This window comes from Lactuca saligna, chromosome 1 (assembly GCF_052625555.1).
Source record: "Lactuca saligna cultivar CGN05327 chromosome 1, ASM5262555v1, whole genome shotgun sequence".
Taxonomy (NCBI): Eukaryota; Viridiplantae; Streptophyta; class Magnoliopsida; order Asterales; family Asteraceae; genus Lactuca; species Lactuca saligna.
Window position 1 is genome coordinate 189,908,994 of NC_136417.1, and position 72,089 is coordinate 189,981,082.

The 72,089-nt window shown below is 38.1% G+C and overlaps 4 protein-coding genes and 1 non-coding gene across 5 annotated transcripts; 4 read left to right on the top strand and 1 right to left on the bottom strand.

Moving 5' to 3' along the window:
- The first annotated feature begins 2,202 nt into the window (after positions 1–2,202).
- Positions 2,203–4,267, top strand: LOC145001778 (sinalpyl alcohol oxidase Nec3-like). Its single transcript, XM_078961128.1, has 3 exons — positions 2,203–2,307; positions 2,430–3,095; positions 3,203–4,267. The coding sequence occupies exons 1-3, from the start codon at positions 2,256–2,258 to the stop codon at positions 4,069–4,071; spliced, it is 1,587 nt and encodes a 528-aa protein (XP_078817254.1). The 5' UTR covers positions 2,203–2,255; the 3' UTR covers positions 4,072–4,267.
- Positions 4,268–27,293: 23,026 nt separating this feature from the next.
- LOC145046946 (uncharacterized) lies at positions 27,294–30,253 on the top strand. Its single transcript, XM_078995208.1, has 4 exons — positions 27,294–27,749; positions 28,834–29,283; positions 29,373–29,676; positions 29,752–30,253. The coding sequence occupies exons 1-4, from the start codon at positions 27,348–27,350 to the stop codon at positions 29,886–29,888; spliced, it is 1,293 nt and encodes a 430-aa protein (XP_078851334.1). The 5' UTR covers positions 27,294–27,347; the 3' UTR covers positions 29,889–30,253.
- An 8,181-nt stretch (positions 30,254–38,434) lies between these two features.
- Positions 38,435–38,806, bottom strand: LOC145014483 (putative non-specific lipid-transfer protein 3). The gene has a single exon (XM_078972862.1). It carries the CDS (start codon positions 38,804–38,806, stop codon positions 38,435–38,437), a length of 372 nt encoding a protein of 123 aa, XP_078828988.1.
- An 8,526-nt stretch (positions 38,807–47,332) lies between these two features.
- LOC145027906 (small nucleolar RNA R71) lies at positions 47,333–47,439 on the top strand. The gene has a single exon (XR_013675668.1). It is a non-coding gene; the product is annotated as a small nucleolar RNA R71 (small nucleolar RNA).
- A 7,330-nt stretch (positions 47,440–54,769) lies between these two features.
- Positions 54,770–59,793, top strand: LOC145001788 (EH domain-containing protein 1-like). Its single transcript, XM_078961139.1, has 16 exons — positions 54,770–54,932; positions 55,489–55,568; positions 55,653–55,721; positions 55,807–55,864; positions 55,982–56,034; positions 56,154–56,196; positions 56,455–56,519; positions 56,599–56,712; positions 56,817–56,919; positions 57,015–57,064; positions 57,552–57,680; positions 57,759–58,010; positions 58,121–58,200; positions 58,556–58,682; positions 58,759–58,902; positions 59,554–59,793. Exons 1-16 carry the CDS (start codon positions 54,848–54,850, stop codon positions 59,737–59,739), a joined length of 1,638 nt encoding a protein of 545 aa, XP_078817265.1. The 5' UTR covers positions 54,770–54,847; the 3' UTR covers positions 59,740–59,793.
- Positions 59,794–72,089: the final 12,296 nt, after the last annotated feature.

The following is a 72,089-nucleotide window of genomic DNA, read 5'->3' on the forward strand; positions in this document are numbered from 1 at the left end:
ATGGAATTTTTATAACAATTATGAATGAAAGTGTGTTTTCAAAATGTGAAAAATTGTTTTGAAATTTACGTCGTTACAGTATGCTCATATGATTTCATATAACATTGTAGTTTGAAGTTCACTAATAAGATGCAACAAGGTACATGGAGGAAATTTTTGTGTATAAGCTTCACACCCTAAACCCTAAATTGCTAGTTGTGACATCATCCCCCCGTTAGAGGGAATTCCGTCCTGAAATTCGTTCTAATGTAGCCTTCAAGAACTAAGGAACGGGTGGGGATACTTTTGCATCACCTGATCTTCGCGTTCCCGTGTGAATTCAGGTCCGTATTTGGCAGTCCATCGAACCTTCACAATGGGAATACGACTTTGCTTTGTTCACTTCACTTTCCAGTCCATTATTTCAACGGGTTCTTCAACGAAATGAAGGTTTTCATTCACCTCAATCTCATCAAGTGGAACAAAGAGAGTTTCGTCAGATAGGCATTTCTTCAGGTTTGACACATGAAAGACAGGGTGTATATTGCTGAGCTCTGGTGGCAACTGGAGTTTATAAGCCACCGAACCAATCCTAGCAAGGATTTCAAAGGGTCCGATCTATCTGGGATTCAATTTCTCACGCTTCCCAAAGCGTATCATCCCTTTCTAGGGAGAGACCTTGAGCAGTACGCGACCACCTACCTGTAATTCTAGAGGTTTTCGTCTTTTATCCGCATAGGTCTTTTGTCGGTCCCTGGATGCCTTCAGTCGTTCCCTAATTTGAACGATCTTCTCAGTTGTTTCTCGGATAATCTTAGGACCTGTGAGAGTGTTGTTGGGTACCAGTCCCTTCGCTAGTTATGTGTCTCCCACCTCAGCCCAACAAAGATGTGATCTACATTTTCGTCCATAAAGAGCCTCAAAGGGAGCGACCTTGATACTTGTGTGATAGCTACTGTTGTACAAGAATTCAATTAGTGGCAAGTGGGCATCCTAAGCCTTGCCAAAATCTATCACACAGACTCTTAGCATATCTTCCAATGTTTGGATGGTCCTCTCACTTTGTCTATCTGTTTGGGGATGGTAAGCAGTACTCATGTCGAGTTGAGTTCCTATTGCCTTTTGGAGTGACTGCCAAAATCACGAGGTAAATCTACTATCTCTACCGGAGATAATAGATATTAGTATACCGTGTAATCTCATAATTTCCTTTATGTAGATCCGGGTCAGCTTTTCCATTTTATACGTTTCCTTTATTGGCAAGAAATGGACGGATTTGGTCAACCGATCGACAATCACCCAGATGGCATCTAGCCCGTCTGCCGTCTTGGGTAATTTGGTTATGAAATCCATCGTTATTCTCTTCCATTTTCACTCGGGTATCTCGGGTTGTTGCAGTACGTAATTCAGAGGTTCCAATAAAGCAATATTAAAAAATTCAGATCTTAAAAATCTATAACCTTTTAGAAATTTAAACATCATAAAAATTTAGATCTTAAATATATAGATCCTGCCAAATAGCTCTTAACTTAGTTGGTATGACATCATCTTCTTCCTTTAACAATTGTGGGTTCGATTCATTTCCAAACCATTTTGTTTTCATAATTAGTTCTTTTCCATTTTAATTTATACTAGAAATATATTAAAAACAATAATTAAATATTCTAATTAACAACATTAATAAAATTGGTTCAGCTCACTTGAGAAAATTACATTCTGCTTTCTAATTTTCTATTAAATGGGTAACTTGGCTTTCAATCCGTCGGTTTGCCTTTACTTGTAATAAAATATGCCGCTTCCAAAACGAAAAATAATTTTTATTATTATTATTATTATTATTATTATTATTATTATTATTATTATTATTATTATCATAGGATATAGGTTATGGCCGCTTTCGGTGCTGGACATTTAACTATATATATTATGTTTGTGTTGTCACTTATTGTTTCATTTCAATTGTACTTTGTAATTGTACTTTGTGCAAACTACTACTGCTGGCATTTTATATTATAAAAGTTGTTTGCTGCATGCTCAAAGAAACTACCAAAAACTCGGATCTGGAGAATGAATTAAAGCCCAATCAATATAATATTAAATGGTTTATCCTTTATAATGTCAACCCTTTGAAGACTTGTTGGCCACTCTGCCTACTTGTGTTATCCGGCGATCATTATATATACTCCTCTCCTCTCTTTCTCTCTCACACCTATAACAATATGATGATAACCAAACCTCAATTATTGCAAGCTGCACTTTCTTTTCTCATACTCTGCATGGAACTACAGTTAAAAGTCGTATGCTTTTTACAACCAGATTCTCTTCTAGGCAAGTCATCTCTCTCTCTCTCTCTCTCTCTCTCTCTCTCTCTCTCTCTCTCTCTCTCTCTCTCTCTCTCTCTCTCGTTATACTAATGATATAATATTGTGTTTCACCACCTCTATATGCAGATGAAACTTACCTTGAGTTCACAAATGAAGCCACTGATTTTTCACCTGCAAAGGAATACGATTACATCATTGTTGGAGGAGGAACAGCTGGTTGCCCATTAGCCGCCACTCTATCCGAAAAATATTCAGTTCTACTACTTGAGCGAGGGGGTGTAGCCAATTTAGATCCCAACGTCTTATACGAAGATAACCTCTTCAATCCCCTCCTAACTGCAAATAATAATGATTCCCCTGCTCAAACTTTCACCTCTGAAGAAGGGGTACTAAACGCAAGAGGGAGGGTCTTAGGAGGTAGTAGCATGATAAATTTTGGATTTTATTCGAGGGCTGATGATTACTTTTATAAGAATTCAGGGATTGAATGGAATACCAGTGGTGTGAAAAGTGCCTATGAGTGGGTAGAAGATAGTATTGTAACACGTCCGAATCATTTAGGTAGGTGGCAAACTTCTATGTTGAATGCTTTACTACAATCAGGAGTTGATCCAGCAAATGGGTTCACCCTGAACCATGTTGAAGGTACCAAGATTAGTGGTTCCACGTTTGATGATTCAGGGAGGCGCCATGGATCGGTGGAGCTCCTCAATAAAGCCAAACCTGGAAATTTAAAGGTCGTTGTCCATGCCACAGTTGATCGGGTCATCTTCTCCACCTCCAAATCTTTAGGTAATAACAGTTCTTTAGATTCCACTTTACATATTGACTCCATGAGTACTCTCTCTTTCTTTGTTAGTTATATTTTTGACTCCTTTGAATTTGTTCATTGCTTTCAGGAATAGTTGCCAATGGTGTTAGATACCATGATTCAGAAGGAATTTATCATGAAGTCCATGTAAGAAAACCGGGGGAAGTAATTTTGAGCGCTGGAGCTCTCGGAAGCCCACAACTTTTATTGATAAGTGGAATCGGGCCACTTTCATACCTTTCGTCCCTAAAAATTCCAGTTGTTCGCGACAATCCGTATATTGGAAAGTTCATGGTTGATAATCCACGTCCTGGAATTAACATTTTGGTCCCAGTAGCATCGCTTGATGTAGGAGCACGAGTTGTTGGGATAGTAAAAAATGGCCCATACATCGAGTCTTCTGCAGCCCCTCGACAGGTGCCTTTTTTGGGTTCAATTATACCTTTAAACTCAAGTGTGCTGGTTATTGGTGGAAAGATTATAGGACCAAAGTCAAGTGGTTCACTACAATTAATATCTCCCTCTGATGTAAACGTTAGCCCAAGTGTTCGTTTTAATTACTACTCACACACGAATGATATAATAGAATGTGGTAAGGTTGTGGAAGTACTTCGAGATTTTTTGGGTACTCAAGCCATGGAAGAATACAAGTTTAGTGACATATCTGGTGGAAGGGATTTCAGATATATCGGGCCATCACTACCTGAGGATCCATCTCATTTGAAGTCCAATGAGGCTTTCTGTCGCGAAACATTGTCCACATTTTGGCATTTCCATGGTGGATGCTTGGTAGGAAAGGTGGTTGATAGTGATTTGAAAGTCATAGGAGTTGATTCTTTACGAGTCATTGATGCTTCCATCTTTTCCAGCTCACCGGGAACAAATCCACAGGCAACACTTATGATGTTAGGCCGATACATTGGAGTGAAAATACTTAACGAGAGAGCACCAAATTGATGGCATTCATTCTTGATATACACCCGATGTTTAGTCAAAATCCTTGTCTTTTCTGTTTCTACACCATGCATGTACATCATTTTATGTCACTTTTGATATGTTATAATACACAAGAAAAATCTGATTTGCGGTTGCTTGGTGTAAAAAAAATGGGAAAATCACATTGGAGGGTAATAAAGTGTTCGTCTTGTTTTCATTAGGTCCCTTATCTTTTTTTGTCTTTATTATACTATTGAATTTAGTATTCCTGCTCATCAAAACCATCACGACCGGTTGTTGTAGGTTAGTACTTATGTGGATATTACGTGGCATTATATGGCATACACTTGGCTTATTAAATACAAGTCATACAATATTAAGCTCCAGTATGCATCATTTTCATCAGTTGTGCCCTAGATCGATATGGATGCTTCTTCTTCTTCTTCTTCTTCTTCTTCTTCTTCTTCTTCTTCTTCTATCTCTTCCAAACGAAATACTGAATTTTAACTTGAAAATCCTTGTTATTGTGGGTTACCATCTTGCGTACAAAATTCACGAACTAAAGACAATACAGGAAAAAAGTTCAGATTGTGCCCTAACTCCATGGTAAATCAAATGTTTTATCTTTTTGGTTTAATGTTCTTTCTTTAACCAATTTGTTACTTTTTTCAAGAATGAAGGACCAAAATGCAAGTTATGGGAATGGTTGGAGCCTGAACCCCTGATAATGAAGTCAATTCTAGGAAGGACCAAAAAGAGCTATGCAATTTAATCATCAAAATTTCTACATTGGAAAACCAGATCAGCATATGTAAGATGAAGATGAAACAAGTAATTTTGGTTGTTAGTCAAGAGTTTGAAAAAATCATGAAACGACCCAAAAATACGACCCAAAAATTTTTGTTTTTAATATAATCAAAACTGTAATCAGAGTATCATATAATAAAACCATGCGTGATGTATTCCAAAACATAATAAAATACTGTGCGGAAACTGTATCATGCTACATCAAATCAAACAACTAAATCAATCCCAGGCTAAAGCTGAGGCGGTGGTGTGTGCGATGCCGTCATCCCGAGCTCTTCCCTTTGCTTGCGGAAGTACCTGAAACAAAAATTGTAACTGTAAGCACGAAGCTTAGTGAGCTCCCCCAAAATACCACATACCATACAATAACAATATCATATAAACACATATCGGGCCTTGCCCACTGCATCGGGACGAAGCCCGGAAACTGCATCGGACCAAAGTCCGGAACTGACTGGGACCTTGTCCCCTGCATCGGACCAAGGTCCGGAACTAACTGCATCGGACCGAAGTCCGGAACTGACTGGGACCTTGTCCCCTGCATCGGACCAAAGTCCGGAACTAACTGCATCGGACCGAAGTCCGGAACTGACTGCATCGGACCAAAGTCCGGAACTGACTGCATCGGACCGAAGTCCGAAACTAAGCATAGCATAGCATATCATAACAACTAGCATGAACACCTATACTGCATACTACATCGGGCCGTAGCCCGGAACACATAATACATAACACATAAAACATAGCTCACAAATCCTGTCTGAGCCACGAAGGCATCAAACATACTAACTACTACATCGGATCAAGTCCGAAACTATTGCTAACTGGACGGGCCGGCATTGTGGCCTTAGACCCGTCCCTACTGGAAGGAAACTCACCTCGTAAACTGGCGGCTGAGTGTGTGTCTCTGAAAGCTAACGGCTGCTGCTCCTGAATCTCCTCGGCTACAAGTCCATGAACACACTCAATCAAATACTAAACACTGCACTTGGGGTAAAATGACTCTTTTACCCTTGGTCAAAGTCATCTTACTTTTGGGGCTGACTCGCCGAGTTGGGCCGCCCAACTCGCCGAGTCTCACTCTCACTTCCAACTCATACTCACTGCGACTCGTCGAGTGTGGCATCGACTCGACGAGTACCCTCTTGATCCAAAAACTCAGACAATCTTCATCCAACTCGCCGAGTCGTATGAACAGACTCGACGAGTTGTTCTTAATCCTAAGGAGATTGCCTTGGACTCGCCGAGTTGTATGAACAACTCGTCGAGTCCCTCCATCACTGAGTCTACCCTCAACTCGCTGAGTCCACTCTCTAACTCACTGGGTGCACTCGGCACTGCTAAAAACGAAGGAATCGGGGACTCGCGACCCGACTCGCCGAGTCGCTCATCCCGACTCGCCGAGTCGCTACCATGCAGCTAGTTTTTACTCGATTTCTCTTGAATCCAACACATGCAAATGATAGATCTGGGTCCAATAAGCTGTTTTACCACGTAAAGTTTCCAACTTTACGTGCACAACCTCATGAATAAGGGAAATAGGGCTAAAAGATGCACAAAATGAGTAGATCCATGGCTAATATGCAATGTAACTCCAAAAAGATAGTAGATCTGGGCTCTACAACACCCCAACATTCAGATCCAAAGGTATTTCGACTTATTAAGACATTCATGCAAACATAAGGCTTGGAACAAACATCAAATAGCTCTTAGAAGAGCTCTAATGGAAGTTTAAAGCATATAACAAGAAGGGAACTCCGAAAATACCTCAATAAACTCAGATTTGCCCTTGGATCTTTGCACTACAACTCGTTTCCTTGCTTCTTTCTTCTTCTCCTTCTTCACACCTTCACAAAAATGGCACCAAATCACTTATAAGCTCTCAAGGGAGGATTAGGGTTCTCTCACTGTGTTCTCAGGGTGAAAGTGGCGAGAATGAGGCTATAATGGGGTTTAAATAGTGGGCAACCCCGGGGATTTAGGGTTTCACCCAGACGGACGGACTCGCCGAGTCCGGGATATGGACTCGCCGAGTCCCCGGCTCCCGCGTGCACAAAATACTTTACCCAACTCGGCGAGTCAGGCTAGAACTCGCCGAGTCCCTCTTGAAAACTTAGACAATTAACAATTAATTAACATACCGGGAACGGGTCGTTACAATTCTCCCCCACTTGTCTCAGACTTCGTCCTAGAAGTCTGCTACGGCTGGATCTGCGAATAACTCCGGGTAGTGCGTTCTCATCTCTTCCTCAGCCTCCCACGTCCATTCAGATCCCTTCCGGTGCTGCCACTGCACCTTCACTAGCTGAATGACCTTGTTCCTCAAGGTCTTGATCTTCCGATCCAGAATCGCGACCGGCCTCTCAATATAATTCAGGCTGCTATCAACCTGAATATCCTCTAGGGGGACGACTGCTGACTCATCCACCAAACACTTTCTCAACTGCGACACGTGGAAAGTGTTGTGGATCTGACTAAGCTCCTCAGGAAGATCTAACCGATAAGCAACCCGACCCACCCGGGCCATAACCCTGAAAGGACCAATAAATCTGGGGCCCAGCTTGCCCCTCTTCCGGAACCTGATGACACCTTTCCAAGGTGAGACTTTCAGAAGAACCATATCTCCCACCTGGAACTCCAAGTCCGAACGCCTCCTGTCAGCGTAGCTCTTCTGCCGACTCTGTCGCAGTCTGCAGCCTACTACGGACTTGCTGGATCAACTCAGTCGTCTTGAGCACCACTTCGGTGCTCCCGATGACTCGCTGACCGACCTCGCCCCAGCAAATCGGGGTCCTACACTTCCTACCATACAGCATCTCAAAAGGAGGTCGATCAATACTCGCATGGTAAATGTTGTTATACGAGAATTCCGCTAACAGAAGATACATATCCCAACTGCCCCCAAAATCTAGAACACATGCCCTAAGCATGTCCTCAAGAGTCTGAATCGTCCTCTCGCTCTGCCCGTCAGTCTGAGGGTGGAAGCGGTGCTAAAATGAAGACGAGTACCCATCTCGTCGTGGAACCGCTTCCAGAATCTGGAGGTGAAACAAACATCTCGGTCTGACACCACCGATACCGGCACTCCATGATGTGCCACTATCTCTCGCACATAGATATCGGCTAACTTTTCTGCCGATATACTCTCCTGGATCGGGATAAAATGGGCACTCTTCGTCAACCGATCCACCACTACCCATATCGAATCCACTCCACGTGCGGTCCTGGGAAGTTTGGTGATAAAATCCATGGTGATATCCTCCCATTTCCACACGGGAATGTCCAACGGCTGCATCTTGCCGTGAGGTCTCTGGTGCTCCGCCTTGACCTTCCGGCTGGTCAAGCATCTCTCAACGTACCAAGCGACGTCCCGCTTCATGCAGGGCCACCAATAATCAGGTCGAAGATCTCGATACATCTTCGTCGCCCCTGGGTGGATAGAAAATCGAGACTTATGAGCCTCGTCCATCAATACCTGCCGTACTCCACCCCAGTACGGTACCCACACCCTACCATGAAGCGTCAACAAACTACGACTATCGTAATCAAACGATGCTACTCGACCCACTATCCTCTCACATTTCTGCCTCTCCTCCTTGAGGCCCTCCTCCTGAGCCTCCTTGATCCGCTCCAACAGCGGAGTGATCATTGTCATCCTCATGCACAGATCCCTGATAGGGGCCGCCGACACTTTGCGGCTTAGGGCGTCGGCCACCACGTTGGCCTTCCCTGGATGATAAAGGATCTCACAATCATAATCCTTTAGTACGTCCAACCACCTCCTCTGCCTCATGTTCAGACTCGGCTGATCCATAAGATACTGCAAACTCTTGTGATCCGTGTATATAGTACAACGGACCCCATACAGGTAATGTCTCCAAATCTTGAGGGCAAACACAACTGCCCCCAGCTCCAAATCGTGGGTAGGATAGTTAGCCTCGTGAGGCTTCAACTGTCTCGAGGCATAAGCTACCACATGGCCTCGCTGCATCAATATTGCTCCCATACCTGTGATCGAAGCATCACAGTAGACTACGAAGTCCTCTACTCCTTCCGGCAGGGTAAGGATCGGTGCCTCGCACAATTTCTGTCTGAGAATCTCGAACGCCGCCTGCTGCTCAGGCCCCCAACGGAATACCACCGACTTCTTGGTTAGTCGGGTGAGTGGCACTGCTATCTTGGAGAAGTCCTAAATAAATCTCCGATAATACCCTGCCAACCCTAGGAAGCTCCGAATCTCAGATGGAGACCTCGGGACCTCCCACTGCATCACGGCCTCAATCTTGGCCGGATCTACCAAAATACCCTTCTGGTTGACGAGATGGCCAAGAAACTGCACCTCGCGCAACCAGAACTCACACTTGGAGAACTTTGCGAAAAGTCTCTCCCTCCTCAAAGTCTCCAACACCTCCCGCAGGTGCTCCTCGTGCTGCCCCTGAGTCTTGGAATATACCAAGATGTCATCTATGAATACTATCACCGACCGATCCAACATCGGTCTGCACACGCGGTTCATGAGATCCATGAACGCGGCTGGGGTATTGGTGAGCCCAAATGGCATCACCACGAACTCATAATGACCATACCGGGTCCTGAAAGCAGTCTTCTGTACATCCTCATCTCTAACCCTCATCTGATGATATCCAGAGCGTAGATCGATCTTGGAGAACCAAGACGCTCCCTGAAGATGATCAAACAAATCATCTATCCTTGGAAGTGGGTAACGGTTCTTCACCGTTACTTTGTTCAACTCCCGATAGTCAATGCACATCCGATGCGACCCATCCTTCTTCCTCACAAATAAGATCGGCGCTCCCCAAGGCGAACTGCTCGGCCGAATGAAACCCCTGTCTAACAGCTCCTGAAGCTGTGTAGACAACTCCTGCATCTCAGGGGGAGCTAGCCGATATGGTGCTTTGGCTATCGGAGCCGCACCAGGAACTAGATCGATCCTGAACTCAACCTGTCTCTCTGGAGGTATCCCCGGCAAATCCTCGGGAAACACATCCGGGTAATCTCGAACAATAGGAACATCATCAATCGTCGTCTTGCCCTTCTCCCGGGCATCCAAGACGTATGCGATAAAAACGGCGCAACCCTGCTGAACATAGCGCCTCGCCCTTGTGGTGGAACAAAAGATCGGACCACGCTGTGGCCTCTCGCCCTGAATCACTAACTCTCCCCCACTGGGAGTGCGAACCCTCACTAGCTGAAGCTCACAATCAATCACCGCCCCATTGGGGCTTAGCCAATCCATGCCCACGATAACTTTATTCCCTCGCAGGGGAATAGGAACCAGGTCCACTGAAAACTGCTCATCGAATATCTGAAGAGAACACCCTCTATGCACTCTGCCGACCCTCACGGTCCTATCATCTGCTATCTCAACCTCTAACGGACAATCCAGCTCCCCTGGAGCTCTGCTAAATTTCTTGCTAAGCGCAAGCGATACAAATGATCGGGTAGCTCCCGAATCGAACAATACCAAAGCAGAAATGTCGTTCACCAAGAACGACCCTAAATAAAGCATATCATCAAGAAATATACAAACGATAACAATAATAATCAAAAGGTGAAGGAAATATACCTACCCGTCACCACATCAGGAGTCGCTCGCGCCTCCTCTGCTGTCATCTGAAACGCCTGGCTCTTCGCTGCTGGTGCATCAGATCGGCCCTGCCGGCCATCTGTAATCCTCAAGGTGGCAGGGGCAGGTGCAACCACCTTCCCTGCTGCAGCTAGACTGGGACACTGGGACTTTTTATGTCCCCTCTGGTTGCACTGAAAGCAAATCAGGTCTGATGCTGAAACCGCAGTAGCAGGGGCCGTACAATCCCTGCTCATATGCCCAATCCGACCGCACTTGTAGCAGCCGGAACTCCCTGCCTTGCACGCCCCCTCGTGCATCCTCCCACACTTGCCGCACCGACCGTGGCTCTGCTGACTCCTGGACCTGTGATCTGAAACCTTGGGCTTTTTTCCCGCACTACCTGAACCCGAAACCGCCTCCGGTTTCCTCTTCCTCTCCATCTCGAGATCAATCTCCCTCTCCCTGGCTCTAGCAATCATGTCGTCCAGCGTTTTACAACTAGACCGGCTCACAAACATGCGGATATCACTCTGCAACATCTCATGATAACGGGCCTTCTTCATCTCCTCATCGGCTGCATACTGAGGAACAAGAAGAGCCCTCTCCCTGAACTTGGCGGTGATCTCCGCCACTGACTCGGTAGTCTGAGTAAGATCCTGGAACTCCCTGGCTAGCTGCTGCACCTCAATGACCGGTGCAAACTCCGCCCTGAACCTGGTAGAGAAATCAGTCCAGGTCATAGCATCCAACGCCGCATCATCCCCGATGGCGTGTCCGACCTCCTCCCACCAATCCCGTGCCCTGTCCTTCAGTAGACAGGATGCCAATCTGACCTTGTCCCCCTCGGGACACCTGCTAGTGCGGAAGGCGTTGGCCACATCCGCCAACCATCTAGTACTCGCTATGGGGTCTCGCGCCCCATGATAGTCTGGAGCTCCGCACGCCCTGAACTCCCTAAATGTAAGAGTGTGCGACCCCATCACGGCCGCCATCTCAGCCCGGAAAGTACTCAGTCTCTCATCCATCATCTCCAAAATACCCTCCTTGATCGAACCGAAGATCACAGGAGTCTGCTCCAATATGATGCGGGTAACCTCAGAAGAAAGAAACTCTCTGGTCTGCTCATCCATCTGCCCGACCTCCGGGCCTGATCCCGATCCTGATCCCCCTCCGGCATCTGAGCTGCCGCCTGCTGGTCTCGGGCGCAAAACTACCATTCTGAAACATATCATAACAACATCAGAACATTGAAATATCTCAAGGGATCATGACACTGCTACTAGCTTCCTGGTCTTGTCTTGGCCTTCCTTGATTCGAGTACGGATCCTCTGCTTTCAGTAGTACGGGCCCATACTACCTTCCACATCTATCCGTACTTTCCTCAAGAACTGCCTTGACTCCACCAAGTCACTTCTACTACTGCTATCCTCTGCTACTCTCATCCTAGGCTTGCCCTAGGAAAATCTCAGGCTCAACACAACTGGTCCTCAGCTGCTGAAGGTTTCCTCATAACGCCAATTAGCCATTACCTAAACACCATCACATGTGATGAGGATCAGATAATCCTTCGAGTAAAAGACCCGTCCCTATAACGGTTGGACTCAAACAAGCGCTGCGCAATAGGGCCAGTTCCAGTACTCTGAGATTATTCAATCCTAGTCACATGTGGTGTGACGTGTTCACCTAATGGCTAACTCCCATCACTCAGAACCCCACTAAGCACAAAGCAAGAAGCATTCGGACACGGAAAACAGACTCAAGCAAACTATTCTCATAACAAGAAACTGCACTAGCATAAGATGCTAAGCTCCTGCTATCAGGCATAACCTAATCAGGCTATCCTACTGCTGTCTACTCAGTACTAGCATGCAATACTCATAAAGCTGTAACACATAAGCAGGCACATAAGGCATTCTCCTAAATCCTTAGTCCTATACTAGCATGCTGTTCTACTAAAACTGAAATTGAACAATTAACTTCTACGGGTAATTTGGGAGTACTTACTTGAGCTCGGCTGACCGCATGCACACACCTCTATCTTGTTTAAAAAAAATTCTTCCTTTCTAAGTACTTTCAAAATTCTTTTTATAAAACGTTTTTATTTTAATAAAATCTTTTATTTCCCTTAGTTTGAGTTCAGATACACCCGGAAGTGTATCCGAATCCCTCAAACCAGGGCTCTGATACCAACTTGAAACGACCCAAAAATTTTTGTTTTTAATATAATCAAAACTGTAATCAGAGTATCATATAATAAAACCATGCGTGATGTATTCCAAAACATAATAAAATACTGTGCGGAAACTGTATCATGCTACATCAAATCAAACAACTAAATCAATCCCAGGCTAAAGCTGAGGCGGTGGTGTGTGCGATGCCGTCATCCCGAGCTCTTCCCTTTGCTTGCGGAAGTACCTGAAACAAAAACTGTAACTGTAAGCACGAAGCTTAGTGAGCTCCCCCAAAATACCACATACCATACAATAACAATATCATATAAACACATATCGGGCCTTGCCCACTACATCGGGACGAAGCCCGGAAACTGCATCGGACCGAAGTCCGGAACTGACTGGGACCTTGTCCCCTGCATCGGACCAAGGTCCGGAACTAACTGCATCGGACCGAAGTCCGGAACTGACTGGGACCTTGTCCCCTGCATCAGACCAAAGTCTGGAACTAACTGCATCGGACCGAAGTCCGGAACTGACTGCATCGGACCGAAGTCCGGAACTGACTGCATCGGACCAAAGTCCAGAACTGACTGCATCGGACCGAAGTCCGGAACTGAGCATAGCATAGCATATCATAACAACTAGCATGAACACCTATACTGCATACTACATCGGGCCGTAGCCCGGAACACATAATACATAACACATAAAACATAGCTCACAAATCCTGTCTAGGCCACGAAGGCATCAAACATACTAACTACTGCATCGGATCAAGTCCGGAACTATTGCTAACTGGACGGGCCGACATTGTGGCCTTAGACCCGTCCCTACTGGAAGGAAACTCACCTCGTAAACTGGCGGCTGAGTGTGTGTCTCTGAAAGCTAACGGCTGCTGCTCCTGAATCTCCTCGGCTACAAGTCCATGAACACACTCAATCAAATACTAAACACTGCACTTGGGGTAAAATGACTCTTTTACCCTTGGTTAAAGTCATCTTACTTTTGGGGCTGACTCGCCGAGTTGGGCCGCCCAACTCGCCGAGTCTCACTCTCACTTCCAACTCATACTCACTGTGACTCGTCGAGTGTGGCATCGACTCGACGAGTACCCTCTTGATCCAAAAACTCAGACAATCTTCATCCGACTCGCCGAGTCGTATGAACAGACTCGACGAGTTGTTCTTGATCCTAAGGAGATTGCCTTGGACTCGCTGAGTTGTATGAACAACTCGTCGAGTCCCTCCATCACTGAGTCTACCCTCAACTCGCTGAGTCCACTCTCTAACTCACTGGGTGCACTCGGCACTGCTAAAAACGAAGGAATCGGGGACTCGCGACCCGACTCGCCGAGTCGCTGCCATGCAGCTAGTTTTTACTCGATTTCTCTTGAATCCAACACATGCAAATGATAGATCTGGGTCCAATAAGCTGTTTTACCACGTAAAGTTTCCAACTTTACGTGCACAACCTCATGAATAAGGGAAATAGGGCTAAAAGATGCACAAAATGAGTAGATCCATGGCTAATATGCAATGTAACTCCAAAAAGACAGTAGATCTGGGCTCTACAACACCCCAACATTCAGATCCAAAGGTATTTCGACTTATTAAGACATTCATGCAAACATAAGGCTTGGAACAAACATCAAATAGCTCTTAGAAGAGCTCTAATGGAAGTTTAAAGCATATAACAAGAAGGGAACTCTGAAAATACCTCAATAAACTCAGATTTGCCCTTGGATCTTTGCACTACAACTCGTTTCCTTGCTTCTTTCTTCTTCTCCTTCTTCACACCTTCACAAAAATGGCACCAAATCACTTATAAGCTCTCAAGGGAGGATTAGGGTTCTCTCACTGTGTTCTCAGGGTGAAAGTGGCGAGAATGAGGCTATAATGGGGTTTAAATAGTGGGCAAACCCGGGGATTTAGGGTTTCACCCAGACGGACGGACTCGCCGAGTCCGGGATATGGACTCGCCGAGTCCCCGGCTCCCGCGTGCACAAAATACGCGACCCAACTCGGCGAGTCAGGCTAGAACTCGCCGAGTCCCTCTTGAAAACTTAGACAATTAACAATTAATTAACATACCGGGAACGGGTCGTTACAAATCAAATGGAAGCTACTTACTTATAAAGTTCTGATGATTGTGTTCTTTTTGTTGTTTGTGTTTAAGAAGTAGTTAGTGAAGTTGTTTTCAAAGTAAATGTTGTATTTTGTTTGATGTATTAAGACTAAATCTTTTTGAATAATAACAGTTTGATGTTTTGAGTGGTTTCAAAGAAATATTAATGCGTTTAACAGGTTAGTGAATTGTACACGATGCAGGGGTAAAATGGTCCAGATTAAGTATAACAGCAATCAATTGTTAATGTCTTAATGTGATCCAAGGGTAAACTGATCCAGATTAACCATAACAAAATCAAATATTTCTTAATGTTTTAAGACTAAATCTATTTTTACTAATGATAGTTTGATGTTTTGAGTGGTTAAAAAGAAATATTTGTTTGTTTAACAGGTTAGCGAATTGGACATTATGCAAGGGTAAAAAGGTCCAAATTAACTACAACAAAACCAAACATTTCTTAATGTATTAAGACTAAGGTGTTGTTTGTTTTTCTATAAAAACCTCTTCAAACCACTTATTGTTATGCGGCGCAACACACGCGCAGCACTTTCCCTCTCGCAACAGTTTGTTTTTTGGAAGACTTCAGACTACAAAACCTTTGCGTGTATGCTGCGTGGTGCAGCACTTGACTTGCCTCTTCTAACCTCTTCAGCTTTCATTTTTTCTAAGTGTTTTTATAAGAATTTTTGTATAACTTTTTTTTTTATTTTTAAATTTTGATTTTCTTAAATTTTTATTTACGGATGTAATACGATTTAATTTTATAATTTCCACGATTTTTTTTAATTTGATTTTTAAATTTTTTTTTTTACCGTTTTATTAATAATATTTTCAATTTCAGTTACATCTTTTTTAATGTATGTAATTTTTTACGAACTTTGTAGACAACGTTTGCAATACTTTCTTAATTTTTTTATTATTTTCTTTTTTAATGTGTTTTTAATTTAGTTTTTTTTTAGAATAAAACTATTAGTTTCTTTTACATTTTTTTAAGTTTTTTTTTTAAGTTTTATATTTTTGTTTTTTTACATGTTCTTGTTATTATTATTTCAATGTTTAAGACTAGAATTATTAGGTTTCAGTGTTGAGAACTATTTTCAGTTTATAAAATTAGTTTATTTAAATTTTAGTTGACTGCAACAATCTACAGATGTTAAACGTGCTTCTTATTATAGGTTGCAGTCGTTTGTTCCACCTCTTCTACTACAGAGGATTGCAGAGGTGGTCTGCAGTCTTCATGAATTTTCGCTTCGAAAAAACAAACAGCACCAAAAAAAAATTTACTAATGATAGTTTGATGTTTTGAGTGGTTAAAAATAAATATTAATGTGTTTAACAGGTTAGTGAATTGGACATTTTGTAGGGGTAAAATGGTCCATATTAACCACAACAACAACATCAAACATTTATTAATGTATTCAGACTAAATCTTTTTTATTAATGATAGTTTGATGTTTTGAGTAGTTTCAAAGAAATATTAATGTGTTTAACTAGTTAGTGAACTGTACACGATGCATGGGTAAAATGATCCAAATTAAGTATAACACCCAAGCATATAATATATATATATAAAGGACAAACTTGTAAGATTCCATTAGCATGTGCACCATTACAAAAGTTGTGCCCACATTTGTTCTAATATGTCAAAAGATGTGTCATGACTAAAAGTTTTCCCAATTACATAATTAAAAGACTAAAAGTTTGTATTCCTAAAAATATTAAAACATAAACTCATTCCAACACCATTGGGTGGTGATCAGTGCTTCCTTCTTTCTTCAAAACCTTCCTCCTTAACCCAATCTTGGTAATTCTTTATGTGTATTTTTGTGTCCTCTTCCCAGTTGCAACAGGTTGAGCAATGGCATCATTAACAGAATCATCTACTTGAACATCAACATGTAGAGTAGGATCTACTTGAACATCATCAACAGGTTGTGTAAGAGCATCCACTTGAATTAGATCTACTTGAACTGCTTCGACTTGAATTGGATCTACTTAAACTGGTTCCACTTGAACTGTTTCCACAGTACCTGCTGTACAAAGATGTAGTTAATAAGTTGGATGTTACAATACAATTACATTGTTTTAATGGAATACCTTTCTCTGTTTTACATTTTTTAGCTTTCCTCTTTTTCGGTAGTGAAGTGGATGTTGCATTTTCTGGTCTTGTAGGACATGTTGATCTATTGTGGCCCGTTTCTCTACAAATGGTGCATCTCATAACTGCACCTGCTTTTGAGATAGTATGCCTTTTTTTTCCCTGTCTTTCTCTCTCAAATTGATCCCTTTTTCCTTTTAAGGGTTAGCCTTCCTAGTAACCTTCTTTAATGGGGAGGCAATGGCTTCATGTAGGGAACTTCAGGCCACATGGAACTACCATTAAGTGGATTAATGGTATGGTTGTAACAAGTAAAGAACATGCCTGTATGGAACCATGGTGTGTGACATCCCCATTTCTCGGTCAGAAAAGACCGATTTTGTTTATGCTTTCTAAAAACCAGAGTACCTCTTTTAATAAAAATGTTGTGGAACTTGTTCCCAGTAAAACATGATAAATATGTTATCAAATAATTTCCGAAGAAAAGTATTTTTATTCGTTTTAAAACATTTGGGATGTCATCGTCAATATAGAAACATAAGCATAAACAGAACTTACATTCATTATCATTAGTGATTCATATCTCTTTAATCTCTCAGTGTAATGTGACTTCATATCAACACCTGTGATATAAATAAACTGAGTGAGTCATGTTGGGAAACCTGGTGAGTACATAGGGTTTTCAACCCATAATAATATAATTAATATGTTTAATCATCAAACAGTTAACCCACTTACCCATCCCTATTATCTTCTTTAATCATAAGGATCTACTTAAAGAATCAACTATTTCTCATTCATTCATTCCTAAGGATTATCCTAAGGAATAGGTATGAAGTCCATCGTTCTCAATGACACAACTGTCAAGCACAACTGCTAGTTCTATCACTTACGCGCAACTTCCATAATTGTGACATTCTCTGTGAGGCACAACTTCCAGTATTGTCCTTGAGCACAACTGATAAGGTTATCACGTTTATTGACAGTATCGTTTTCAAGATTCCACTCGCAATACATTTCAATGGGTTTTTAGAGTACATCGGTGAGCACATCGTTCACAACACCTACAGGTTGCGAGCCTACTAGTGTTCCACTGGACTATCTAGAATAGTCTGTGGTTGTCATCCATACTCTGCTAGATGACAAGGCCAGCATTTGGGAACAAGGCTTCTCACATCGTCCACCTCTCACCCTTACCTCATGGTCAATATCACCTCTCAACTCATATTTCATCTACCCATGTTTTTGTTGGATATGGTGTCTAAGTCCATAACTATATTTGGTATGTACTTGATCCGACCCGGCATGATCCATTTGGGTTGCACTTCACCCGAACAATTTATGGATAATCTTTTGAGAATAGTATAAGTTATGATTTATTAATATATTATAAGTTCTAATATATTAATATAAAATCATATTATTTAATTAGTATTGATCTATAATTAATCTAGAATTTATTTAGATATCAAAAGTATGACTAATTAAATATGGACTCTTGTATTTATATAGTGTGGGCTAATGCTTATTTGGAATAGGCTAGGCTTGCATGGAAAGTCCATGGAGCTTTAACCCATGGATCTCATTGAAATGAAAAGACATGGGTATTAGGGTTTACATGGATGTAACCCTAATCCACCACGCTATATAAAGGAGGCTTTGGTTCTTGAAATCACACTAGTTGTGGTGAGTATACTAAGAGGTCCGATCTCAAGAAAGGTTGTGACTATTCTCTCAAGTTTCCAAGTTTATGATGATTTGTGATTTCCATTTGAGGCATCCACACTATTGGTGCTAGGCTCTCAAAATCCAAGCAATCAACTACAACTACAAGGTAAGTAATTCTACTAGCTTTATTTGATTCAAGTTCCCCATGCCATGCTAGATAGGATAAGAACCTTGGAAAAAATAATTATTTGCATGTATCTTAGTCAAACATAGATCCAAGGTTTCTAGGGTTGCATGTACACCATAGGAGTGTTAGGATGCTCAAAACCCTTCAGTGGTATCAGAGCCTAGGCTTGTTTACTTGATACTTGATGCAAATAGCTTGAAAATCAAATTTTTTGTTCACTGCACATATAAACTCGCCGAGTCCATGAAGAAATGCATGCTACTCATCGAGTTTGTTAATGTACTCGACGAGTAGAGGTTGCATTGTCCAGATTTTCGAGTTTTGCTGTTGGAAATGGAATATAAACATTACCCTAAATTGTTTTGGTGTTATAAAACTTGTTTTAGATGGTGTAATGTTTATGCTAATCCATTTACAGTGGCTATTATCAAAATTACAAGTTTTATGAGTAATTTATGATTCTTGAAATGTCATGTTCTTGAACTTATGAAGATTAGATGATCATAGGAATTGTTTCTAACCTACTTGGTAGTTTAATTCATGATCATTATGTGTTTTAATGGAGTCCATAACTTGTCCTCAAGTTATGAAAAACCAAAGGTCACACTTTAATAAAAACCATTAAAAGAACACAAGGGTTACAAAAATGAAGAGTCTTCATTTTTAATACTTGACCTGACTCGACGAGTCGGAACGCATATTTAAAGATAACTCCACAAATCGAGAGGAGAGAATTCTGGGAAGTTTCAGAAGTGCCTTGCTGCGAATAAGAAGCCAGAAGAACCCTAGAAGTCGACCAAGGAAGCTAGAATTCGATTCCGGGAGTAATTAAGGCGTAATTTCATCATTCTACTTATTCTTTTTGTTTTGTCAACATGATTAAGCAACTTGAACTTATTTGTTTGTTGTTATTTACCTTAGTTATGAACTAAATTCTTTAGACTTCTGTTTGGGGATACAAAGTTGACAATATGATTTGATTGATTGATAGGATTAATTCCAAGTTGGTGAATTATTGTTATTTTAGCTTGCTAAAGAACCTTGTGTATGAATGATAATTAATTTTCTGTTAATAGGAAGATAATTGATTAGTATGAACATCTATTGATTATCAACCTCATATGATATGTGACCACTATACCATATGTCTAGAATTAATGAATATGAAACTAGGATTAATAAGGAAATTGAGTAAATTCATGTGCAAGTTTGTAAGATGACCATCAAACAAGAGGTTAATTAAGAATAATAAATTAATTAGCTATTGCAAGTCTAACTTAACCCGAATAATTAATCTAGTAAATATAATTAAATTAAGCAATTGGCCACTGTTTGAGTTAGTTTATTTGCTAAGGATTAGGGTAGTGAACATGAACCTAATTACTTGAATCGGTAACCAATGAAAGAATTAATCCATTGCACTATTACCTTGAAATCAACCATAAAGTTAACCGAGTTGAACTAAACAGAAGTTCCTCTCCCATTATTGAATCTAGTTAAATTGTCATTTTCTAGTCTTTAATTAGTTATAGTTAGTAAGTTTCTAGTCTTGTAAAACTAGAGAAAAACCCCTATTTTCTTAATCAACTTAGATAGAATTAGTTTTTAATTTAATTTGTCGTTCCCTGTGTTTGATACCCTTCTTATTTAGCTATACCACAATTGATAGGTTCACTGCCTTTTGTGTGTTATTTGATAATTAAAGTAGGATTAAAACTAAGTGAGTTTTACACACATCAAGTTTTTGGCGCCGTTGCCGGGGAACGGTTCTAAAATTAGCATTAAAATTCTAATTCAATCGATCCTTTGTGTAAGATTCATCTTACACAAAGTTAATTTCTGTTTAATTTTTGTTTAAGTTTTTAGGTAAAAAAAAAAAAAAAAAAAAAAAAAAAAAAAAAAAACCTGATTTTTACTTGAACTCGCCGAGTGCATTCGCCCCGACTTGGCGAGTACAACGCTGAATCAGATTTAATTTTTTGTTCCTTTTTACGCGTTTTGTTTTGTTTTTTTTTTTTTGGTTTGCAGTTAGTTCATGACCCGAGGATCTGCTACGCCTCTGGTTCCCCCTCTTGAAGACCCGGAAACCGCATTAAGAAGAAACAAGGGCAAAACCGTTGGAGAAACCGCTTCTTCAAAGAACTCACCACTCAAAAACCTCAAATCCGTTTTTAGCAAGAAAAGGAGCATCCAGTGCATCATTCACAATCGAAGACCCGATCCCAAAAGACACCGACTACGAGACCGAGGAAGAAAGTGAGCACACATCCGAGTTTGAAGACGATTTAGCCACCGCTTTGGCTAATATTGACGAAATTCCCATGGGGGAGTGGAAGAAGAGGATGCGTAATGACACTGGCCCGGGACTTGTGCAACCCGCAATTCCCGCTACCGCTACGTTTGAACTAAAGGGCCATATTCTCGCTCAACTCAAGGAGATACCTTTTCACGGGAGAGATCATGAAGACGCCTACAAGCACTTGGATGAAGTAAATGATGTGGCGGATTACTTCAATGTACCCAATGTTCTTCACAAAACATCTTAGCTTGATGTGTGTAAAACCAACTAGTTTTAATCCTACTAACTTAAACACAAAGGCAAACACACGAAAGGCAGTGTACCTATCGATTAGCAGTTTAGTTCAGGTAAGTAGGGTATCGAACACACGGAACGGTAAACAATTAAAATAGATGCTAATATTATCTAAATAAAACAAGTAATAGAAAGGGGGTTTTCTCTAGTTTTGCAAGACTAGAAACTTAAACAATTAACTAAAACTTAAACTAAGAAACTAAGATCTAAGCAAATAAAAATCAACAAAATTCAATAATAAAGAGGACTTCTGTTTAGGTTCGACTCATTTGTTCCCATGGATGATTTCAATGTATCAGATTAATTCTTCATTGGCTACCGACTAAGATGATTAGTTTCACATTCGCTATTACTAATCCTTAGGAAACAAATTAACTCAAGCAGTGGCCAGTTGTCTAAATTAACGAATTTCCTAGTTATTGATTCGGGTTAAATAAGACTTGTAATGGTTAATTAAATTGGCCCTTCAATTAACCTCTTGTTGATGTTCATCAAACAATCTCACACATTAACTTACCTATCTTCTAGTTAATTCTAGTTTCACATTCGTTATTCCTAGACATACAACTATGTGGTCACAATAAATCATATGAAATTAATAACTAAGAGATGTTCATACAACTTAATTACTAATTTATTAACAGAAGAATAGTTATTGTTAACACATAAGGTTCTTTAACAAGCTTAATAAAACATAATCACCAATTAAAATTAATCCTAATAAAATAATCAATCCATGTTCACAAATTCATCTACCTAAATAGAAGTTATGAGTTTTTAGCTCATGATTACAGCAGAAACAAGCACAAAAACGAAATCAATTGGTAAAAACATAGTTCAAACAAGAGATTAGGTAAGAGTAAACTTGATTTGACTTGATTCTCCTTAAAATTGAATGTAGGGTTGATTCCCTTGCTTCCCACGCTCCAACAGCACCTTTAGTCGACAATTGGCCTCCAAGGGTTCATCTCTCTGCTAGGGTATCGATCTGAAAGTCCCTTTATATAGATTTTTACAAAACAGGGGCTACTCGGCGAGTCCATCACTTAAAACCCGTGTACGGCAAGTCAGCGCGTCCAGAAGCGCGAAACTTCTGACCAACTCGGCGAGTAATCGACCCTACTCGCCGAGTACGTTTTGATTCAGCATTTTCTCAAAACACGAAAGTCGTCCGAAACTGTGTCTACTTTTCATAACATTTTGAATCTCATCAATCGGAGTTACGGTTCATGAGATATAGCCAAAACACTGACGAGGGGTCAAGCTGTCCACCAACATCCTTCTTTCTTCAAAATCCAAGATCTAAGCGTCCAATCGCTAGTTCCGCTTCCTTTTCCATCCGAGCATGTCATCATTGCTGAAAAATTAAATTCTAAACTAATTAAGCACCTTTTTTCATTAAATGAGACAAAAACAACATAAAGTATTACGATAATGCATGAAGTTTATAACTAAATATGCTCATATCAATACTCAATTAAATTCATAAGTTATAAGAAACGAAAAGTTTTAAAAGTTTAAATTCTCATTAAAAGTATAATGATAATTATAAAGTAACTAAATACTTAAATTAAATTCCCAATATTAGTTATTTTAGGAAAATGTGAATAAGGTGCTAATCCATGAAATTACACTTTACACTTTTTTTAAGTTGTTAGTGGAGCGTATGTAGTTAACCGGCACACTAACTTGAACTTAACAAGGTAGGTAAAGGGTGACTTAATGTTTATCATAGTATCGATGGAGCGTGTGTGGTTAACCGGCACATCGATTGAGGGGTAATACATTAAGGGTACCAAGTAATTTGTATGGTTACTTCACAGCTTGTTTTGTGATGCTCAGCATCCTAGTCACAAAACTTGAAGGGCACACTCGAGATTGAAACATGTCATTGAAGAAAGTTCAATGAATCTCAAAGAATCTAGGAGTTTCTAAACCAATTAAAACCTAATTAAATATTTCGTTTTTCATGGTGGAAATTGGTGAATCGTCATTCACCTACCTTCAAATATCGTAAAGCTTAGATTACGACATCCCTCTTCTAAGTTATAAAATATTGTGTTGGGTCCTAGCCTTAATATGACATTTGGGTTTTTTATTAAGGACTATCTCTATATCTAATCTAATATATTACCTCTTCATTTCAGATGTCTTCCAATAACAATGCTTCTGGCTCAAACCCTAATAGCTCCTTCTCTCTCATGAATCTTTGTGGGAGAGTCATCTTTGATGGATCCAACTTTACAGATTGGATTAGAAACATCAGGATGGTCACTCGGTATGAGAACAAAGAATATGTTCTCAACAAGGAGCCAAAGGTACCCGAGCAAACCAGGGGATATCCATGTCAATACAAAAGAATTAGTGAAGTATGACGAACAATGCAACAACAACGAATTCTATACAGTACATATGGTGTATAAAGAAGTGTTGAACGATGAATAATGCACAATTAATCATGTGTTTATGTACATTTGAAAATAAACCCAACTTTTTATTTTTAATGCTTTTTATTTCGTTTATGCTAGCATGACTCTCATTGAAAAAAATTTAGATGTAGTAAACTATTTGCCAAAAAAAAACTAATTGTCTCTACAAACTAATTTCTAAAAGAAAATATTATTTGCACCGGTCTATTAGTACGGGTAAACGACTAGTATATATATATATATATATATATATATATATATATATATATATATATATATATATATATATATATATATATATGTTCAAATGAAAAAAAAAAGGTTAAGATTTATCAGTCAATCATTTATTTTGCTACAAAAAGTTATGTCGTACCACATATAAGGGGATATGTAATATTTATATGTGAATATAAATGTAAGTGATTCATTATGGAAAAAGTCAATTGCAACTATATCTATTCATAGTGACAATGTTGTCACTTTGGTTAAGACTTATAGTCAAATGTATAATGGAAAGTGTAGACACTTGATTGTTAGACGCAACATGACTAGGAATTTAATCATGAATGGCGTGATTTTTGTTGATTTTATGAGGTCACAACAAAATTTAGCGGACCATCTGATTGTAAGATTATTAATTCAATACGCAACATTGTTATACTTTTGTATGTCATTTTCACTTTAGCTATAGATATGATTATGTACTTGTGTTGTAATATCATGAACCACATTTAAATTTAAAGATGCTTCGCGTTAATTATCATAATCAATAAAATGTTTAAAAACGTATCCTTATATTTGCTAAGATTGGTGAAGACTTCTTCTTCCAACGAGTGATCCATGTATATTTCATGTTACTCTATGTATAATTAATTTATCCAATCATTTGGTTCATTTAACCCATAAAATATGTCATTGAATTTGTCATTGGATGAGACATAACTTAAACCTGCAAAATTTGCAAAACATATTACATCTCTTCCAAAATTGAAGAAATCTAAACTTCATTACACCAAAATTCCATGAAATACACTTACTATATAACTCATTTTTCTTACAATGCTCTTTCTCTCTTCAAATAACCATTGATTTCAAATTCAAGATGATTAATTATGAAATGTTGAATGCCTCCCTTTCCTTGTTAAACTTTTTTTTCCAATTAGCAAACTCCAATACCTAAGAGATTATGTGTGACCCATATAACAAAAGTTTGACGTTTCTTGATGGGTTTACCTACTCAAGGTGAAATAGTAAAGAAAAAATTTGGATAACAGGGTTTTGGAGCGTTAAGGGCCACATTGGCATATATGTTGGTATAAGGTTATATGTTGAGTGAGTGGTAATAAACGCTTTTTCAAAACCCTTCAACTTTAGAGTTCTAACACTAAAAATTGATGCTAAGGTAAACTGACTAAAAGTATATAACTTTATAGGCTTTTATGCCATTTTCCTTTTTTTTTTATTACTTTTACATTCCATACACCCTAAGCCAAAATCTAGAGGGTGTAGGTGCTATTTTCTCAAGTTAAACATAACATATATGAAAATGAGCAAACTTTGAGGGTGATTTCTAAAACTTAGGCTAAGTAGTATGGATCTCAAGATAAGTCGTGATTCCAACGTGGACCATCAACCATAGCATATACACTCCCCCAACGACACGTGATGCTTAGGTGGAATGGTGGTCGAAGGTGCCCTTACGCCCAAAAACACATCGTATCCCTTTTTGTTAAAATAAACTTTATAATTACCACCTTTATACCACTTCAATTTAACAAAAAAACCCATCTTTCCTCTCTTTAATCTCCCTTAAACCCTACCATTTTCTCACAAATGAAACCAAATTACAGCACCCCACCATCAAAAATAAATCTTCTGACAAGTTTAATAAATCCAAGATTTTATATTACTAGTATGATTTAAATCTCACTGGTTTACCTAACATTAGTTTTAATAACTTACACAATTCACCCAAACAATTTCATCCCTAAATAACAACCTTTACAAACTCCACCCATTATGCATTACTTCCAACCTGAATCAGTCCCCGAAACACAACATGAACCATCACGACGAGGTAAGAGCTCTAAAAATACCAACAAATAATATCGGAGTCCAAAGGAGGAATATGAATTGTTACTTGCATCACGACCCAATTCCACAACGTATTGGGTCAAGAATATCAAACTATTAATCAAGTATCTTCAAAGTTCCGTGATTTGAAATAGAAGATTAACTCGTTCAACAATATTTACTTCAACTTAGTGGCACACAAAAAGTAGTGCCAATAACATAGATGTTTTAGAAATAACTCTCAGGAAGTATCAGATTGAAAATTGAAAGTGTCTGGAAGTCCTTTAAAAACAACTAAGGTTGGTATATACTATGCAATTGCACAAAGTAGACACTGATGTCGGCTGAAATATGAGGCACTAAAAGGCCAAAGACATTTGAGTCCAACGATCACACACAAATGTCGAACACACGTTACATTATCGAACTTAACAACGAAGACAACAACCTTAATTCGAACAACCTCAACGATTGATTGTGAATTAAAAAAAAACAAAAATAGCTCTTTTTTTAATAACTCTTAGGACATCCACAATACATTGAACTCTATAGAGTTGAATGGATCGTCACATCATTAATTAAACATCTATACAACGTCATCCACAACCCTTTAAACATCTATTCAATCCTAATCACCATTTTATTTCTTCTATTGAACCATTCAATGATCATTCAACTCCTCCATCCAACTCTATTCCATGTCATCATCCACACTTCATTCAACTCTTATTCAATCCTAATCATCACTCTATTCAATTCTTATACTATTTATATTGTGGATGCTCTTAGGACAATAACTTTTAGTAATTACTTAAAAAAGTGGATGCACACTTAGCATTACAAAAATAGAAGAATGTAGTGCAAAACAAAATACATATTTAAAAAATCTTTGCAAGGAAGACAAATAACTTAGAAAAATTATTGTTAGGATAAAGATAAACCACTAAAAATATATAAATTTAAGGAATTTTAAGATATTTCCCTATTTACATTCATATTCCGTACACCTAAAGCCAAAATGGAGGGTGTAGGTGCCATTTTCTCAACTTAAACATTACATTCATATTCTACTAGGTGCGAGACTTGTGTATTATACAGGTTGCTTTAAAAAAAAACTAAACATTAAAGTGTAAACATAAAATATTTTTTAATATACAACTTTAAAACAAGAAAAAAAACAATCTACTTATTGCAATTTAATATCATATATATTATATTTAATACTTACCTATATAAATATATGATTTTAATTTTAAAAATTAAAACAAACCAAAAATTAACAAATATATAATATTTATTTTAAAAACTCTACAAAATAATAAGTATCAAAACTAATGAGATTGAGGTGATAATTTTTTTTTTTTTTTTTTTTTTTTTTAAGGATACACCTAAAGCCAAAACGGAGGGTGTAGGTGCCATTTTCTCAACTTAAACATAAAATATCTGAAAGATGAGTAAACTTTGAGGGTGGTTTCTGGAACTTGGCCAAAACAGGTGTATAATTGGCGTCCATATCTCTCGCCTTCTGTCGACAAATCACAAGATTCATCAATGGAGGAAGAGCAAGAGACGCTAGTGACGATCAGCAATCACAAGCCAAAGTCAAAGTCAAACTACCGGATCATTGATGCTCTTGAATCTAAAAGTTTTTCATGGATTTTCATCGATCAATCTAACCCTTGGAAAGCTGCTCTTTCATGGTTGATCTTCTTCATCTTCACCGTGGGTCTTCCGATGCTCTCACATATCGTGTATCAATGCTCCACATGTGACGACAGCCACCAAAGACCGTTCGATATGATCGTCCAGCTGTCGCTATCCATCTGCTCCACTCTTTCGTTCATTAACTTGTCGTCGTTTGCTCGGAAATACGGCCTCCGGCGATTCCTGTTCCTCGATAAGTTGTCTGATGTTAGTGCTAAAGTCCGTGATGGATACTCCGAGCAACTTCATGTGCGTTCCCTAATCCCTCTTTTTATAAACTCTAAACTAGATCGTTTTAGTTAATCATTACAATCATTATGCTAAATTAGATTATTTTGGAAGTAATCGAAAACGCCTTGTTATTCATTGCAATCGTTCCAATGATAAAATTAGATTGTAATTTGTGAGATTTGAATTTTGGTTCACAATTTCAATGGATTTTTTTGAATAGCTCGACGAACTTGAATTTATTTGGGAATAAATTTAGGTGTCCTTTACGCGATCGTGTTTTGATATTTAAATTACATGGAATTTGATCTACAATTAACTTATCTATTTCACTTACGCTTTCTTCACATTTAAATTCCTAGCAAGTATTTTAATTTCTGGGCATAGAGAGAAAACACTATCATCAAATTAAATGTCTGGAATCGTATTCTCTAATGAAATTGGCAGGTTGATGAGATCTTTGGAACACAATTAGATAAAATTTCATTACCTTATAACCTTTTTGTCTTGTTTTAAATTGTTCCATGTCGTTTCATATCATATAACGTGTCATGGAAGTTGGGGTAATATTTTGTGAAAATTTACTCCAAGATAGATTTGAAGTTCTAGAAATATCATACACAAAAGTTGCGTATATTGTGGATAGATTTGATTCTTTGTTACAAAAAGTCAAACGGGTAGGTAAAAATACTATTTTTTTCGGTGCAATTTGTCTTGGACACATCACACATCCTGTCCAAAAAATTTAAGTTTTATATGAAATATGTTAAAACGGAAATCTTTTTTTTTTTTATAAATCAAAACTATGTGTCTGACGCGATAATTCATATCCCCAATTGATCAATTCATGAATAAATGAGTTAATGTAGATAATTAATTTTAGTATCAACAATTATTAAATAATAATAAAAACCAAGCACTCAGTTGATATCCATGTGATTTATATAAATACAAAAAACCAACAATTATTTGGCTTATATACTTATGTCAATAGTACAAAAAATTGTCATAAAAAAAGGTGGGGCCAGGACTTGTTGTTATAATCTTTGATTAACCCCTTTATTTTTCCAATGAAAGTAACAAACGTTGATGTTTATACATGCAGAGATCAATAAAGCTCCTATGTTCATTCATCATCCCATGTTTCCTAGCAGATAGTGCATACAAAATCTGGTGGTTTATTTCGGGTAGAAACCAAATCCCCTACATTTACAACATCTACTTAAGCCACACAATCGCATGCATTCTTCTTTTATGTTCTTGGTTATACCGAACATCCCTTTTCTTTCTTGTCTGCGTTCTTTTCAAACTCACATGCTCTTTACAAATCCTTCGGTTGGAAGATTTTGCAAAAGTGTTTGAGAAACAAGCGGATGTTGGATCGATTTTATTGGAGCATCTTGCTATTAGAAGAACTCTTAAGATCATAAGTCATAGATTTCGCGCTTTCATTTTATCAACTTTGATTTTGGTGACTGTCAGTCAGTTTGCTTCCTTGCTTGTTACTCTCGAGACCGGCTCACTTGTCAATCTTTCCACTGCTGGTGAACTTGCGGTAAATAATAATTTTTTTCTTTTCGTTTTTTTTTTTTTACGAATTTATTAATATCAATTAACTTGAATTTTACAAAATTGGTTTTTCAGCTGTGCTCTGTGACACTTGTGAGTGGTTTATTCATATGCCTACGCAGTGCTGCGAAGATCACACACAAAGCTCAATCTGTGACAAGTTTGGCAGCCAAATGGCACACGTGTGCCACCATTGACTCGTTTGATGATGTGGGCCTCACGGAAGAGACTCCCATGGCTAACAGTTCTGATAGGGCGAATTACCATTTTGCCCCTGTGGATTCAGATTTGGATGAAGGAGATGAAGATGAGTTGGACAATACAAAATTGATTCCGGTTTATAAGGATACAATCACATACCAAAAGAGACAGGCCTTAGGTCAGACTCCTATTTCTATTGTGTATTTACTTTTGAAGATTGATTGATTTTTTTTTTTTCTTGATTTTTTTTCAGTAACGTATTTTGAGAACAACAGAGCGGGGATCACAGTGTTTGGATTCATGCTGGACAGATCATCACTGCACACAATCTTTGCTATTGAAATGTCACTAACACTTTGGTTGGTCAACAAAACAATCAGTTTCACATGAATGTCTATATCCTCTTTTCTACAACATCATACATCATAACATCATACATCATACATATTGGCAAAGTTGGTTCCATAGTGTGTTTGATACAGATTGATGTGCTGGCATCCTATCATTGGTTATCAAGATCCCATCTCATGAAATAATGTCATTTGGCATGCTACGTGGTGTTATTGCCAATTGCCCTATCCAGGGATTTGATTCTGCATTGTTTGATCGAGATTTGTTTGTTTGTTTGTGAGGCTTTTTTTTTGTATACTTCTTGTATTTGCTTATTATATATTTGTTTTTTGTCGATGTAAATTTCATTTCATATACGGGTAATGCATACGGTTGGTTGTATCTGTATGTAAATTTACGACTCACATTTCACTTGTATTTCATCTTATTCGTTGTAAACAAAACATATATTATTCAATTCACTACCAAAAAAATAAAATAAAACAAGAGTGACCAAAAAAAAAAAAAAAAAAAAAATCAAATCCAAATACTTCACAACGTGTCACAGTTGACAGAAGGATCGATAGGGATGCTGAGGTTGAGGTGGCACAAGGAGGTGATTCGGGCGGCATTAGAAAAGTCAACCGGGAACGATTGGACTGCAGTCTTAAGGCACCGACAAGTAGCCCTAAGAACATCTCTTGAAGCATTTGCAGCTCGAACCAAATCTTGTGCACTAGAACAACATTGTGGGCTCGGTTCATAAGAGTATCCAAAAATGAAAGGCTCACAAGTCATCAACTTTGTGATTACTTCTTGACAGTTTGTTTGTGCGTTGACGCCTTGTTTTGATAACAAAAGTGTTGAGACTGAAATCATTAATGATAATGCGAACCAAATCATGTGTTTAGCCATTTGTCTTTAGAAGTGGGAGTTTGTTTTTTTGTGGGTGTTTTGAATTTTGATGGATTGTAAGGAATTTATAGGGGGATTAAGTTTATATATGGTATGGAATCAAAATAAAGGTTGTAATATTTACAAGATATAGAAAGGATTTGTAGCGGCTAATTTTTGAATATCGTATTTATGATTATCTTATTGCTATCACTGTAATCTTTGAAGTAAATAACAATTTTTAATAGTTACTTTTTTTTTTTTAAAATGGGATTATCCTTGAAGATTTTTTTTTTCGTTCATACGAGAATAAAAACGTTTGATCTAAAATAAGATTTAATAAAAATGTAGTTATAAATTTTAAATGCTTGGCACTCAAATAGAAAAGTTATATAGAATTAGTTGAACTTATATGAGAGTGATTAACCATCCATTTTCGGATAATCCGTCATTTATCCAATTTTTTAAAAAAATTTCATTTTAAAATATAAATTTAACGCCAATTAAATAAATACTTGTTGAAATTAAAAATTATTGTTATTTTGGTCCGAAAACTAGTCGTGTTCATGAAATCAAAGTTTATCCTAATCCAAAAGCTTTAGAATTGTGTCTTCCTCAATATCATCTTCATATACTTTGGTCATTGAAGTTGATATCCTTTGTGCAACCTTTTCTGAATGTTTGTATTTTCTTTATGGATGTACTCCTTGACTGCGTGTAAAATTGTTTTTTTAAGTGAAACATAATTTTGTATTCTTCCAACGTTGTCCAAGTAGTCATTCAAACAAACACATACTTCTACTGATTCAATGGTGGGTCATAAATTAAGTTCCGATATCACCCTGCCAATAAGAAAAAAAAAACAAATTCCAAAGCTACAATAAAAAACTTGTACAATTAATAAATTACCGATCATGACAACTGAAATTAGAGATTATGATTCATTTTTTCCACCAAGCCAAAGTAGCAAGGTTTGTAGTTCCATGACTCCAAAACAAGCTAAAAGGTTTGATGCCAAATAATTTGTCATTTCGTTCTTTGATGCCAAAGTTCATTTTCGTTTAGTAGGTTTAACGAACATTTAAATTCACAACAAAAACTAAAATTGAGGTTCCACACCGCAACATTTAAGATGAGATTAAATTACAAGAATACAAGTAAAAGCCAAAGTATCTGAAAATATTTTAAAATTTTGAGTAAATTACACGAATGGTCCCTATGGTTTGGGTTAATTTGCACGTTTGGTCTATAATTTATTTTTTTTAATTAGGAAGATCCCTATTGTGCTTGGTCCCAATTGTTTGTTTTAGTTACACGTTTGGTCCCTATCTTACATAAAAAGACTATTATTTAAATAGGAAAAAATAGTGGGGTAGGTAAGGTAAAGTGAGGGGTTGGAGTTGGGGGTGTGTTTATTTATTTAAATTAAAAAATCAAGAGAAAAATAGTATTTTTAGGTAATACAGGGACCAAGCCCATAACAAAAATAGACAGTAGAAACCTTCCGAGTTAAAAAAAATAAGTTAAGGACCAAATACGCAAATTACCCTAAACCATAGGGACCATTCGTGTAATTTACTCTAAATTTTTAGTTTCATAACCGCAAAAACATCACAGCACCTGGTATTACTTGACATCTCCTATTTAGATTTTTGGCATTCAAAAATTTTTGATTTAAAACTAAGAAACTTGTTGGATAGTACCATGCACACGATAGTAATTTAGTTGCTTCTTTAATAACTTGTAAGAAATTGTATAATTTTTGGAGTAAATCTCAATTTGAATCGAGAACCGCAATGACTCCTTTAAAATACATCATATCTTTTAAATACTTGATATTCTTTTTCCACTCCCAAATTATGATTTGTTTTTGTTTAAACTTTAATTTTATTAACGAAAAAGTCATGATTATTTATTTATTGCAATTTAACCCTTAAAACCGGGTTATAATAGTTATTTTGTAAATGTCTACCGGTCGGTTTTAATAGTTAAATTGCATAATAAATTAAAAAAAAGAAAAAAAAATAGGAAGACTTTTTTTATCAATAGAGCCAAAATATAAAGATTTTTTTTTTTAAATTTCCCAGTCAATTAACAACTGATAATTTTTTAGAAAATTTCCTTTTAATCAATTATGATCGATTTTTAATACATATATTAGCACATTATTAATACTAACAACAACAACAAATACGTCACCATCCTTATCAGATCTTGACTTCAACGTAACAAAGTATTAGATTTTATTATTCTTAATGAAAAGAAATCAGATGAACATTAAAACCAAAATACTGAAATCGAAAAAACCAAACAAAATTGATTTTTTTCAATTCAATTTCAGTTTAGGAAAAAACCTAGCGAAACCAAACCCTACTCACCCTAATAAAAAGAAGCATAAAATCATCCTTCACAAGTCACTAATCCCTATTTCCCATTTTCCCCAAAGTCCAATCCAAATACTCTACAACGTGTCACAGTTGACTGACGGATAGAGGGGAACATTGGCTTTGAGATTGCACGACTTTGTGATTTGTTCCGCATAGGAAAAGTCAACCTTGAACGATTGAAACGCTGTCTTAAGGCACCAACAAGTAGCTCTAAGAGTATCTCTTGAGGCATAGGCTGCTAGAACCAAATCATGTGCACTACCACAACATTGTGGGGCAGGTTTGGACAAGTACCCAAGCATGAATGGCTCGCAATTGATCAACTTTGTGTTTACATCTTGACAGTTTGTTTGTGCATTCACATATTGTTTTGATATCAGAAGTGTCAATACTACAATCACTACCAACGCCAATGAAATAATGTTTCTAACCATTTTTCTTCAAATGTGAGTTCTTCTTATTGTATGTTTTGATGGATTCTAACTTTCTAAGGAATTTATAGAGGGGGGAAGGGTGGCGATGTTTCTATATGGTAAGGATTTTAATTGAACGTTATACTATAGTTACAAGATTAAAAAAACGTGTAACAGCTCACTTTTGAATATCATATTTATGGTTATTAATTTTTCGCTTATTGGAATTATACTTGAAGTCATTCATACAAAAATAAATTGTTAGATCTAAAATATAAGTTAATAGAAATATACTTATAATTCTTAAGTATATTTTTATAAAAATTCGATTTAGATATAGTATTATTTTTTTCTTATAATTAAAACACTAACATTTTTATTACATCTGGACGTTTGTGCATCGACGAATAGTACTTAGATAAATGCCAGTGTAAACCCAAGGGAAGTCATGTTTCTAACCATTTTAATGAAATATTATCTCTAACCTTTTGTTTATATGTGGGATTTCATTTGATGGGAGACACATATAAAATCTTTTTTTTATTTTGTACTTTTATAAATTACCCAAAGAAAATTATTGAGGCATTCGAAGGTATCTGCTGTTATGTTTAGAGATTTCAACATTCTTGATTTTATGATGATTATAACTTCAATTTGATTATGGTTTGAAACAAAGGGTCGTTGACTTATTTAAGAATGAAATCCATATGATTTTACCTTAAATTAAAAATATAAAATCTTAATTGAATTTTCGACGTTACTCCATTATGTCTTTTCAGAAAATTCTGGACATTACTCTGGAATAGGTTGTTTGGGACATTATTATGGTCATTTTTGTAAATAAAAATATAATTTATATTGATTAGATTACTGAATTTCACTTTATTATTCACCCTAGAACCCATTATTAGTCAATAAAGGCTGGCCTACAATTCATTTAGTCCAATAGTCCATCAATTGAGAGTCCATTAGTAATTTAGTCCGACCGAACCATCGACATTGAATCCTTATTTCCATGTTTCATAATCGGCAATTAGACATCAACGTCAGGTACTACAAATTGTTTGTTGGTTCTTCTTTGTTTAACCCTTTATTTGTATGTTACTTTCAGACTTTTAATTCATTATTTGTTAAACATTTTAACACCTTATTGAATCATAGTGATTCATATATTATTTTAAAAAATTACGTCTCATACGCATCTATCTGTGAAAAACATAAAAATAGAAAACTAAAGTCACACAATTATGTCTCATACGCATCTATTGATCTTTTGTTTTAATTATTTTTATAATATTTAACGACTTACCTAGTGAAAATTTTCTTATATACAAAAAATTATATTTATGGGCATATATATATATATATATATATATATATATATATATATATATATATATATATATATATATATATATATATATATATATATATATATATATATATATCTTTACTACTTATAAAAGAAATCTAACTATTTCTATAAATAGATTGAATATAATAATATTATTTTTTTAAGACGTACAAACGATTAAGCTAATATTACAAACAACCATTAATAAAACAATATTAAATTTTAAATTTGTTTTGATTCCTTATATTTCTCAGCAAAATCCTAATTTCATGGTCATTCAAAATTTAAAACCTTTTCATCCTAATACGCTTCAACAAATATCCTTTAAATGTTGCATTTGCAGCTGATTAAAATATCTCATAGCAGACGTGTGTTTGTTCTCTCCACCTTATAAACCCTGCTATAAATCCCACTGCCATGAAGTATTTCCCTTATAAACCCTAATCGTTTTTCTCCCTCTCTTAGACGAAGACAATGTGTTTTTTTTAAGAAAAAAAGTTTGAAAATATTCCAATTTCTCAAAAAAATTTACCCCAAATGCGAAACTGGGTAAAATTTTCCATTTTGCGAAGACTACAGGGATGCGAAATGAAAATTCTGCACTTTTGTCTTTTTATGACCCCATTTTGCGAAGTTGGACCACTTATATTATTTCTTGAAAAGATCAGATGCCAAATGCGAAACTCTAAGCTTTCTTCCCCAATTCGCATTTATACATTAAAAACTTCGCATTTTCATTCAAATTCTTCGCATCTTGCATCCATCCGTCTTTGAGTTCATTCGCATTTCATCGCATTAACTGAGAAATTAATCAGTTGTCTCATATTCGCATTTCAGTTGTTTGAGAAACCCAGATACGAACCCAAATGCGAAACCCACTGATTTCAAATGCGAACCAACCAAAAATCATCAACCACGTACTTGTGTCACCAAATGCGAACTGAATATCACCATTAAATTCTCCTCGCATTCCATAGATGCGAACACAATCCAGATCTCCGACTCCAAGCTTGCGAAATCAAAATCAATTAACCTCAAACAAATCGTGAACTTCTTATGCGAACTGTTTTGACCCACAAAACCAAATGCGAACTCAATTGATGTCATATGCGAACTGATTTCATAGATGCGAACACAATTGATTTCATATGCGAATCCACATCCATCGATATGAAACCAATACCAGTTGCAAGCAATTAGTAGCAACCATCGATCCTCTAATTTTCAATTACTCAGCCTTCGCTTTTCATACAACCCGTCGACCCTGAAAAATCGATAAACACCAAATGTCTCATTTTTAGATCGATTTTCTGATTAAATGTCATATTTGAAGAATGATCGATTTTCTGATTAAATGACCCCATTTTGCGAAGTTGGACCACTTATATTATTTCTTGAAAAGATCAGGTGCCAAATGCGAAACTCTAAGCTTTCTTCCCCAATTCGCATTTATACATTAAAAACTTCGCATTTTCATTCAAATTCTTCGCATCTTGCATCCATCCGTCTTTGAGTTCATTCGCATTTCATCGCATTAACTGAGAAATTAATCAATTGTCTCATATTCGCATTTCAGTTGTTTGAGAAACCCAGATACGAAGCCAAATGCGAAACCCACTAATTTCAAATGCGAACCAACCAAAAATCATCAACCACGTACTTGTGTCACCAAATGCGAACTGAATATCACCATTAAATTCTCCTCGCATTCTATAGATGCGAACACAATCCAGATCTCCGACTCCAAGCTTGCGAAATCAAAATCAATTAACCTCAAACAAATCGTGAACTTCTTATGCGAACTGTTTTGACCCACAAAACCAAATGCGAACTCAATTGATGTCATATGCGAACTGATTTCATAGATGCGAACACAATTGATTTCATATGCGAATCCACATCCATCGATATGAAACCAATACCAGTTACAAGCAATTAGTAGCAACCATCGATCCTCTAATGAGGAAACAGTTTCCTATTCGATTGTGCTTTGCAATGACAATCAATAAAGCTCAGGGACAAACAATTCCATATGTAGGTATCTATCTTCCAGAACCAGTATTCTCGCATGGACAACTTTATGTTGCATTGTCCAGAGGGGTTTCACGTTGCAATACAAAAGTATTAGTAAAGCCTAACGAAAATTCAAAAGGTGATGGGGTTTATACAGCAAATGTGGTGTATAAAGAAGTATTACACGATTAATATTTTGTGTCGTCTTGACTGGTTGCTTTTTATTGGTTATTTGATGCATGATGTAACAAATAACACCATAGTTTGATTATATTGTCTTCAACATGTACTTTTTTTTAACATAACAATTTTGTAATGGAAACATATCACCGAAAGAACTCACGTGCCCCGCCGCTTTGCGCGGGTAGACGGCTAGTATATATATATATATATATATATATATATATATATATATATATATATATATATATATATATATATATATATATATATATATATATATATATATTAATTTTCTCGTTCAATGCCCTAAAATCAACTTAACAAACATAAACAAAGTAATGGACCAATCCTATTCTTAACATGCATAAATTCTTTGCATGATTAATTAATTTCAATCGTTTGGTGTTTTCCATTGCATTCTGGCCACTTGTGTTTGTTAGATATAGATTTCAAGAATATACCTTGCTTTATTTTATTGAAATAATTGAATGCCGATTCGGTTGAACCCCAAACTAAATAACACCAAACAAACAATGTTTTAAAACCCGGGTTGACCCGGCCGGTTGGACCGTGACCCGGTGTAGAAGGCGGGTCAATTGAGATCGGTTTTTTGTAAAAATACGAACCGGATCGAACCGGCCGGGTTTCCCCTAAACCGCGGTTCGACCGCCTATGTCGAACCGGTTAAAACCGGATTGACCCGTTTTAATAGGGTTTGGATAGTTGGATACAAGTATCGAACGTCAAAACAACAAGTCGTTTGCGATTTCTTTAATGTTTTTCAATGTTTAAACTTTGTGGACATCAAATTATTGGTTTTATATGTTTATGGATTATGCATGAAAATAAAAATATATAAAAATAGAAAAAGATCATAAACCGGGTTGACCCGACGGTTCAACCGGTTGAACCGGTTGACCCGTGAACCGGTCATCACACCGGGTCAACTAAAAACCCGGGTTTTAAAACAATGCAAACAAACCGGTTTTTTTTTCTTTTATTTGCATTGCATTATGATTAGTTGTGCTTTCCGATATAATATATATAATATTTTCCAAACAATATCGTCCCCATGCATTCCCAGATTTTAAATTCAACAAGATAAAACATTGCAATGCTGTTTGTATTCAATAATAATAATAATAATAATAATAATAATAATAATAATAATAAATAAACATTCGAACCTATAAACCGAACTCAAAAAGCTAAACGAAACCAATATTTCTAATTCAATTTCATCTTACGACAAAAAACGAAGAAAACAGACCATGCATACCCTAATAGAAAAGAAAAAAAAAAAAAAAACCACTTCATAACGTATCACTAGTCCCTATTTCTCCAAAACTCAATCCAAGCACTTCATAACGTGTCACAGTTGAGTGACGGATTGACAGGGAGATTGACTTTGAGATGGCAAATCGAGGTGATTCCGGCGACTTTAGAAAGGTCAACTGGTGGTCGGAATGATTGGACGATTCTCTTAAGGCACCGACAATTAGCCCTCAGAACATCTTTCGAGGCACTCTCTGTTTGATCCAAAGCTTGTGCATTAGCACAACATTCTTTGTTAGGGGTGGGGGTGATTCCAAACATGTACGACTCGCAAGACAGGAACTTTTTGATTACATCTGGACAATTCGTTTGTGCATCCACGCTTTTTGTCGATGACAAAATTGTCAATACTGAAATCAATGCCAATGTCAACCCCAATGAAGTCGTGTTTTTAACCATTTTCAATGAAATCGTGTTTCTATATATCTATTTGTTTGTATGTGGGATTTCTTATTTAATTGGATTCTAAATTATTTATAGGGAGGGGAGAGGGTGGTGTTAAGTTTATATATGTTAAGGAATTAAATATTTAAATTAGAGATCTCATTAAATTATACGTTATATTATTTACAAAATAAAAGGAATGTGTAATTTTTTTTTGCTTATTGTTTATTGGCGTTGACCATAATTTTTTTTAGTATACAACAATTTTGGAATAGTTGAAAACTTTCCTTTTAATATTGTGATTAATTATATTTGAAGATTTTATTTCATATCAAAAATATGATTTATTAAAAATATAGTTATGTTTTTTAAATGCCTAAAAGTATAATCATAGCAAAAGCGGTTTCATATAAATCGAAATAAAAGTTAATAATTTCAAATATTGTTTATTAATCAGAAAGCTTAAGTCTTATTAAAATACCGAAAAAAAATATTGCATATTTTTTTAGTTCTCAGAGAGAAATTATTTAAAATTAGTTGAAGTTATATAAAAGTATTTGAAAAAAAAAAAAAAAAAAAAAAAAGACATTGTAACTGCTGCTAAAGAATGTAACATTTATAGTATAAAAAAACGATTCAACAAGTAACTGAATTAGAAAGTTTTCTTTTAAGTCATAGTCGGTTTTTTACTAAATACATAGGTTGTGTTTAGTTACGGAAAAACAATTTTTATTTTCCGTTTTTTGTTTTCTCTTTTCTCTTTTCGTTTTTCGTTTTCATATTTCATTGAAAAATTTAGAAAACGCGTTTAGTTAAACTTATTCGTTTTTCATTTTTAGTTTTAGAAAATTAGAAAACGTGTTTAGATATGTATTTTTCTATCGGTTTTCATTTTTAAAAAACGGTAGCGGTGGTAAAGAGTGGGTGGGGACGGTGACGGTAGCGAGTCGGCAGCGGTGGTGGTGATGACAAGTGATGGTGGTGGCGGCGGCAATTGTGTCAGTGGTGGTGATGGTGGCAGCAGCGGTGGTGGTGGTGCTAGTGACGGGTTAGTGATGGTGGTGGTGGTGATGGTAGGTTGGTGATTGTCATGGTGGTGTTGGGTGGGTGGGGGATGCGAGTGTGTGTTTGTGGGGCTAGGTGTAGGTTTGTGTATGTGTGTCTGTGAGTGTGGGGGTGGTGCTAGGTGTGGGTTTGTGTGTGTGGGTGTGTGTGTGTGTTGGGGGGGGGGGGGTGGTATGTATGTGTGTATGTGTGGGTTGGTGTGTGTGTGTGTGTATGGGTGGGTATGTATTTGTGTGTGTGTTTGTGGGTTGGTGTGTATGTGTGTCTGTGTGGGGGTAGGTGTGTGTGGGGGTGGGTATGTATGTGTGTGTGTTTGTGGGTGGGTGTGTGTGTATGTGTGTGTGGATGGGTATGTATGCGTATGTATGTGTGGGTGTTTGTGGGTGGGTGGGTGTGTGTGTGTGTGGGGGGGGGGGTTGGTGTGTGTGTGTGTGCGGGTGTGTGTGTTTGTGGGTGTGTGTGTGGGTGGGTATGTATATATGATGTGCACGAAAGTACCCACTAATTTTAATATTTATAACCTAACAAACTAAGACTAACTATGCACTTATAGGCAGTGTACCTAGTCAGATTACAGTATAGCTTAGGTAAGTCGGGTGTCGATCACAGGGAACGGTGTTACTAATTAACCTAATTACTAATAAATTAACCTAATTTATTAACAAATTTAATAAGGGGGTTTTATCTGATTTTGCAAGATCAAATGAACTTAATCAAATTAATAAAAAAAAACACACTCTTGCTTAGTTGAATCCACTTCTTCCTTATGGCTAGCTAATGATTATGGGTTATTAAGTTGGGTTTTAGTTATATTAGTAATTTAGTTCTATCTTACCAATAAGTAACTAATTCATGTTAAACCATGTATGTTCACACATAATTAAACACAGAACTAATTATGAATGTGAATATGCTATGTAAGATTTGTTGTATAAACGCAATTATGGTCACAATTTACGTTCTCTAGCACAGCTAAGATTTATTTAGCCTAATTACTAACTAAGATTGGTCAATCCTAGCTCTAACAATTTAATGTTCACTAAATTATTAGGTAAACAAGTTCATGTAGTTTCATAGTCACTAAGCTACACAGAACATGCAATCTAGCAATTAGATAAGCAAATAATAACATGCTAGGTTATACAAATCAAACACAAACAACTCTTACCAACTCAAATTAATCCATAAACATATAACTATTCATAAGTTCAAAGCTTCATCTAGCTAAGCAAAAGTAGCTAGATTTAGCTGCTCATCATAGTAATTAAACTAGCACAGCTAAAACTAATGAAAAACATGTTTATAATCAACTAAATATAAAACTTTACTTCTTTTGGTGTTGAAATCCCTCTTCCAGGACCTTTCTTCTCTTCTGAAACGTCTCCTGGAACTCCTTTTCTTCTGCCAAAAGTCCCTTTATTCGTAATAATATGAGAACTTATATAATCCTCAAAAACCTGCGCCATGTCGTGGCCATATGCGCCACGTCGTGGGCTCCAAGTAAAACGTATCCTTCAAGGAAATCCTCCGCGTCGCGATGTTTATCTACTGGAACACCAGTGCCACGTCGTGGGATGCACCGCCACGTCGTGAATTAAGCTCTTATTATGAAATTATTATTTTCTTGTCTTCCAAGCCTCCCATGTTCCCCATTTTGTCACCTCTGGTCCCTCTCTTCGAAAATCCTTTGTATTGACTGAAAATAACAATTTAAACTCATAAATATCACTATTCTGCACATATTATCAATTTATTAATAAAAATGTACTTAAATACTGCCTAAAAATAAATATAAATATGGCAATATCAAAATACCCCACACTTAAGCTTTGCTTGCCCTCAAGCAAATTTACACTTAATTCTTAATTACTAACACTACACAGAACAATCCAACTCTAGTTCAGCCATTATGCCAAGACCTCAACGCATGCATTTGTGTCTAAAATTTTCCTAAGTACCCCCCCCCCCCCCCATACTTTAAATACTCACAATCTTCATAAACACTTGCCCACTTTTTCCGAACAATGCTCATTTTATGCAACCCTCCGAATCCATCCTCAGAAAACCTCATAACCTCAAGGTATTTTTAGTTGAGCAACCTAAGCATACATAATCTAGAATTACAATTTTCCGATACCACTATGGAGCTTTCTTTGAATGCTTCACTTTCTGAACATTTTGATCTTCGATTTCTTTGAATTCAACACCTTATTTGAATTGATTTCTGGTATCTTCAACTTTTTGGATTTCTTCAGAATTTTGATCTTTTGATCTTCACTTTATTTGCTCCAAAATTCTTCAAACTTTTTCGTAATTCTCTCTCTTCTTTTTTTTTACATGTACCTCTCTTTTTTCGCTCAAAACCTACATGCTTAAGCAGAGGCGCTCAACCTCAACCTTTATTGGTTAATGATAATAATTATCCTGGATACATTTCAGGTTTAGGCTGCTAAACATATTGCATCCTTCAAACCGAGCGGGGTTATGTTTTTGTTCCATGATTTCACTAAAATAAGGGAAGCCACAAATGCACTATAACATATATTGGCTTAACTAAACATTTGAACTTTCATCGGATCATCCCACATAATACTAGCAATTTTCAAAATTTCCTAGCAATTTACTTTTTCTACCCCTACCCCACACTTATTTCATACAATGCCCTCATTGTATGTATAAAAACAAATCAAAATTAAAGAAAAGGAAGAAAAAGGAACAGACTCCCCTGGAAAAGCGGCATGAGCATCTCGAAAAGTGTGGAAAATGCGGAATTGGACTTCCAAAAATAGAAGCTCGGTGTAGAACTGGTTGAATATGTAAAATAAACCACGAACAAGACTCGAACTTCAATTCGTCAAAGTGGGCATTTGTGATGAAAAATATGGCAATGATAAACTGGATCACGTCGTGATACAGGTGTAAACTACGAACACCAAAATGCTGAACTACTACAAACTGCAAGCGTGCCACGACGTGGCATAAGGAATCCACGTCGTGGAACTGAGCATCAGTAGAAAATGACTTATTGGCGTTATTTACTCTAGCAGCTTTGACCAATGGCTAACTGGTGTCCGACACTTCTATGCAAATATATGTCCCAACTAGAACCTCTCTCCTAATATACCCCATACTTATCTTGAATTGTGGACTCGGACTCACAACTCTAAGCTTCCTTGACTAGACAAACACGACTCGAAAGATAACCGGCTATGCTCCTTAGAATTCCAACGCTAATCTGAAAAGTTAGAACAACCCAAAAGAAACAAAAAGTAACATCATAGTTTTAATAAGGTTTTACATTACACACCAAAGTCAAACTAAAAAAATAAAATAAAATAAAATAAAATCAATCAGCATCTTGATCTTGTGCTCCACTTAGCCCTGCCTCATCATTTTGTGGATGCCATAACTCCTCCCATGTCGGAAAATAGGGATATTGCGGTGGCATAGCAGGTGGTCGGATCACACCCAAATGTGAATAAATACCCTCGGTAAGCTGGGTATGGTAAATGGCATGACCCCGTAGATTATCCAAATATGTTCCCACCCGACTTTGAAAAGGGTCGGTGGGCACTCCCTGCACATACTGCGAAGCAGCACGCTCTCGCTCGACCTCGCCTCTAGCCCGCACATTTCAACGCCTCGGCCTAACGGGTGGTTGCTGTCCCGGCTGCCCCTCCTCTTCCTCGTCATCTATTGGTGGTATCATAAAACGACCCCCGATATTCACCACTGCTCGCATCACGCCCAAGACTTGAATGGTCAAGTCGGTATCCGGGAATCGAGTAAGATTCCTCACAAAGTCATGGGTCAAAATCTGATATGACCTAGCCAGGCGAGTAACCAAATGCCCCCCAGTAATCGGGCTCCCAGGCCTAGAGTTGGCCGCTTTCTTCCCCATAAACCTTGCCAACATATAAGGCAAATCACAGCAAACCCCCGGGGTAATAAGAGTCCATAAATAAAATAGATTCTGGATGGGGACCTTGTCACCATGATGCTTGTGATTGATTGAAAACGTGATGAGGCGGTGCAAAAATCGGAGAACAGGATTCCGAATTTGTGACTCACTCGAGTCACGAGTGTTGTATTCATGGTTAGAAATGCCCCGCCAAAACTGCACATCCAAGGTACCCGGAGTAAAATTCCGCACACATCCAAGCAAGAAAAGGATAAAAAACGGAGATTGCGTCTCCACTTCCGTATAGAGCCCCATACGCCAAGCAAATTCCCGAAGGCTACACTCACGATATACACCACCCAAACGAAAAACAAGTGCTCTATTGTAGGTGGCATCAAGGGTGCGTTCTTCGAAACATACGGTAGAGAAAAATTCTACCGATAATTCCCGGTACATGGGTTCTTGAATGGTGAATAAATTCCTCCACCCGTGACAAGTAAACGAAAATTGATCTCCAACATAAGTCTTTGACCAATAACGTCCCAGCTCCGCTACCATGCCCACTCCACCTAGCCATCCCCAATCAATAATCGGGGCTATTGCAAACTCCCTATTATATAACCATCCAAGCCGATTCTCGTAGGTTGTTAGCAACGGTCGGGGAATGTTTTGAGGAAACTGGTATAAAGGATGTATGCTTGCGACATCTATCGGGTCTTCTTCCTGCGGAACAGCTCGTCGTGGTCCCATTTCTGCAATCAGAACAAACCAAAACAGCAAACAACCAACACATTAAACAGTTTAAATAATTTGACAGAAGTCACGACGTGGCCAGGCTGCGCCACGTCGTGGGTCGCGTCGTTCACAGCGTGTTGATCGATCTAATTGCATGCGATTTCTACTAAAATCAATGGTTGGGGTTTGTTCCTATGACCATTAAAGGTATACTTAATCTAAAATCAACCATTAGATTCAACCAATTTCGTGAATCATACAAACCCTAACCATGAAAACTTGAAATTAGAAGAATTACTACAGAATAATAAAGAAATCACGTACCAAATAGATTAATTGGCAAGATCTTGCAAGGAAATTAGAAGTAGAAACGAAATTAGCTGTGGGGTTACAATGTTTCCGTTCGTGCGGCAGCCTCACAAGTGGGAATGAGAATTATCAGTCAAAGGGTTTTAAACAATTGGTCCCCCCTGATTTTTAACGGCCACGACATGGCGGGTGATGCCCACGTCGTGGACCTTAAATTGTTTTTTTCTCAGTCGCGCATTCTCTTTTTCCCACGACGTGGCTGGGCTATGCCCACGTCGTGGAGACTGCCAGATGCAAAAGTCTCAATAATGTTTATCATATTAATTAATTATTTTGCATATGAATCATTATTTAAAGTTCCCTACAGCTAATTTTCTACTAGTTACCGGGTTTTTTTTTTTTAGATGATGCATCGATGTATCGATGTCTTTCCTACTTAAAAAGAAAGAAAATTTTAAAAAAAGAAAATGCAAACCAAACTCGGGTTGCCTCCCGAGAAGCGCTTCTTTTTCTTGGAGTCTTGAGCTGGACTCCGTGCCTTCTACGTTGAATCTTCGGAAGAGTCCTCCACCAAGATCTTTTGTTCCTTGAACCGCCTTTTGTAAGCTTGAACTCTCCTTTTATACGCCTTCTTTGAATTCTCCTTTTTAGCTTTTCCCTTTTCTTCAAGCTTGCGTTTTGTGCTCGTGGTTTCCTCCTTGTACTTTATGTCATTCTCTTCTGCTTTCACCACCGGCTTTGTTACTCTTGAAGTGTCCTCCTCTTCATCACTTGTTATTTCATCATCCTCTTTGCTTACCCAAGAAGGCGGGCTCTTGTAGGCTATGACTTCAATCCAATATGGAACAGATGCCTTTGGTTTTGTCATTTTGACTTGATGAACTACTTTTATCTCTTCTTCCATAAGCTTTTCCAGTTCTTCTAGTTCATTCTCTTCATTAATTGTGAACACCTCTTCTTTATTTTCTTGAAAGTCATCCTTTATCCCAAAGACTTCTTGTTCATCTCCAACCCTCAAAGTTAGCTTCGACTCGCGGATATCAACAAGGGCACCAGCAGTGTTAAGCAATGGCCGTCCTAGGATTATCGGAACATCTGGATCTTCTTTCATGTCCATGACTACAAAGTCTATTGGAAAAATAAATTTTCCAATTCTCACCAAAATATCCTCCACTATGCCTCGGGGTTGTGTCACCGAACGGTTCGCCATGTGAATCTTCATTTTTGTAGCCTTCATCTTCTGAATCTCCAATTTTTGATAAAATGAAAAAGGCATTAGATTAATGTTAGCCCCAGAATCGGCTAAAGCATTAACCTTCATTTTATTCCCAAACTCGCATGGAAGAGTGAGGCGTCCAGGATCCCCCATCTTTTCTGGTGTTTCTCCCAAAACAACTTTTGAAGTTTGTTCACTCAGAATCACTATAGACTGCTTCTTTAATTGCCTTCGCGTATCTATCAAGTCTTGCAGTAATTTCTGGTTTTCGGAAGCTTTGGATAAGGATTCAACAAAGGGAGTATTAATTGGGATCCCTTTCACATGCTTCACAAACTCTAAATGTTCCTTCTCCAGTCGACTAAGTGTTGCGCGGGTGGGAAATGGCATAGGTGGATGATAAGCTGGAATAGGCGCAAAGGGGTTTTGCTCAGACTTGCGCCACGTCGTGGCGAGAGGAGAGTCACGTCGTGGGTCACCTGGTTCAGCACTTTCTCCATTGTCGATCCTTAATTTCTTGGGCTGTTGCGGTTCTTCTTCCAACGCCTCCAGGAACTCAGATATTGTATCTTCTTCAGTATTGATGGCCATTACGTGAGATTGGGCTTGTACTTCGGGACTCTTCGGGGAAAATTTTTCATGAACTAAAGTTGCTAGTTGACCAAATTGTACTTCAAGGTTATGGATGGAGGCTTGTTGGTTCTTGATCAATGTTTGTTGTTCCATGATAGCGGAATCCGTGGCGTCGTGTCGCTTTTCCGATGCTTCCATAAATTTCATTAAAATGGTCTCTAGGTCGGGTTTCTTCTCGGCTGGTGGCTGCTCCTTTTGATATAGGCCTCGACCTGTCTGCCTATACTTCTCTTCTTTTTGCTTCCTATATTCTTCATATGGCAGCCACTCCTTCTTCGGTTTCCTCCAGTCCTCTTCAAACTTATCCCCATTAGAGTAGCACACTTGAGCTTTTCTGTTCCCAAATTCATCCACGTTGCAGTCCTTGGTCAAGTGTGGACCATTGCATCGCTCGCACCCCACTCTTATAGCGTGTATCGACTGGTCCATTTGTGTTATCCTGCGATCCATGTTATTCAGCATGGCCATGACAGCTGCAATTTCTTCAGTTTGGGCTCCTCCACCGCCTTTGCTTCCATCCTGCCTCGGGTTATGGTATTCGCGAGAGTGTTTCACGAATTCTTCAATTAGCTCCTTGACTTCCCTTGGATTTTTCCTTGTCAACGGTCCTTGAGAATCAAGGAGTTGTCTTGTCATCACATTGACCCCATCATAAAAGATTGACATCTCTTGCTGCACATTTAGGTCATGTTGCGGGCAGTTTCTGAGTAAGCCCTTGTAACGCTCCCACGCTTCGTACATTGACTCCCCCGGCTGTTGCTCAAAGTTGGCTATTGCCTTCTTGAGTTTGGCTATCTTGGATGGCGGGCAAAACTGGTCTAGGAATTGCTCACGCATTTGAGCCCAAGTGGTGATTGTACCCGGTGGGAGTGCTTTTAACCATTCCTTAGCAGTTCCTTTGAAAGTAACGGGCAGCATCCTAAGCAGGACGGTGTTCCTGTTGACATTTGGTACATTGAAGTAATCAGCAATGTCATTGACTTCATCTAGATGCTTAAAAGCATCCTCATGGTCTTTCCCGAAAAATGGGATGTCCTTCAGCGCAGTCAATATGTGTCCCTTCAGCTCGAATGTGGCATTGGCAGGTATTGCGGGTTGGACTAATCCGGGACCCACATCTTCGCGGATCCGCTTCTTGTAAGCTCCCATGGACATTTCTTCAATATTTGCCATCTCGTTCCTTGGCTCGTTCTCGGGTTTACTCGTGTGTTCTTCAAATTCTGGCTTGGTGTCGCTTTCGTACTCGGTTTGCACGGGTGAATGATCCAAATGCTCAAGATTGCTCTCGTGCTTCGTTGAGGAACTTGACTCTCCTGTCTTCTTTCCTGACTTCCTAGAGAAGGCTGACTTCAATTCTTGCAAGGGCGTCTTTTTCTTGTGAATTGCAGACTCGAGATCTTCTAGTGGTGACACCAATGGTGTGTTTGAGCCTCTGGTCATTAACTCCTGCAACTTGCTAAACTGAAACGTAAAACTGGACTAAAATAAGAAAAACTAAAAATGAACTCTCAGATTTCACGTCGTGAGTATACTAAATCTCACGTCATGAACTCTGCGACAAACAAAACAATAATTAAACTAAGATAAGCTAGCAAGATAAATAACCAATTAAGCTTTCTGCAGATTTTATTCCTAAATAAAAAAAAACGATTAATCTAATGCAACTAAATAAGCTAATAATCTGCACCGTTCCCCGGTAACGGCGCCAAAAACTTGATGTTCACGAAAGTACCCACTAATTTTAATATTTATAACCTAACAAACTAAGACTAACTATGCACTTATAGGCAGTGTACCTAGTCAGATTACAGTATAGCTTAGGTAAGTCGGGTGTCGATCACAGGGAACGGTGTTACTAATTAACCTAATTACTAATAAATTAACCTAATTTATTAACAAATTTAATAAGGGGTTTTTATCTGATTTTGCAAGATCAAATGAACTTAATCAAATTAATAAAAAAAAACACACTCTTGCTTAGTTGAATCCACTTCTTCCTTATGGCTAGCTAATGATTATGGGTTATTAAGTTGGGTTTTAGTTATATTAGTAATTTAGTTCTATCTTACCAATAAGTAACTAATTCATGTTAAACCATGTATGTTCACACATAATTAAACACAAAACTAGTTATGAATGTGAATATGCTATGTAAGATTTGTTGTATAAACGCAATTATGGTCACAATTTACGTTCTCTAGCACAGCTAAGATTTATTTAGCCTAATTACTAACTAAGATTGGTCAATCCTAGCTCTAACAATTTAATGTTCACTAAATTATTAGGTAAACAAGTTCATGTAGTTTCATAGTCACTAAGCTACACAGAACATGCAATCTAGCAATTAGATAAGCAAATAATAATATGCTAGGTTATACAAATCAAACACAAACAACTCTTACCAACTCAAATTAATCCATAAACATATAACTATTCATAATTTCAAAGCTTCATCTAGCTAAGCAAAAGTAGCTAGATTTAGCTGCTCATCATAGTAATTAAACTAGCACAGCTAAAACTAATGAAAAACATGTTTATAATCAACTAAATATAAAACTTTACTTCTTTTGGTGTTGAAATCCCTCTTCCAGGACCTTTCTTCTCTTCTGAAACGTCTTCTGGAACTCCTTTTCTTCTGCCAAAAGTCCCTTTATTCGTAATAATAGGAGAACTTATATAATCCTCAAAAACCTGCGCCACGTCGTGGCCATATGCGCCACGTCGTGGGCTCCAAGTAAAACGTATCCTTCAAGGAAATCCTCCGCGTCGCGATGTTTATCTACTGGAACACCAGTGCCACGTCGTGGGATGCACCGCCACGTCGTGAATTAAGCTCTTATTATGAAATTATTATTTTCTTGTCTTCCAAGCCTCCCATGTTCCCCATTTTGTCACCTCTGGTCCCTCTCTTCGAAAATCCTTTGTATTGACTGAAAATAACAATTTAAACTCATAAATATCACTATTCTGCACATATTATCAATTTATTAATAAAAATGTACTTAAATACTGCCTAAAAATAAGTATAAATATGGCAATATCAATATGTATGTGTGTGGGTTGGTGTGTGTGTATGGGTGTGGGTGTGTGTGTGTGTGTGGGGGGGGGGGGGGGGGTATGTATGTGTGGGTGGGTGGGTATGTATATGTATGTGTGTGGGTTGGTGTGTGTGTGTGTGCGGGTCGGTGTATCCGTGTGTGTGGGTATGTATGTATGTGTGTGTGTTTGTGGGTGGGTGAGTATGTATGTTTGTGTGTGGGGGGGGGGGGGGGGGGGGTTGGTGTGTATGTGTGTGTGAGTGGGTAAGTATGTATGTGTGTTTGTGTTTGTGGGTTGATGTGTGTGTGTGTGTGCGGGTGGGTGTGTGTGAGGGTGGGTATGTATGTGTGTGTGTGGGGGGGGGGGGTAGGGGTAGGGGTAGGTAAAGGTGGAGTAGGTGTGTGTTTATAGAAAAATTTTGGAATTAGAAAAATGTGGAAAATAATGATTATCAATTTTCCAACTTCTTTGTAATTTTAGAAAACGGAAAATTTTCATTTTCCGTAAAAAATTTAGAAAAATAGACGAACTAAACGCGTTTTCAAAATTCTCATTTTTTTGTAAATTTTTTCCGGAAAACAGTCTATTTTTCCGCAACTAAACGCACCCATAATTTTTTTTTTCCGAAATTTTTAGGAATAAGGAGTTGTTTCCACGCGCGACATAGGCTGCAAGGAAAGAAAAAATAAAGTAGAAACTAGAAACGCATTTTTTATTATAGTATTCGCCTATTTGGTTATATGGTTAGAAAATTTCATAGGATGCTTATGATTTTATGGGTGTTTTTATTTTTTAAATTAATATATGGTGTTAAGCCTTACTAATAATTTTACATAAAGATAAAAATATGTAAATAATAAATTAATTATTTCGATATATAAAAAAATAAAATAAAAACATACATATTTATAAAATAATGATGACAATAATTAAGAAGATTTATTTTAATTTAATACATTCCCTTGACGTAGAGCTTAAAGAGAGAGTCAACTTTCTTTAAATTGCTTTAATTGCTTTAAAATGCAATATATTTTTATTATTATTTTTTTTTTGTAAAAAAGCCAAAAAAAACCATAATTTGGCAAGTGAGGTTAAATAAAATTGTAAAAATTTAAACAGCATTTTGAATTTAAACGATGACATGTGCTACAAATTTTTTATTTATTACTGAAGATATTTTAATAAATTACACGAATAGTCCCTATGGTTTAGGGTAATTTATGCATTTGGTTCCTAATTTATTTTTTTAACTCGGAAGGACACTACTGTTTGTTTTTGTTACACGCTTGGTCCCTATCTTACCTAAAAAACTATTTTGTCATTGATTTTTTAAAATATTTAAATAAACACATCCCAACCCTAACCCACATCACCTTACCTTATATATCCTACTATTTTTTTCTATTTAAATAATAGTTTTTTAAGTAAGATGAGGACCAACTGCGTAACAAAAACAAAAAGTAGGGATCAAGTACGTAATAAAAACAAACAGTAGGGATCATTTTCCGATAGTGGCGGAGGCTCATGGAGGCCAAGAAGGGCCATGGCCCCCTGCTTTTTTGGTTTCTAATACCTTTAAATATGTTTATTTATTAATTCTAATCAATTCAATGACTAATTACCCTTCCAATTTTAAGTTTAGTAGAATGGGTTGAAGATAGGAAATTACAACCAAAAGTCAAAAACTCACGCACAGGATCAATATTAACATTTTTTCGTTAGGAAATTAAGTAAGAAAGCTATATACAAAAACAAATATTTAATCTCTTTTACCATTTTTTACATAATCTTAAGAAAGCAGTAAACCCTACAAACTTATTGCCGCCGCCGGAAAAGAAATTATCAAACCTCACCAAAAGAGTAACACCGTTGCCAGACTAGCTTGTCTTCTCCGTGAACTCTTTGACTCCCCTCCGCCGGTCGCCATAGTGATCTCCTCCGTATACTCTTGTAACACCCTAATTTTCATATATAGATTAAAAAAACAAATAATCGTTCCAACATCTCCCAAGATCAATTAGGAACTTACTTACAGACTAAACTACAGCGGAAGCAAAATAAAATAAAATAAAGTCTTCAACCGAAGAGCTTCGGGTGTTACGTCTTTGCGGAAATCCTTTGTCATCTTGTTGATCAATCTTTCTCCCTAGCCTTCTTACTGCCACTTGTTAAATACTTCCATGGGTTGCGCACATTTAAAGTTTCTAAATGGGTAAGCGTAGGGCCTAATGAGTTCGTGTTGCACATATATGCCCATCAATTAAAAAAAACAGTTTTATCATATAGTTTCAATAAATCATACAATAAATATATCACCCGATGACATAATTTAGGGGAACGATTAATTATCCAGAGAAAGAACCAAAGATTCATTTCCATTCTTCTTGAGACAACTAATCATCCATTGTACTCAAGTATTTTAAATATCCAAGGAAATGAGTATAAATCTCAATTCCCATCCCCGCCGATCACACACATCCGTCATGCTCATGGCGATTAAACACCCACCCGTTCCTACTAAACATGTCACCAAAAAAACACGCACCGTAGATAACAAATCCAAAATAACATTTTGTATGCAACCATACTTATCATAAAACATACTGTCAATAAATAAATAAAAACAACATAATAAACGCATGACAAACATTTATGTGCGAGCAACCACAGAACACGAGAAACTCACCTTGCAACCGATAAGTCCTAACCGAAGCTTTGTTGCTAATCTGCCCCCTACATTCCACGAACAAATTTTCTAAGACAATCGTCCTAGAAAATATCCTACACGTCCGTTTCGATTCAAGTATCCACATGTCTCATTCGGTCAACCAAAATAATTTTACATTGACGTTCACAATTGAACTATGCCTCTCTTTTTCCAACTAATTGATTTCATTTTTAATACTTAAAAGTTAAAACAATTTAAATCTTAAAAATACAAGACAAACTTGTGTCTCTTTTTTTTTATAAATAAAAGAAAATACATAGAACTAGCAAGTAATCAAAACTCTATACCTTATTTACGTAATTTTTATTAAAATGCAATGGTTTTAAATGTAAGAAAATAAATATTGAGACATCATTAAAACTATAAGGATCTTTTCCATAAATTCATATTCCAGTTTAAATGAAAAGGAAGAAACGTACATTTTCCCAAAAATGGAAATTAACACTTTATCAAACGTATAAGGACTGATTATGTAAATTGAAATTTCATTAAAACAAGTGTTGCAAGTTTCTCTTCATTCTTTTCTTCAAGTTATCCATATTCATTTACCAAAATTTTACTCTAAATAAGATGGAGTCAAACATTTGTTTCAAACAAAATTTATTCCTTTAAAATTCTCATAAAACTGTGACTTATTGGCTTGAATCGAGACATGGGATTGAACAAGACACAAAATGCTTACATATAAATCTATTTTAACAACTATAACGAGTTGAAACTAAAGAACCTTACCTTAATTTTAACAACTATAACGAGTTCAAACCCCGATTTCTACTTCGTTTCTCCAACCTTTCTTGAAATTTTGGTGGGGTTTCTAGTCGATTTTTCGAGCTCTTTATAATGCCGAAGGCCTTGGAAGTTATAAACCCTTCAAATGCTCGAATTTATTTCCACAATGAAGGTGACGGGTTTGGACATTAAACCTCATAACTCTCTACTAATTAACTCATTAATCCTTGAACTAATCATTTTATTATAATGATATAATCTAATTACATATACATATATTTATATATTTTAGCTTTGAGTTATCACAACTCTCCCTCATCTTCGAGCGGTCGTCAGAGTACTCAACACTAAACCTCGTCGCGTGCTTCGCCTATTACAGCTTTCTCTAGTGTCTCCTCCGCCTAACTAAGCTAAGTTGTATGTAGTACCTTCTCTCTCTTTTTCTTTTCCTTTCTCTCTATCACTATAAATAAAAAATATTGTATATAATCATCTACTAAGTGATATGAAAGACTAACCTAATAGATGATGATATGAAATGACTAAACTAAACTTGACTAAACTAAACTGTAAATTTGCAAGACATTATGTAAAAGATAGATATTATATTTTCTTTGTTTTGAAAATTTTGATAACAATAAAAAATAATACTTAAATGTGTTTATAGTTTGAGAATGAGAGTGAAATAAATCAAATAACTATTATGTATTTTACTTTATTAATACCAATTTCACAAGGAAATTAATTATGTTGTGATTGTAGATTGATATTTTTGATTTTAGATGAATTTAATATTGTTTTTAAAATAAAAATTTCTTTGTTGGTTTTCATCTAGAGTATTTAGTTTTTTTTGTTTGTTAAACTATATACGTTATTTGTTATTTTATAAAATTTAAGTTAGTTGTTACCAAACTATACATGTTATTTGATATTTTATTTTGTTGTTTGTTAATTATTAGTTAACTTTGCAAGGAAGTATTATTCAGCAGCATAAAAAAAACAATTATTGTTATGGGTTTCTAGGAAGAAAACCTCAAAAAACTACTGACAAATGTTTTGGTTGAAAATTTTACGGTGCTCTTGAGAACCGGTTTGAAAATATTCATCTTGAATTGTAGTAGTTTTGAATCAAATTAAATTTGTTTATGTAGTTATGTTTTGAAGCATTTGATTTCGGCCCCCGTACTTTTAATGTTCGTGTTCTGCCCCTACTTTCCGAGTTAAAAAAATAAGTTAGAGACCAAACGTGGAAATTACCCCAAACCATAGGGACCATTCGTATAATTTACTCATTAAGAAATTGTTTCATACTTTGCTGATATTTTATATTAAGATAAATCATTGTTGAATAACTCAATGTTTTGAGGTATAAAAGTTGTAAATAGAAAATTCTCTTTAAACTATTTCTTGATGTATTTCTTCTTAAAAACGATGATCATAATAATCATTATTTAAATAATACCAACTAAAGGCTAAAATAGCAATTAGCGGCTCATTATCCACATCCAGATTACATGATTTAATTAATGAAAATGTATAAAAATGTTGCATAAACCGACATGCAAGGCGCAAAACATGGGTTTTCAAATTTCACAAACATTCTCTCAAAATTCAAAACCCCCAAATGTTGATCCAACACCCCAAAAGAAAAACCTCAATCGCTAAATTGTATATTGTAGATTATTTTGTTTACAGATAGCAATGGAGATTGTCTCTACCTCAATTGCTTCTTGTCCAAATGAGCATCGGAAAATCTATCAACAATGGTTCGACTACATCGATTCAGGTTACCATTCTATCAAATTTTTGTGTAATTTAATGCCTTAAAGGTAGTGATTCAACTTCATTATTCGGGTTTTAATTCGGAATTCTCTGAATTTGATCATTTTACACACGCATATATATATATATATATATATATATATATATATATATATATATATATATATATATATATATATATATATATATATTATGAAGATTATTTACTATTCACGTATCTTTTTGATTTTCGGATTCAGATTGATGATTTGTCTCTGTATTTGATAGATTCACACGCAGACATATGCATTGGTGTAGATATATGTGTGTTCGCTTTATGTATTCTTGAAAATGTATGGATTCGGGAAAAATTTCTATTATATCCTTTGTATATAATGATCAATTGACACACACGCACAGTAATCAGATATGTATATGATCAAATTGCAAATTGAAAATCAAATGCGTTAAAGTTCTACAACAATTCCCAAAATTTATTTGTACATGTGTATCATTTTGTTGGGTTTATAAAGGTTTTGTATAATTCCAGTGTGATTATGAGGTTGGGCTTTTATCTGCAGATGATGATGGTCGGATAACAGGAATTGAAGCATCAGAGTTTTTAGCTATGTCAAAGTTAGCAAAGCATGACCTTAAACAGGTAAATATAGCAACTTTGAAGCTCATTTATTTTCTCCCACTACTACATTCTTAATTCTTGATGTTAGATATTGTGTTTTTGAAGGTTTGGGCAATTGCAGACTCTAAGAGGCAAGGTTTTTTATGTTTTAAAGAGTTCATCACTGCTATGCAGGTTTGTCTGTTGTTGTTTATGAATGAACATTATTTACATCAACATTTTACTAGAATCTAATTTTGTTCTATTTTCATGGCAATAGTTGGTGACTCTAGCACAAGCTGGACATGATCTAAGTATAGATTTATTGAGAAACACAGGCATGTAATGATACTTTAATAACTGTTGATTATTTTTTATGAAAAAATCGAGAAGGGCATTCAGGTCTTTAGGACATAACTACCAATTATTTAATGTTTTTTTTTTTTTTTTTATAGATGTGGAACGTTTGGAACTTCCATCGATAGAAGGGTTGGGTCAGTTTCTTGCGGTAAGTATAAGTTATTGTATTTTTCATTTTATTTATTTATTTATTTTGTATTTATTGTTCATGTTTATGTAAGTCATTATTTTTATTGACTTTTATGTTTGTTTCATTTCATCCTTCAGAAGCGTAATGCTTCAAGAAATGATGCTGGAGCTGAATCAAATGGTTGGTGCATCTCTCATTTTTAATACTCCATCTTTTTTTTTATAGTAAGTGTTCTTCATTTGACATTTCAAAGTCAACAACAAAAAAAAAAACTACATTCTAACTTCAAACTGATAATATAAGTTAGAAATCAAGTTTTTAGAATGCAAAACATATGACACTTAGTTTTGAAGATGGAAGCAAAGGCATAATATGGAACATATATTAATTTCTTTTATTGTTATTGTTGATTACGTTGTTTGAATTGAGATGATGTAGGCACTCCTCCATTTTCAAGTATCCCAAAGCTTAACACATTTTTTTCTTCAAAATCTACTAAGAAGGTAAGCATTTTGCACTCATGCCCTTAAGATTTTCACTCTATCACATGTTTATTTATTTATTTATTTTTTACTTTTTCAGACAGCTCTTAATGATGTGAAATCAATAGTTGATGGATTAAAGAAATTGTATAATGAAAAGCTAAAGCCATTGGAAATTACTTACCAATACAAGGACTTTGCATCTCCTTTATTGGTGAGAGATAATTATAAATTTCTAAACAGAATTTTGTTTTCTTTATGTTTTTCTTAAACCTTAAATTGTTGTGTTGTGTTGTGAACAACATCATATGCATTCAGACAGACAGCGATTTTTATGGCAAACCTATGGTAATGCTTCTTGGTCAATACTCAACAGGGAAAACAACATTTTTAAAACATATACTCAAATGCAATTACCCAGGTTGGTTGTGTTCTTTTATTCATCAATTTTCTCCTCTTGTCTTTCATAAGATTTTGAAAATCACAAGCTTTATGATCTTTATTTTACATGAACAGGAGCCCACATTGGACCCGAGCCAACAACCGATAGATTTATTGTGGTTATGGTAATATTTTATTATATATGATTCCACTTAGCTTTTTTTAGGCTAATTGCAAGAAACAAAAACTTACTTGATTGAAATCAGACATTTGATTGAAAAATAGTGATATTAGACACTTCGAAATGACAAGTAAACAGAGATTTTTGAAAAAAAAATTGTGCAAAAGAAGAATAAATAAAATAAAATAAAGAATATACTCGGGTGTGGGGCATTCGGGAGAAAGTGGTCATTTTTCAAAAACTAAAAAAAAAATGGTTATTTTTTTTCAATAAGCTCGTTTATAAGGGTTAGTTTAATTAATATCCCCTTTTTATTATATTGTATGTTACATTTAACAAAATATTGAGTCACCCATTGCTATAATTGAATATTACTCTTCAATATATAAAAATACAAAAATAAGAAAATAATTTGAAAGTATAATGGTATAATAAAAGTAATATGGAAAGTACATTGCTATTTCTTGATGTCTTATTTATTTGTAATGTAGAATGGTCCGGATGAAAGAACCATACCTGGGAACACTGTTGCAGTACGACCTGATATGCCATTTGCTGGTCTCTCAACATTTGGAGGAGCATTTTTATCAAAATTCGAGTGTTCTGAAATGCCTCATTCTGTAAGTAAGATAGAGATTTATTTTTATTTTTTTATACAAATTAACTAATTATTTTTCCTAATATATATTTATTTTTAGCTTTTGGATCATATATCATTGGTTGATAGTCCTGGTGTTTTATCGGGAGAGAAGCAACGCACACAAAGAAGTTATGATTTTACTGGCGTTATAAAGTGGTTTGCAGAAAAATGTGATCTCATTCTCCTTCTTTTTGACCCTCATAAGCTTGATATAAGTGATGAATTCAAGCGTGTCATTACATCTTTAAATGGTCAAAATGACAAGATTCGTGTGGTCCTTAACAAAGCTGACCAAGTTGATACACAAAAAGTAAGTAGTACAATTTGTTATGTTCTGTCATGTCCTATCATGTATCATATCATAAACATGAATATTTAATTGTGAATATGTAACATTATTAATTTCTTCTTCTGTTGAAGTTGATGAGAGTTTATGGTGCATTGATGTGGTCACTAGGGAAATTTTTGAACACACCAGAAGTGGCACGTGTTTATATCGGGTATAAAGTGTGTGTGTGTGTGTATGTATATATATATATATATATATATATATATATATATATATATATATTGTGGTTCCAATTTCAATGCTTGTATGCCACCCTAACCACTTGATATTTCTTAATGGGACAAAGATTGCAATTTTATGTCCCACCCAAAAAGATGTAAATGCCCTCTTCTTATCTTCATAATAAAAAATATCCCTAGAAAGCTTCGGTCTCATGTATTATATAAGCTCTTATGCTCCATCCATAATAAATGAAAGGACTTCCATTGTAATACTTTTTATTATCAAAAGATTAAATATAAAAATTTTAAATATTTTGGATTTTTCTCTTTTTTGCCATTTAACAGATCGTTTAATGATAAACCACTTAAGGAAGGAGTAGTGGATGCCATGATCAAGGAACTTTTTGAGAAAGAACAGGATGACCTTCTTTTAGACTTAATAGACATTCCTAAGAAAGCTTGTGATCGAAGGGTATGTTTAGCTTGAATTTCATAATATATATATTTTTTTAACAAAAAAATCTTAAAAAAAATTAAAATGTTTTCAGATCAATGAGTTTGTTAAACGTGCCCGAGCTGCAAAGATACATGCGTATATAATTGGCCATTTGAAAAAAGAGATGCCTTCCATGTTAGGTAAAACCAAAGCTCAACAAAAACTCATAGATAATCTTCAGGATGAATTTGCAAAGGTATTCCTTTTTTATTTTTACTAAAAAGAACACTTTTATTTAATTATAACCAATCAACTTTCATGAACAAAAATTATAAAACATCATTAAACCCACATAATATCTTAATAAAAGCTAATTATATTTATCGGTAAGTTTGGTCTGACTTTTGAAAATTTCTTGTCCTTAGGTTTGCATTTTGTTGTAGATTTAGTTCCTATGACAATGAAATGCAAGTCTGAAATTGGATCAAATTGAGAATTTGAGTAAAACATAAGGACCAAATTAATAACAAAATGCAAACTTAATGACAACTTAGAGAAGATTTCAAAAAGTGGGCCAAACTTGTGATTTTCAGTAAAGCATAGGGACCAAATTAGAATTTACTATTATATTTAAGAGTAAATTACATTTTTCATCTCTGGGTGTAGCTGATTTTTTTTTAATCCTTTGGATCCAAAATGTTTTCTTTTGCAATTTTGTTCCAAGTAAAAGACTATTTTTTTACACCATAAATCGAAAAAATCAGTTATACTCATGGACCAACAATAGCCATTTTTCTTTAGAATAGAGACAAAAAATGCAATAATCACCTTAAATAAGGACCATAATTGAAAAAATGAGCTACACTTAGGGACCAAAAATGTAATTAACCACAGTATCAATCAACAGATTGAAAAGGAATACCATGTGCCACCTGGCGATTTTCCAGATATTGAACAGTTTAAAGAAGTTCTTGCTACGTATAATATCGATAAGTTTGAGAAAGTGAAGCCCAAATTGATTCAGGCTGTTGATGAAATGATTGCAAATGATATTCCTGAACTCTTGCAAAACTTTAGAAATCCTTATGATTAAAACCAAGTTTCACTTTTAAAATCAAATCTGTAACATTTTCAGTAACCACATCAGTCAAAGTTTATGTTGTAAATTGTAATCAATGTATATTCATATTCTTGATGTTAAAAGTTGGAATAAATTATTAGATTTTTTTTGCTTACAAATTGGACAAATCTATATTTGGTAATAAATTCCCAAATATAATATCTTTTAATCATAAATTGTCCAATGTTCAACATTTGATTGGAATTATTTTTATTTTTCAATTTTTAGTTTTTAAATATACATATCTTGTGTTTGGTCTTCTTCACCAGTTTATGTAATTCAATATTGTTTTTATCATTGTAAGCATACTTTGTTCAGATACAAGTATATCTTCTTCTAAACAATTTGAGAATGTGAAAATAATGATAATAAGATTATTATAAGAATAGAAAAGTTATTAATAATGGAGAATATAAGATTTCAATTTATAGTTTCAGAACTGAATTATGAAAATATCTCTTGTTGGGTCGAGTAAATATCCAACCACACCTATTTTCCATAAACATAAGATAAATAGGTGGTAAGAGGTCGATCCTAGGACAAAAAATGGGACTGCTTTGATATATACCTGTCATAAAAATTTTTATAAGAACGTCACATTGCCCTACACTATGAAGTATGAAAGGCAATAGAGAGTCTCTTGATAATTGTTGATTGAGTCAGGCGTAACAATTTATCACACTTTGTAAAAAGACATATCAAAAGCGATAGAACCATAATCAGATCCAACTAATTGTAATATAAAACAGTATGAATTTGAACGAGTCACACTTAACCTCATATAAGATATAGTAAAAGGCATATCAAACAGCTAAGTGTAACTAAAAAAACAATATATATACAATAAAGTTGCTAGCAAAGGACATGGACTTGCAAATAATATACAAATACACAAACACTGAAAGCAAATACTATAAATAAAACGAAAAGCAGATACTATTGTTTTAAAAATAAATTAAATATGAAAGAGTAAAACGGTGTGCTGCAAGTGCAATTAGTTAAAAGTAAACTAAACCTAACCAGAACCATAAATTGTTTCTTAGGCCGGGTGTGGTACCGAGTTTACCATAGTCCAACTTAATTTTCTTTCTTTTTGTCTTATAGACTCTTATTTTACCACCATCTACGCTGAGAGAGAGAGAGGGGGAGAGAGAGAGAGAGAGAGAGAGAGAGAGAGAGCCCTCATATGATGTGACAGACCGTATTTATATTTGTATTTGCTATTGCATCTACACCCTCTAGCCTTAAAGACATAGGTAAACATGTTATTTGAAATGTTTACAACAAATTAAGGGGGTGTTTGGAAGCCTTTTTTAATAAATTTATTGGCATTTTTGAAAAAATTGGAAACTTTTAATTTTTTTAAAAAGTCATTTTTTTACACTAAATAAATAATTGATGCGTACTGTAGCACCTGGTTCCTAGTAGGTAAAATTTATCTAAGTATTTTGCAATTTTAGCCTTGGACTCGGCGAGTTGTAGGCCCGACTCGCCGAGTAGAGACAGGATATGGAACACGTTTAAGTTGGTGACTCAGCGAGTCCATATTCTGGACTCAGCGAGTCCCCGCTGTTTGATGAAACACTAAATTTCAAGGGTTTGCACCCTATTTAAACAAACCTTATGCGCCCCAACCTAGCCCCTTTCACCCTCAGAGCTCCCAACACCGTCCAAACCCTTATTTCTTGAGAGATTGAAGTGCTTTGGTGTGTTTCTTGAAGATTTTTAAGAGAAAAGAAGAGTAGATCAAGAAGAGAAGAAGGAGTCCAGGCATTCTTGTGTAATTTCAGTGATTTCATTGAGGTATAACTCAGTTTCCCTATGTTTTCATGCTTATATTCCTTTGTAGCTCCATTAAAGTCCTTCTTAAGCCATTTCCAAGCTTGTTTTCAAGTTAGGGTTTGTAATAAGTTAATTAACCCTTAGATCTAGGCATGATTGAGCTCTGAGAGCTCAGATCTACTGTCTTTATGGAGCCATATTGCATGAAAGCCCTAGATATAATATTTTAGTGCATTTTCAGTCCTAAAACCTTCATTGGTGTTTATTTACACGTAGTGTTGGAAACTTTACGTGTTAATCAGGCCCTAAGAACCCAAATCTATGTATGGCATGAGCTGGTTTCAAGCAAAATCGAGTATGTAGTATTTGCATGAGAAAGACTCGGCGAGTCGAGTCGTGAGTCCCCGAGTTTTCCCCCTTTTCGTGTTTGCTGGGTGGAGTAGTGAGTCATGGGATGTGACTCAGTGGGTCGGAAGCCAGACTCACTGATGAAGGAACTTGGCGAGTCAATGCCCTGACTCGGCGAGTTCAAGGCAATCTTCTTACCTCAAGAACATACTCGGCGAGTTGTTCATACAACTCGACGAGTCTCAACATAGAATGTTCTTCGGATTAAGATGAACTCGACGAGTTGATCATACAACTCGGCGAGTAGGATGAAGGACTATTGGACATCGATTTAGAAGGAAAACTCATCGAGTCAATGCCTAACTCGACGAGTAGAGACGGGGTTATGGTCAATCAAATGGATAGGGACTCGACGAGTTGGCGAGCCAACTCGGTGAGTCGGGTCAACTGGAAGTTGACTTTGAATTTGACTCTTGGTTTGGTTAGGGGTAAATGGTCATTTTACCCTGAGGTTGGTTATCAGTATTTGAATGAGTGTTTGGTGGGAATTGCAGCCGGAGGATTTCCGGAGTAGCAGCAGCAGACAGACCGTTCCTACGCAGATCAACAGCTACTATGAGGTAAGTTACCTTCCAGTAGCGGTGGGTCTAAGGACAAAATGTCGGCCCACCAGCAGGAGACGTATGATAGATGATTGTCTTTGTGATATCATCTAGGTTTGCTACTACCTGATATGTTTTATGCTAGCATGATATGTTGTATGTGATAGTAGTAGAGTTCAGTTGTTAGGACCGAAGGGTAGTCAGACACCCCAGATACGTCTGACAGTATGTGGTGATATGTTTATATGCTGGCTTGTTATGTTATATGCGATAGAGGTAGTAGGAGGGGACTAGTCCCCGAGTTCGGTTGATAGGACCGAAGGGTAGTTCAGGCACCCCACATATGTCTGATAATATGTTATGTTATGATATATGTGATAGTAGCAGTAGGGGGTGAAATAGTCCCCGAGGATCGGTTATTAGGGCCGATGGGTAGTCAGCACCCTAGAATGGCTTGACATGGGTAGTGAGCACCCCAGAACGGCTTGACATGGATAGGTCGGCACCCCAGAATGGTCGTACCGGGTAAGTCGGGCACCCCAGAATTGCCCGACAGTATGTATGATTTGTGATTGTATGGTATGTGGTATGATGGGGGAAGTCACTATGCTTCGTGCTTACAGTTTTCAGTTTTGGTTTCAGGTACCTCTTCTTCGAAGGGGAAGGAGTTGGCATGGTAGCGTCACATCACCCACACGCTTTGTATTCTGCACCACGAGATCTTCCTGGGGATTTGTACTCTGACATTGTTATGTTTTTATAAACTGGTTTCCAGACACGCACATCTTTTAAGAAATGATATGATCGGTGGATGTTTTATTTCTAATGTTTTGCTAAGTATGTGTTTTAAAAATGAAATTTTTGGCTCGTATTTTTGGGACGTTACAAGTTGGTATCAGAGCCCTGGTTTGAGGGATTCGGACACACCTTCGGGGGTGTCTGAACTCAAATCGAGGGATTAAAAGATTTTGAAAAAGAAGAATGTTTTCTAAAAGGTTAAGTAAATAGTTTTAAGAAGGAACAAAGTGTGTGATGTGCGCCACCGGCCAAGCTCAAGTAAGTATTCCCGAATGTACCCATACAAGTTTATATATGTTTATCAGTTCCAGTAGAACAACATGCTAGAATAGGACTAAGGATTTAGGAGTGATGCCTTATGTGCCTACTTTATATGCTTCAGTATATGAAAATTGCATGCTAGGATTGAGTAGACAGCAGTAGGATAGCCTGTTTAGGTTATGCCTGATAGCATGAGCTTAGCGTTGTACTCTAGTATAGTTTCCCATTATGAGGATGGAATTGCTTGAGTAGTCTCCTATGTCTGAATGCTGCTTGCTTTGTGCTTTGTGGGATTCTAAGTGATGGGATTTAGCCATTAGGTGAATGCGTCACGTCACATGCAAACATGGTTGAATAATCTCAGAGTGCTAGACTTGGCCCTATTGCGCAGCTCTTGTCTGAGTCTAACTATTGTAGGGACGAGTCTTTTACTTGAAGGATTATCTGAGCCTCACCGCATGTGATGGTATTCAGGTGATGGCTAATTGGCATCACAAGGAGGCTTTCAGCAGCTGAGGACTGGATCGGGTATAGTTAGAGGATTCCCTAGGGCAAGCCCAGGATGGGAGTAGCAGAAATTATTAGCAGTAGTAGTGACTTGGTGGAGTCAAGGCAGTACTTGAGGAAAGTACGGATAGATGTGGAAGGTAGTATGGGCCTGTACTACTGGAAGTAGAGGATCCGTACTAGAATCAAGGAAAGCTGAGATGAGACCAGGAAACTTGTGGTAGTAGTGATTCCTCGAGATATATCAATGTTCCTGATGTTTATTATGTTGTGTTTCAGAATGGTGGTATTGCGCCCTAGACCAGAAGTTCGCAGTTTAGGACAGGGATCAGGTTCCGAGCCGGTGGATGAGGGGCTACGCGATTTCATTGCATCAGAGATCACCAGGGGCATCCTTGAGTCGACCCCCCTTATCTTTGGGTCGATCAAGGAAGGGATAACGGAGTTGATGGAGGATCGCCTCCGAGCATTCAGGAGCGACATGGCATCTGGTCAGTCGGGATCTCGCACACTGTCCTTTAAGGACTTCAGGGGCAGTGGTGCGCCGGATTTTCATGGGGCGAAGGACCCCATAGCTACCAGGCGATGGATTGCAGACATTAAGTCTGCACAGATGATTAGCTTCTGCCCTGGGGGGTCGAAGGTGAGGTTTGCAGCAGGGTGTTTACGTGATCGAGCTAGGGATTGGTGGGAGTTGGTGGGTGACTCGTTGGGAGCCTCGGTTGTCGAGGCTATGACCTGGTCGGACTTCGCGACCAGGTTCAGGGCAGAGTTTGCACCGACTGTCGAGCTTCAGCAGCTGGCCAGGGAGTTCTTGGATATGAGGCAGACGATGGAGACTGTGGCGGAGATCACCGCCAAGTTCCGGGAGAGGGCATTGTTGGTACCCCAGTATGTGGGTGATGAGGACATGAGGAGGACCCGCTAGCATGACATGCTCTGAGCTGATATTCGAGAGCATGTCAGATTTTCAGCTTGCCCTACCTTGGACTCTATGATTGCCAGGGCGAGGGAGAGAGAGATAGATATGGAGCACATCCAGAAGAGGAAGACAGAGGAGGCACATGCAGGAGGGGCTTCGGGGAAGAAGCCCAAGGGATCAGATGGTAGGCGGAAAGGCCAGTCAGGACCGAGCCGCTGCAAGAAATGCGGCAGGCCTCATGAGGGGGCATGTAGGATGGGATCGTCGGGCTTCTATAAGTGCGGAAAGACGGGGCATTTCTGCAAGGATTGTACCGATCCTACACCTGTGATACAGACGTCTGAGTTTTTGTGTTTCCACTGCAACCAGAGGGGCCACAAGAAGGCCAATTACCCCCAGTTGACAGCATCAGCGCCGGTTAAGGCACTAGCTCCAGCTACCCTGCGGATTACACATGGCCGCCAGGGCAAGGCCGAGGCTCCAATGGTGAGGATCCGGGCGTTTTAGCTGACTAACGAGGAGGCACGCTCCACACCCGATGTGGTGACGGGTATGATTCTTTCCCTCTATTATATTATGATGTTATGATATTGATATGTGCTCTGTGTATATGCGTTAGGATCGTTCCATGTAAACGGTATCCCTGTTCAGGTGTTATTTGACTCGGGTGCCACCCGATCATTTGTTTCCCTTGCGCTTAGCAAGAGATTTACTGAGTCTTCGGGCATGTTGGATTGCTCTTTAGAGGTAGAGATTGCCGATGATCAATCGGTGCGAGCATCAGCAATATTCAGGGATTGTGTTCTAAGGTTATTTGAGGATCGTTATTTGGTGGATTTGGTTCCCATCCCATTGCGGGGAACAAGGTAATTATAGGCATGGATTGGTTGATCCCTAATGGGGCGATGATAGATTGCGCACAGCAGCTAGTGCGGATTAGGACCCCAAGTGGGGGAGAGTTGGTGATCCACGGCGAGAGGCCACAACGTGGACCCATAGTATGTTCAGCAGCGAGAGCTAGGCGCTACCTTCAGCAGGGTTGTGCGGGATATGTCGCGTACGTGATGGATACCCGGGAGACGGGTAAGACGACGGTGAGCGAGGTTCCAGTGGTGCGAGACTACGCTGATGTGTTCCCGGAGGAGTTTCCTGGAATTCCTCCGGAGCGTCAGGTAGAGTTCAGGATCGACTTACTTCCTGGTGCGGCTCCGGTAGCCAGGGCACCCTATCGGTTGGCTCCTCCCGAGATGCAGGAGTTGTCTATGCAGCTGCAGGAGCTGCTAGACAAGGGATTTATTCGACCGAGCAATTCACCCTGGGGAGCCCCGATCCTGTTTGTGAAGAAGAAGGACGGGTCGCATCGAATGTGTATAGATTACCGGGAGCTAAATAAGATAACGGTGAAGAACCGTTACCCACTCCCGAGGATTGATGACCTCTTTGATCAGTTACAGGGAGCATCTTGGTTCTCAAAAATCGATTTGCGTTCAGGTTATCATCAGATGAGGGTCAGAGAGGAGGATGTACAGAAGACCGCGTTTCGAACGCGATATGGCCATTATGAGTCCGTGGTGATGTCGTTTGGGCTCACCAATGCTCTTGCCGCATTCATGGACCTCATGAACCGCGTGTGTAGATCGATGCTGGATCGGTCTGTGATAGTTTTCATTTGTAACATCGTAAATTTTAAAACAAATTTTTTCAAATTTTTATAAAACATAATTCATTTAATATTCAGAAAACAACCACATTTAATTATCCAATTCAAGTGAATACAAAATCCCAAGATCTCAAATCATAACTCCCATGCGTGTGTACTGATCAAGCCGGCGCCTTCCCGCGATCGTCACTAGTACCTGAAACAAATAACATCAAACCCTGTAAGCACAAAGCTTAGTGAGTTCCCCAAAATACCACATTTAACACATATTAGCCACTCGAGGCTATAACTCTGTGGGTTCGTGCACCCAAACTCTGTGAACCCTCAGGTTCTAACTCTGTAAACATGCACAGGATAAATCACATAGAAATAATGCAGTACAACACATAACATACATAGCATACAAATACTCTATCACATAACTCTGGTTACCTACTCAAGGTAAAGTATAGTGAGAAGACTCACCTCGCGTGTCTCGGAAATTCGTAAATCCTGAAATCACTAGTGCTAGATCTCCCGAGCTATAGTCCTCCTATAGAACAATACATCTCTAATTAACACTTTCCCAACTAAGGTTGACTACCCTTTAACAAGTCAACTTAGGTCAATGCTGGTCAACGGTCAACGTTCAACTTTGACCGGATTCGGCGAGTGCACTATAGCGACTCGGCGAGTCTGAGCGTATACACTGATTTCCCTAGAATCCTCCCTTCACACGTCGAGTATTCTCCTAACTCGACGAGTTCCACCTGGCATGAGTTGTGGGGCCACCACGACTCAACTCGCCGAGTCTCAAGAACAACTCGGCGAGTCCAGCTTGATTCCGTCCACCTGTCCACTCTGACTCCCCCTGACTCACTGAGTCAACCCTCCCCAACTCGGCAAGACCACTCGCTGTGTGGTCGGGGCAATATTCATACTACTCGCCGAGTCTGTTCTTCGGACTTGGCGAGTCCGTGCCATGCAATGACTCAAACTTGCTCATAAGGTCAGATCTAGTCCATTAACCCATAGATCCAGTCCTTCCAAGCTTATTTAGCACGTAAAGTCACTATCTTGATGCACATACAATATCTATATGACCATATATGATGATTTTGTCTCAAATACTACAACTCAAGGTCATAAACTCCATTGCTATACATAAAGCTTGATGAGTGAGGCTCTGTGGACCTCTATGGATCCAGATCCAGAGCCTCAACACAAGAAGGGAACTATTTGGCATCAAATCAACCCAATAATGTCCATAAGAAACCCTAAATCCCATTATACTTCACAAAATAGAAGATGAGCCGAAATCATACCTCTAGATCGATGATCTAAGCTTCAAATCCACAGTATAGCAACCTCCTTTGCTTCCTCTTGTCTAGAACCTCCTCCTTCTTTGCTAAATAACACACACAAGGTCAAGAAATGCTTCCTTTCTCTCTCAAAACATTCAAGCACTCAAGGGTTTCTCTCTAAGGGTTGGTGAGCACAAATGACGGCTATAAGTCCCTTTAAATAGGTCTCAAACCCCGGAAGTTAGGGTTTCACCACACAGCGTGGACTCGCCGAGTCCACTCTTGGACTTGCCGAGTCCGGACGCGAACCCGTGCCCAATTCCACGATCCTACTCGGCGAGTTTGGGCTCCAACTCGCCGAGTCCACTCACAATTTCCAAAAAAAATAACCCAATAATAAATACCTGGAAATTCCAGGTTGTTACAATTCTCCCCCACTAGAACTAGACTTCGCCCTCGAAGTCTCACTCTTCAAATAACTCCGGATGCTGCTCTCGCATTCCCCCCCCCCCCCCCCCAGTTCCCACGTCATCTCGGACCCTTCCGGTGTTGCCACTGAACCAAAACCAAAGGTACCTCCTTGTTCCTCAGAACTTTGATTTTCCGATCTTTGATGGCCACTGGTCTCTCAGCATAATTCAGGCTTGCATCCACCTAAATATCATCTAATGGAACCACTGCCGACTCATCGGCTATACACTTCCGCAATTGCGATACATGGAAAGTGTCGTGAATCTGCCCCAACTCTGCTGCAAATCCAAGCGATAGGCTACCCTGCCTACCCTCGCGACTACCCGAAATGGTCCGATATATCGAGGCCCCAACTTGCCCCTCTTCCTGAATCGGATCACTCCCTTCCAAGGAGAGACCTTCAGGAGCACAAAATCACCGACCTGGAACTCAAGTTCAGACCGGCGTTTGTCCGCATAACTCTTCTGTCGACTCTAAGCAGTCAGTAACCTCTGTCTGACCTACTGGATCTGCTTTGTCGTCTGAAGCACTATCTCAGTTGTTGTAAGAAAACTCGGCCAACGGCAAATACGTGTCCCAACTTCCCCTGAAATCCAATACACATGCTCGGAGCATGTCCTCGAGGGTCTGAATCGTCCGCTCACTCTGTCCGTCTGTCTGGGGGTGATATGCGGTACTAAAATGCAGCCTAGTACCCAACTCCTCGTGGAACTTCTTCCAGAACCTGGAAGTGAAACGCACATCCCGGTCGGAGACAATCGAGATCGGCACCCCATGTAGAGATACCACTTCCCTCACATATATCTTTGCTAACTTCTCTGCGGAAGAACTCTCACTGATGGCAAGGAAGTGAGCGCTCTTCATCAACCTGTCCACAATCACCCAAATTGCATCAACTCCCCGAGCAGTCCTTGGCAATTTGGTGATGAAATCCATGGTGATCTGTTCCCACTTCCATTCGGGAACCTCCAATGGCTGCAACTTACCATGCGGCCTCTGATGTTCGGCCTTAACCTTACGGCAGGTTAAGCACCTCTCAACGAACCACGCAACATCTCTCTTCATACAGGGCCACCAATACTCCCTCCTCAAATCCAAATACATCTTAGTGGCCCCAGGATGGCTCGATAATTTCGACAGATGAGCCTCTTCCATCAAAATGGCACGCGCATCTCCCACGAACGGTACCCAAATACGCCCCTGAAAAGTCATAAGCCCCCAACCATCGGTAACGAACTCTGATACTAATCCAACAACTCGCTTTCTTTTTTGGTTTTCCAACCTCACTGCCTCAGCCTGTGCTACTCGAATGGTGTCCAACACCGGAGTCATCACTGTCAATCGCAAACATACATCTCGCAACGGGGCGCTCTCCGCCCGGCAACTCAGGGCGTCGGCTACCACATTAGCCTTGCACGGGTGGTACAAAATCTCACAATCGTAATCCTTAACCACATCCAACCACCTCCTCTGCCGCATATTTAGGTTGGGCTGATCCATCAAATACTTCAAACTCTTATGGTCCGTGTATATCGTACACCGAACCCCATACAAATAATGGCGCCAAATCTTGAGGGCGAACACCACTGCCCCCAACTCTAGGTCATGGGTGGGATACCTCGACTCATGAGGCTTCAACTGCCTTGATGCATATGCTATCACATGCTCTCTCTGCATCAGTACCGCTCCCAACCCCAAAATCGATGCATCGCAGTATACAACAAAGTCCTCCATTCCCTCCGGGAGGGCTAACACCGGGGCCTCGCATAACCTTTGGCGAAGCGTCTCAAAGGAGGCCTGCTGCTCGGGGCCCCATGAAAAAGCAACACCCTTCCGGGTCAACCTAGTGAGTGGCACTGCGATCTTATAGAAATCCCTGATAAATCTTCGATAATAACCAGCCAACCCTAGAAAACTCCTGATCTCGGAGGGTGACCTCGGCACCTCCCAACTCACCACTACCTCCACTTTGGCCGGATCGACCAATATCCCATCTTGGTTAACAAGATGTCCAAGGAACTGGACCTCTCGCAACCAGAAATCACACTTGGAGAATTTGGCATAAAGCCTCTCCGATCTCAGAACTCCGAGGATCTCCCTCAAATGCTCCTCATGTTGCTCCCTAGATCTCGAATATACCAAAATATCATCAATAAATACGATCACTAACCGATCCAACATCGGCCTGCACACCCGGTTCATGAGATCCATGAACACTGCCAGAGCATTGGTGAGCCCGAAAGGCATCACCACAAACTCATAATGCCTATAACGCGTCCTAAACGCTGTCTTCTGGACGTCCTCATCTCGCACCCTCACCTGATGGTATCCAGACCTCAAATCGATCTTGGAGAACCAAGATGCTCCCTGCAACTGGTCGAACAAATCGTCGATCCTCGGCAACGGGTAATGGTTCTTGACCGTCAGGTTGTTCAACTCCCGGTAATCAATGCACATCCGGTGTGAACCATCCTTCTTCTTTACAAACAGAATGGGCACTCCCCACGGCGAGCTACTCGGCCGAATAAACCCTTTCCCCAACAGCTCCTAAAGCTGCGAGGATAACTCTTGCATCTATGGAGGTGCAAGACAATAAGGTACCTTAGAGATAGGCGCGGCCCCCGGGACCAAATCAATATTGAACTCTACTTGCCTCACGGGAGGCACCCCCGGCAATTCCTCTGGAAAGACGTCCGGGAACTCACGTACTATAGGAACCTCCTCCAACGACCTCGGCCTCCTGGAATCAACCCGCGTATCTGACACGTACACCACAAAACCCTTACTGCCCTCCTGTAGACACTGCCTCACCCTAGCGGCCGAACAAAATGTTGATCCAGTCTGGGTACCCTCGCCGTACACTGTAAGAACTCCCCCACTAGGGTCTCGTATGGTCACTAGCTGCCGCTCGCAGTCGATAGCCGCACCGAACTTGCTCAACCAGTCCATGCCCACGATGACACAAACATCCCCCATGGCAATAGGAACCAAATCAATCGGGAACTCAACACCAAAAATCTCGAGTACGCACCCACGGATCACCTCTGTGGCATATATCGCCTTCTCGTCAACTATGGAAACTCTCAGAGGCCGACTCAGCGCCTCACGACTAACACTGATGTGCTGACTAAAAGCCAAAGATACAAAGGACCGACTCGCACCCGAATCAAATAATACCAAGGCGGGTACAAAACTCACAAGAAAAGTACCTACGCATAACATAATATGAGCATAATATTTCAACATTATAATAAATACACGAAAGAATACATACCAGCCACGACATCGAGCGCTGCGCGGACCTCCTCTGCGGTCAACTGAAACGCTCTCCCACGTGCCCTTGGCGCCTCGGCCTTCACTGGCCCACTCCCGGTAGCTCTGATGGCGGCAGGGGCAGATCCCTAAGGTGCTCCCTGTGCTGATCCCCGCAATTGCGGACACTCTGCCTTCCGGTGTCCGGTCTGGTTGCAGTGAAATTATACTGCAAACCCCTTGGGGTAGTCCTTGGCCATATGCCCCCCTTGCCACATTTGTAGCAAGATCCCGCTCTACACACTCCATCATGACCCTTGCCGCACTTTCCACAAGTGCGGCCCTTCTGGCTCCCTGATTTGGGATCAGTAGGCTTGGCCCGCTTTGCTGCCGGCTGGAATTGTGCCGGTCTCCGATCCCTCCCGTGAGACTCAGCT

Coding starts and splice junctions, on each gene's coding strand:
- LOC145001778 (XM_078961128.1), top strand. CDS start 2,256: ATGGAACTACAGTTAAAAGTCGTATGCTTTTTACAACCAGATTCTCTT. Junction 2,308..2,429: donor ACAACCAGATTCTCTTCTAG/GCAAGTCATCTC, acceptor CTCTATATGCAG/ATGAAACTTACCTTGAGTTC. Junction 3,096..3,202: donor CTCCACCTCCAAATCTTTAG/GTAATAACAGTT, acceptor CATTGCTTTCAG/GAATAGTTGCCAATGGTGTT.
- LOC145046946 (XM_078995208.1), top strand. CDS start 27,348: ATGGAGGAAGAGCAAGAGACGCTAGTGACGATCAGCAATCACAAGCCA. Junction 27,750..28,833: donor GATACTCCGAGCAACTTCAT/GTGCGTTCCCTA, acceptor TTATACATGCAG/AGATCAATAAAGCTCCTATG. Junction 29,677..29,751: donor CCAAAAGAGACAGGCCTTAG/GTCAGACTCCTA, acceptor ATTTTTTTTCAG/TAACGTATTTTGAGAACAAC.
- LOC145014483 (XM_078972862.1), bottom strand. CDS start 38,806: ATGGTTAAAAACACGACTTCATTGGGGTTGACATTGGCATTGATTTCA.
- LOC145001788 (XM_078961139.1), top strand. CDS start 54,848: ATGGAGATTGTCTCTACCTCAATTGCTTCTTGTCCAAATGAGCATCGG. Junction 55,569..55,652: donor CAAAGCATGACCTTAAACAG/GTAAATATAGCA, acceptor GTGTTTTTGAAG/GTTTGGGCAATTGCAGACTC. Junction 58,903..59,553: donor TTCAGGATGAATTTGCAAAG/GTATTCCTTTTT, acceptor ATCAATCAACAG/ATTGAAAAGGAATACCATGT.